At 43.1% G+C, this 72,089-nt stretch overlaps 1 protein-coding gene and 1 pseudogene across 1 annotated transcript; one reads left to right on the top strand and one right to left on the bottom strand.

The window, feature by feature from the left end:
* The first annotated feature begins 38,570 nt into the window (after positions 1 to 38,570).
* LOC149390188 (uncharacterized protein At1g03900 pseudogene) lies at positions 38,571 to 39,869 on the top strand (annotated as a pseudogene).
* A 162-nt stretch (positions 39,870 to 40,031) lies between these two features.
* Positions 40,032 to 42,386, bottom strand: LOC149390187 (glutamyl-tRNA reductase 1, chloroplastic-like). The gene is made up of 3 exons (XM_089619306.1): positions 42,001 to 42,386; positions 41,676 to 41,917; positions 40,032 to 41,410 (listed from the first exon to the last, which is right to left on the bottom strand). Exons 1-3 carry the CDS (start codon positions 42,239 to 42,241, stop codon positions 40,262 to 40,264), a joined length of 1,632 nt encoding a protein of 543 aa, XP_089475432.1. The 5' UTR covers positions 42,242 to 42,386; the 3' UTR covers positions 40,032 to 40,261.
* Positions 42,387 to 72,089: the final 29,703 nt, after the last annotated feature.

Here is a 72,089-nt window from a genome sequence, read left to right as displayed (position 1 = left end):
ACTTAAGACTTGGTCATATCAGTCTAGATAGGATTTAGAGACTTGTGAGGGACGGTCCAGTCCAAGCCTCTGCAATAGGTTCACTACCTACTTGTGAATCCTGCACAGAAGGAAAAATGACTAAGCGACCTTTCTCCGATAAGGGTCGAAGAGCCACTGAGTTGCTGGAACTAGTACATTCTGATGTATGTGGTCCGCTCAACCAACAGGCACGTGGAGGATACGAATACTTTGTTACCTTCACCGATGATTACTCACGATATGGGTTTGTCTATTTGCTCAAACACAAATCCGAGACCTTTAACATATTTAAGGTCTTTAGGGCTTTAGTGGAAAAGCAAACTGGCAAAGTGATCAAAATCCTTCGATCTGATCGAGGTGGTGAGTATATGTCTGGAGAGTTCGATGACTTTCTTAAAGAAGAAGGTATCGCTTCTCAGCTTACCGCACCTGGCACACCTCAACAAAATGGAGTGTCAGAGAGAAGAAACCGAACTCTTATGGAGATGGTTAGATCAATGATGAGTTACTCATCACTCCCTCTTTCCTTTTGGGGATATGCCCTCAAAACAGCCACTTATATTCTGAACCAAGTTTCGTCCAAGACGATTCCTGGTACTCCTTATGAACGATGGACTCGCCGTAAAGTGAATCTTGGCCGCATCCGAATTTGGGGTTGCCCTGCACACGTGCTGAGGCAAAAGACTAGCAAGTTGGCTAGTAGGTCAGAATTGTGCCTGTTTGTAGGATATCCGAAGGAAACCAAAGGTTTTACTTTCTATAGTCCCGAGGACGATAAGACTTTCGTTAGCACGAATGCTCGTTTCCTTGAGGAGGACTTTATGAAGGATGCGAAACCTAGAAGCAAAATTGTGCTTGAAGAAAAGTTGGGTGAGGAAGCTTCTACCTCATCTGTAAGAACTGTTCTTACCCCAACTGAAACACAACCTAATTCATCAGAATCTCGTCAAGTCGTACTTAGACGTAGTGGGAGGGCTACTCAAAAGCCTGACAGGTACATGTCTTATGGAGACTCTCTTGTAGCCGTCTCCGACATGGATGACCCTGTTTCCTATAGCCAAGCGATGGCCTGTTCTGAATCAAACCTTTGGCTTGACGCCATGAAAGTTGAAATGCACTCGATGTATGTCAATAAAGTCTGGAAACTTGTAGACCTTCCTGAAGGGATTAAACCCGAAGGGTTATACCCAACAAGAAGGGATTGACTATGAAGAAACCTTCTCGCCAGTTGCGATGCTTAAATCCATCCGTATACTCCTATCCATAGCTGCAGCTCTCGACTATGAGATCTGGCAAATGGATGTCAAGACAGCCTTCCTGAATGGCAATCTTGACGAGCGCATTTACATGGCTCAACCAGACGGTTTCATGGAAGAAGGTCAAGAGACCAAGGTTTGTGAGTTGCTTAAGTCCATTTATGGATTAAAGCATGCGTCTAGGTCATGGAATATTAGATTCGATGAAACTGTAAAGAGCTTCGGCTTTGAACAGTCGATAGATGAGCCTTGTGTTTACAACTTAATACACGAAGGCAAAGTTGTGTTTCTGGTGCTATATGTCGATGATATACTGCTCATTGGTAATGACGTGGGTAAGTTATCTGAGGTTAAGGTCTGGCTGGCAAAGCAATTCGATATGAAGGATTTAGGAGAAGCCACGTACATTCTGGGAATCCAAATCTTTTGAGATAGGAAAAACCGAACCCTGTCGCTCTCTCAAGCATCTTATATTGATAACGTGATGGATCGCTTCTCGATGCAAGACTCCAAGAAAGGCCAAACACCCTTTAGGCATGGAGTTTCACTCTCTAAGGACCAGTCTCCCAAGACTGCACAAGAGATTGAAGACATGAGAAAAATTCCTTACGCCTCTGCAGTAGACCTGACATCTGTTTCGCTGTTGGCGTAGTTAGCCGTTTCCAATCCAACCCTGGACCCGAGCACTGGATTGCTGTTAAGCATGTTCTTAAGTATCTTCGAAGAACTAGGAACTTGATTCTTACATACTCAGGTACTGACCTGACTATGACGGGATATACCGACTCCGATTTTCAAGCAGATAAGGATTCCAGGAAATCCACTTCGGGATCTGTGTTCATCCTTAATGGTGGAGCTGTTGTGTGGAGGATTATTAAGCAATCTTGCATTGCTGACTCAACAATGGAAGCAGAATATGTGGCTGTTTGTGAAGCATCCAAAGAGGCTGTATGGCTTAGAAAATTCCTTAAGTATTTGGAAGTTGTTCCAAACGTCGACGAGCCCATGACCCTTTATTGTGATAATAGTGGGGCTGTCGCTAACTCAAAGGAACCTCGAAGCCATAAGCGCTCTAAGCATATTGAGAGGAAATACCATTTGATTCGAGAGATCGTGCAGCGCGGAGACGTGGAAGTGAAGAAGATCTCAACGGTGGACAACCTAGCAGATCCATTCACAAAGGCCCTAGCGAACAAGGTCTTCGACCAACAACGAGAGGGATTAGGCATGAAGGACTACACACATCTTCTTTGAGTCAAGTGGGAGTTTGTTGTCAATGGTGCCCACAAGAAGAGTTGTAGTCTTTATTTTTGTACATTTGATGTAATAAAGTCTCACGAAGACTCTTGCTTGTAATTGCTTATTCATTAATAAAGTTGAAACGTTCATTCAATCTTCCATGTCTTAAGCTTTATGATAAAACATTAGTCTTTAGTCCATAAACAAACTTAACAACTTACGAAGAGACAAATGTAGATTTGCATGAACAAACTCTTCGTAGTTTGCTTAAAACAATATATTCGCAATCTAAGGGTCAAAGGACTATTGACCTCAGTATGATTGTTAGAAGAATCTATGATGTCTGGTTATGAGGCATTGGGAGTTGGAGACTCTATAGTTCTTCTAGGTATATTCCGAAGGTAATGAATTGACCAATGAACTTCTAGAGACAAGATATGAACAAACCATTTAACCTCTTATGTCTCGAAGTCACTACGTATGAATTGCATCGTGCTTACCTTAATCCAGAAATGAGACATGTCATTTCACACCTTAGTATTCTCATTTGAGAAAGTCAGAGTTCGGACTCACTATGTGATTCCGAACAAGGCCTATTGGTGAAGTACTAAGTTGTGAGAATGTCATGAGTAACTTTGTGAAGTTCTCATAGATATGGAATTCATGTACAAGATTGCTGAAATGCAATGTATATCACCTCATGCTTTGTTCCTTGGAGTGTGAATAAATGAAATGGCCAGTGTCCAAATTGAGTCTTGACTCTTTTGGATGAAACAATGTGACTTGTTAGCTCCTCGTCAATACATTGTTTCTAACTTATTCACAAGCGACAAAGGAGTTGAGGAAATAACAGCTAGAAGGGAAAATGGTAATTTTGTAAATCCCGACTAGCTGATGATATTCATGAAGGGTAACCACTGATAATATTCTGTGGATCCACTCATTACAATTAGGTTTAATTCTTGAGTAGAAAATAAATTCATTTGAACCGAGAGATTTTCAGTGTCAACTCTCTAGTGGAGTCAGTTGACATTAAGCTAAACTTGGAAAAGGTTTGTGAACTTTTGAGTCCAAGTATTTTAGCTCAAGCTTTGTTCATTTGGATCCATGAGGTCACTGTGACGAATCACATCGATTAGGAATAGTTAAACTGGAAGCTAAGTCAAAACAAAAACGAAAATAGTCAAAAGGGTATTTTTGTCTTTTGAGACAAAGGATGAAATGAATGTCAATAAATTTTTTGACAAGTTCATTTGATGACTTAATGTCACTCGGCCATGACTTGATCATTGGGCCTTGTGAATTAATTTCATTTTATAAGAATTTTATTGAAAATTCTTAATGTGCTTTTCTCATGTTGTCATGAACAAATGAAGAAGCTTGTAGAAGCTCCTTCTAGGGACATAATGGGTGCCCAACATACCCATAGGAAGAGAGAGTATTTTGTGCATAAATGTATCAAGATACTTGCCAAAAGAAAAAGAGGAAACAAATTTCCCATAAGAGGAATGAGGTAGGCGCCCAAGAGAGAGACAAAAGGCAAGGCATGGAACAAAATAGGAAACAAATCCAAGGCTTAATGAAGCCTACCTTGGCCGAGTATGTCATAGAGGAAAAGAGGAAATTGGCTCATGAATATGTTATATTCTATAGAAGAGGAAACTACCTTATTGAAGGTAAGACCTCTCCTATAAATACGAGCCTCATTCTACTCATTTTTCTCATTCCACATAAGTTAGAGATTGAGAGCCTCTCTCTCTAGAACTTGTGGTTGCCGCCCCTTCCTCTCTCTCTCTAGTTTATTTTCGATTTTTTTGTCTTGGCACCTAGGTCCTCATTTGACCTAGTGTTTAGCTCTGGGACTTCAAGACTCGTTCTTAAGTCGTAGTATTTAAAAGTGCCCACTCACTAATTCCTTTATTTCGAGTGATTTAGTGATAGAAACTTTCGTGGTTGCTCGAGGTGCCGAGGAAAGAAAGAGAGGCGTGCTGCGAGGGGAGACGAGCGTTGCAAACTTTCCAAAAGCTTCTCAAAGTTCAAGCTTCAAGAAAGGTTAGTAAACTTCTTAGCTCATAATAGTTTTTATTTATATGCACTTGCTCTTTGTCTAGGTTAGTAAAAAACTGTTTTTACTTGAAAAGAAAATTTTTAAAATTCTGCCGCTTTGCGAAGCGTTAAACTTTTTCTTAAACCCTAGATCAATTCCAACATAAGTAGCATAGGTGTGTACTCTGAGTGCTGCAGAGTACCCGAACCCTAAAGAATTGATGTGTCGATGGTACCAAAAGGAAAGGAACCCAGACGGGCTATGAGGGCCTGGGGGATGGCACTGAGTACTCATATCTTGGGGAGTCGACCAAGAGTCGTACCCGACTTTATTGCCAGGCTATTAAGGCCTGAAGAATTCACCTTGACGGGCTATGTGGGCCTGGGGGTTGCACCGACGTCGATGAAGTGGTACCATTAGTGGATCCCAGACAAATGTTAAAACTTTTAGACCGCCGGACAACTGCTGCTCGAAGTCTAAGGCTGGTCTCTTGTCGTTCTGAAGGTTATAGCGGGGGGATGTGTGTAACCTTAAAGACGACAAGTACTAGTTAAAGTGTGCACACATTACTCATGCTCTAGAAGTTGTTAGATTTGCATCAATGCATTCTTATGTGCTTGTTTGCACGTCACATGTTATCACATGGCATTAGTCGCTTTATTTATCTAGGTTAGACTCCCACTTACTGAGTCAATCGACTCATAGTTTTATGACCCTTGGTAATGTAGAGAAGGACAAGGCGCCGATGTGAACAAAGAAGTTGAAGATGAAGACCGGGCGTGTATCTCTTGACCTTTGGGCTAATGGTAACTCACCCGGGTTCAAACTCTTCTATAATAATATCTATATTTTGTTGAACCCCTTCCGTAAACTATGATCCCCAAACTATCCCTTGTATATATACTTAGAATTCGGGAGCTTGTGTATAAATAAGAGTCACTACAAGGCTCTAATTCCTAAAGTTAAAACGCGAAAAATTTACCCAAGTTTTCGTATAACCACTTATAATACTTATATATCATCGTATTACGTTTAATATAAGCGTTATGAGTATTATGGTTATTTATTTCTGATTCTGTTGATATGAGATATATTGTTATATATATTGATGTTGAGACTTGTGATGTCACCCACTGTCGCGGCCCGTGAACCGCCGACGAGAGGTCGCGGGTCGTGACGTATATCATCGACATATAGTACGAGAAACACAACTTTGCCTTCGTGTATTAACTTGTAAATACACGGTTCATCTATTGACTGCTCAAAACCGAAGCTCTTTACAGTTTCATCTAATCTAATATTCCATGACCTAGATGCTTGCTTTAATCCATAAATGGACTTAAGCAACTCACAAACCATGGTTTCTTGACCTTCTTCCACGAAACCGTCTGGTTAAGCCATATAAATGCGCTCGTCAAGATTGTCATTTAGGAAGGCAGTCTTGACATCCATTTGCCAGATCTCATAGTCGAGAGGTGCAACTATGGATAGAAGTATGCGGATGGATTTAAGCATCGCGACTGGCGAGAAGGTTTCTTCATAGTCAATCCCTTCTTGTTGGGTATAACCCTTGTTGGAATCGATCTAGGGTTTGAGAAAATAATTAACGCTTCGATAAGCGGCGGAATTTTAAAAATTTTCTTTTACAAGTAAAACAGTTTTTACTAACCTAGACAAGTGCAAGTACATGTAATTAAAAAACCAATATGAGCTAAGAAGTTTACTAACCTTTTTTGAAGCTTGAACTTTGAAGAAGCTTTTGGAAAGTTCGCAACGCTCGTCTCCCCTCGCAGCACGTCTCTCTTTCTTTCCTCGGCACCTCGAGCAACCACGAAAGTTTCTATCACTAAATCACTCGAAAAGAAGGAATCAGTGAGTGGGCACTTTTAAACGCTACGACTTAAGAACGAGTCTCGAAGTCGCAGAGCTAAACACTAGGTCGAGTGAGGACCTAGGTGCCAAGACAAGAAAAAATCGAAAATAAACTAAAGAGAGAGAGAAGAGGGGCGGCAACCACAAGTTCTAGAGAGAGAAGCTCTCAATCTCTAACTTATGTGGAATGAGAAAAATGAGAAGAATGAGGCTCCTATTTATAGGAGAGGTCTCACCTTCAATAAGGTAGTTTCCTCTTCTATAGAATATCACATATTCATGAGCCAATTTCCTCTTTTCCTCTATGATGCACTCGGCCAAGGTAGGCTTCATTAAGCCTTGGATTTGTTTCCTTTTTTGTTCCTTGCCTTGCTTCTTTCTCAACTTGGGCGCCTACCTCTTGTTCCCCTTAGAGGAAATTTGTTTCCTCTTTTTCTTTTGGCTAGTATGTTCATACATTTATGCACAAAATATTCTCTCTATCTCTTGGGTATGTTGGGCGCCTATAGCCTTCTAGAAAAGGCTTCTAGAAGCTTTTCCATTTGTTCATGACAACATGAAAAAGGCCCAATAAGAATTTTCAATAAAATTCTTATGAAATGATATTAATTCACAAGGCCCAATGATCAAGTCATGGCCGAGTGAAACATGTCATAAAATGACCTTGTCAAAAATTTATTGACATTCATTTCATCCTTTGTCTCAAAAGACAAAAATACCCTTTCGACAATTTTCGTTCTTGTTTTGACTTAGCTTCCAGTTTAACTATTCCTATCGATGTGATTCGTGACAGTGGCCTCATGGACCCAAATGAACAAAGCTTGAGCTAAAAACTTGGACTCAAAAGTTCACAAACCTTTTCCAAGTCTAGCTTAATGCCAACTGACTCCACTAAAGAGCTGACACTGAAAATATCTCGGTTCAAATGAATTTATTTTCTACTCAAGAATTCGACCTAATTATGATGAGCGGATCCACTGAATATTATCTATGTTTACCCTTCATTAATGTCATCAGCTAGTCGGGATTTACTAAATTACCATTTTACCCTTCTAGCTGTTATTTCCTCAACTCCTTTGTCGCTTGTGAATAAGTTAGAAACAATGTATTGACGAGGAGCTAACAAGTCACATTGTTTCATCCAAAAGAGTCAGGACTCAATTTGGACACTGGCCAGTTCATTTATTCACACTCCAAGGAACAAAGCATGAGGTGACACACATTGCATTTCAGCAATCTTGTACATGAATTCCATATCTATGAGAACTTCACAAAGTTACTCATGACAGACTCACAACTCAGTACTTCACCAATAGGCCTTGTTCGGAATCACATAGTGAGTCCGAACTTTGACTTTCTCAAATGAGAATACTAAGGTGTGAAATGGCATGTCTCATTTCAGGATTAAGGTAAGAATGATGCAATTCATACATAGTGACTTCGAGACATAAGAGGTTAAATGGTTTGTTCTTATATTGTCTCTAGAAGTGCACTGGTCAATTCAGTACCTTCGGAAGATACCTAGAAGAACTATAGAGTCCCCAACTCTCAATGCCTCATAACCAGACATCATAGATTCTTCTAACAATCATACTGAGGTCAATAGTCCTTTGACCCTAAGATTGCGAATATATCGTTTTAAGCAAACTACGAAGAGTTTGTTCATGCCAATCTACATTTGTCTCTTCGTAAGTTGTTAAGTTTGTTTATGGACTAAAAGACTAAGGTTTTATCATAAAGCTTCAAACAAAGAAAGAATGAATGAACGTTTCAACTTTATTAATGAATAGACAGGAAATTACAAGCAAGAGTCTTCATGAGACTTTATTACATCAAATGTACAAAATAAAGACTACAACTCTTCTTGTGGGCACCATTGACAACAAACTCCCACTTGACTCAAAGAAGGTGTGTGTAGTCCTTCATGCCTAATCCCTCACGATGTTGGTCGAAGACCTTGTTCGCTAGGGCCTTGGTGAATGGATCTGCGAGGTTGTCCACCGTTGAGATCTTCTTCACTTCCACGTCTCCGCGCTGCACGATCTCTCGAATCAAATGGTATTTCCTCTCAATATGCTTAGAGCGCTTATGGCTTCTAGGTTCCTTTGAGTTAGCGACAGCCCCACTATTATCACAATAAAGGGTCATGGGCTCGTCGACGTTTGGAACAACTTCCAAATACTTAAGGAACTTTCTAAGCCATACAGCCTCTTTGGATGCTTCACAAGCAGCCACATATTCTGCTTCCATTGTGGAGTCAGCAATGCAAGATTGCTTAATACTTCTCCACACAACAGCTCCACCATTGAGGATGAACACAGATCCCGAAGTGGATTTCCTGGAATCCTTATCCGCTTGAAAATCGGAGTCGGTATATCCCGTCATAGTCAGGTCAGTACCTGAGCATCAAGTTCCAAGTTCTTCGAAGATACTTAAGAACATGCTTAACAGCAATCCAGTGCTCGGGTCCAGGGTTGGATTGGAAACGGCTAACTACGCCAACGGCGAAACATATATCAGGTCTATTGCAAAGCATAGCATACATGAGGCTTCCTACGGCAGAGGCGTAAGGAATCTTCCTCATGTCTTCAATCTCTTGTGCAGTCTTGGGAGAGTGGTCCTTAGAGAGTGAAACTCCATGCCTAAAGGGTGTTTGACCCCTCTTGCAGTCTTGCATCGAGAAACGATCCATCACCTTATCAATATAAGATGCTTGAGAGAGCGACAGGGTCCGGTTTTTCCTATCTCGAAAGATTTGGATTCCCAGAATGTATGCGGCTTCTCCTAGATCCTTCATATCGAATTGCTTTGCCAGCCAGACCTTAACCTCAGATAACTTACCCACGTCATTACCAATGAGTAGTATATCATCGACATATAGTACCAGAAACACAACTTTGCCTTCGTGTATTAACTTGTAAACACAAGGCTCATCTATTGACTGTTCAAAGCCGAAGCTCTTTACAGTTTCATGACCTTTATCCACGAAACCGTCTGGTTGAGCCATGTAAATGCACTCGTCAAGATTGTCATTCAGAAAGGCTATCTTGACATCCATTTGCAAGATCTCATAGTCGAGAGCTGCAGCTATGGATAGGAGTATGCGGATGGATTTAAGCATCGCGACTGGCGAGAAGGTTTCTTCATAGTCAATCCCTTCTTGTTGGGTATAACCCTTCGCCACAAGTCGTGCTTTGAACGTCTCAACGTTCCCATCAGGACCCCTTTTCTTCTTGTATATCCACTTACACCCTACGGGTTTAATCCCTTCAGGAAGGTCTACAAGTTTCCAGACTTTGTTGACATACATCGAGTGCATTTCAACTTTCATGGCGTCAAGCCAAAGGTTTGATTCAGAACAAGCCATCGCTTGGCTATAGGAAACAGGGTCATCCATGTCGGAGACGGCTACAAGAGAGTCTCCATAAGACATGTACCTGTCAGGCTTTTGAGTAGCCCTCCCACTACGTCTAAGTACGACTTGACGAGATTCTGATGAATTAGGTTGTGTTTCAGTTGGGGTAAGAACAGTTCTTACAGATGAGGTAGAAGCTTCCTCACCCAACTTTTCTTCAAGCACAATTTTGCTTCTAGGTTTCGCATCCTTCATAAAGTCCTCCTCAAGGAAACGAGCATTCGTGCTAACGAAAGTCTTATCGTCCTCGGGACTATAGAAAGTAAAACCTTTGGTTTCCTTCGGATATCCTACAAACAGGCACAATTCTGACCTACTAGCCAACTTGCTAGTCTTTTGCCTCAGCACGTGTGCAGGGCAACCCCAAATTCGGATGCGGCCAAGATTCACTTTACGGCCAGTCCATCGTTCATAAGGAGTACCAGGAACCGTTTTAGACGGAACTTGGTTGAGAATGTAAGCGGCTGTTTCGAGGGCATATCCCCAAAAGGAAAGCGGGAGTGATGAGTAACTCATCATTGATCTAACCATCTCCATAAGAGTTCGTATTCTTCTCTCTGACACTCCGTTTTGTTGAGGTGTGCCAGGTGCGGTAAGCTGAGAAGCGATACCTTCTTCTTTAAGAAAGTCATCGAACTCTCCAGACATATACTCACCACCTCGATTGGATCGAAGGGTTTTGATCACTTTGCCAGTTTGCTTTTCCACTAAAGCCCTAAAGACCTTAAATACGTTAAAGGTCTCGGATTTGTGTTTAAGCAAATAGACAAACCCATATCTTGAGTAATCATCAGTGAAGGTAACGAAGTATTCGTATCCTCCACGTGCCTGTTGGTTGAGCGGACCACATACATCAGAATGTATTAGTTCCAGCAACTCAGTGGCTCTTCGACCCTTATCGGAGAAAGGTCGCTTAGTCATTTTTCCTTCTATACAGGATTCACAAGTAGGTAGTGAACCTATTGCTGAGGCTTGGAGTGGACCATCCCTCACAAGTCTCTTAATCCTATCTAGACTGATATGACCAAGTCTTAAGTTCCAGAGGTATGTTGATTTTGTTAGATCGGAGGTTTCAGAAAGTTTGATCCTCTTTGGCTCCCTAATTAGATCGTTATCTATTTCGGTGTCTAAAAGAGAAGGTTGAGTGGGATAGATGTAAAAAAGACCATTCTTCATACATGCATCAGTGACGAAAGAATTAGAAAAAGAAATACGAATTCCATTCTTTATAAACTTTAAATAATAATCTTGCTCGAAAAGTTGAGCAACAGATACTAGGTTTTTCCCAAAGGAAGGAACATAATAAACATTATTCAAATTTAAAGTTCGATCTTCAAAAGATAGCGTCACGGATCCCACAGCCTTCGCAGACACCACGCTCTCATCACCCCACTTGAAGCAGAAGTCGCCATCCTCTAAGCTTTTGCTTTTCCTAAAATCAGTCAAGGAGCAGCAAATATGGTTAGTAGCAGCGGAGTCAATAATCCACGATGATACATTATCAGCTACTAAACAGACTTCAGTAACAAGTACAATACCTTTTGCTTTAGTTTTGAGGTAGGCAGGACAGTTCCTACGCCAGTGACCAGGCTCGTTGCAGTGGTGGCACTTGTCGTTAGACTTGTCCACCTTTGGAGCCTTTGGCGCCTTCTTCTCGGCGTTGCGAGGTCTCTTCTTAGATCCAAAGGTGGAGGCAGTAGCATGTACTTCTCCTTGAGCCCTCTTTTTCTTAGTGAGTGCCTCAGCGGTTTGAAGTTCCTTCATGAGCTCGGTAACAGTGTACTCTAGCTTGTTCATGGAATAATTCAACTTGAAGGTATCAAAGGTTTCGGGGAGAGTTTCCAAGATCATATCTATTTTAGTCTCCCCATCAATCTCAGATCCAAGAATCTCCATCTCGTTGAGATAGCTAATGATCAGCATCATATGATCTCTAACGGGAGTTCCAGCCTTCATACGACAGTTCATGAATTGTCGGACCGCTTGTTGCCTAGCTTGACGTCCTTGCCCTCCAAACATCACATGGAGATTGTAGAGCATATCGGTGGCAGTTTCATAATCACGATGTTGTTGTTGCAACACATTGTTCATCGATGCCAAAATATAGCATCTCGCAATCTCATCGGATCGAAGCCAGGCCGCCAGGGCGTCTTTCTCCTCTTGCGTCGAATCTTCATTCGTTTGAGGACAGGGGGTGGTGAGAACCCATTTGTGCTTGTCGACAGAAAGGACTATGTCGAGGTTACGTTTCCAGTCGACGTAATTGTCGCCTTCGAGTTTATTCGAGGAAAGAATTGTAGAGAGAGGGTTGAGAGACATATTGCCTATAAAAGTTGAAACAAGTTTATGATTAGTCTTTGGTTTAGGATTTAAGTTTTATTAAGACTTTTGTAAAATCCAAAGGTGTTATAAACCAAACGATAATTTACTCCCTCAAGAGAAGGCCGCAAAAAATCTCCATTTATAAGTAAATGACACATCATTAATGCTAAGCTAAGATGTCAATACATCTATTTTGACTAGCCACCTTTTAAATTGGTTTGATCACTCACATCCTTTCGCAGAGCCTCAAGGGAGGATACTAGGGATTGAGCCTAAGTGTGCAACCAACCACTTAGTCCAAAAGATCAGCTTTGAAAAACAATCCCCCAAGGGGAGGCCTTGTCATCATTGCATCACTCTCGGACGTAGCTCATTGAGCAATGATCGAAGCAATAACGCCTTGGAGTACTCACATTTAAGTGAGGGTTGCAAGAGCGGCTCTTAGTCCCACGTTATTGCATCTTTCATTAGTGTTGGGGATCGTGGGTTACAAACAACGAATATAACCCTCCCACTTAGTTTTTGGAGATGGATCATCGACTCTTATAAGTTCGGAAACAAATTTCCTAGTTAGAGAGCGACAGAGCGGACAACTAGAAGAGAATCCTAGATCGACATGTTCAGAGCAGTATTAGTGCATAAAGGCACAAGGTACATACTCGATCTTTTCCTATTTTCTATTTCGGGAAAGTGCGTGAGGGAAGTGTGAACTTCAACTCACTCGAACACTTGAAAGTTTGAGATTACACATCTTTTTATTTTTCGGCTTGTCTACAAGGAGACCTCCCACTCAAATTTTCAAGAGCATATAGATTTTGAACATATGTGATATAGATATAGTTTTGAAAACATTTTGAAAATTTATTTGATTTGGATGACAAAATATTTTTCAAGTTTGAAAGTGAAAACGGTTTTTTAAAATTCAAACTAGTTTTGTAAAAATTCAATTTCAATTAAACTTTCAAAAATCAAAACATTTTAATCTTACACATCATGTTTATAATCATATGAAAAACATTTTTGCTCAAGAAAATTTTCTCATTAGAGTTCTATAACTCATGGTAGTGGGGTTTGAAAATCCGGATTTCTAAAAAACTGGAGTTTCAGACTGCCGCGCACCTCGGAGTAAAATCGCCATATCTGGCGGCTCCGATGTCCTTTTCAGCCGAAACCGGTGGCATTGGACAGAGGACAGACAGAGCTTTAATTTGATTCAAGAATAATTAAATTTAGATTTCTGAGCAGAGAGTTATGCCACTTTTAATGCGGGTTTACTCCAGCTCGAAGAAAAAGAAATAAATTAAAGCTTGGTCCTTTTTAGGTGCGAAAAAGAATCCAGTGTAACGGAACGTTTTAAGATGTTGTTTAAAGCTTTTATTTGTGTTTTATTAGCAGGGTAATAACATAGAATAAAAGAGATAACAACAAGCATAAAACGAATACGGTAAATAAAAGAAACTAGAAAGACAAAGTAACTAGTCACAAAATTTACCGAAATTTCTCAAACCTTTAAAACACGTTTTTCAATATAAAAAATTAAAAACTTTTAGAACTGATTCTAATGTGTTTTAAAAACATCCCAAACTCATAGAAAATCAACATGCTTTTTAATTTAAAGACAAGAGCAATAAATTAAAAAAAATCTAAGATAACAATTCTAACTTGTCACAAAATTAGTAAACTTTCGAAAACGATTTTCAAGCTCATAATTTTAAAAACATGTACATGCATCTCTTTGACCATAGCTCTGATACCATTTGTTGGAATCGATCTAGGGTTTGAGAAAATAATTAACGCTTCGATAAGCGACGGAATTTTAAAAATTTTCTTTTACAAGTAAAACAGTTTTTACTAACCTAGACAAGTGCAAGTACATGTAATTAAAAAACCAATATGAGCTAAGAAGTTTACTAACCTTTCTTGAAGCTTGAACTTTGAAGAAGCTTTTGGAAAGTTCGCGACGCTCGTCTCCCCTCGCAGCACGTCTCTCTTTCTTTCCTCGGCACCTCGAGCAACCACGAAAGTTTCTATCACTAAATCACTCGAAAAGAAGGAATCAGTGAGTGGGCACTTTTAAACGCTACGACTTAAGAACGAGTCTCGAAGTCGCAGAGCTAAACACTAGGTCGAGTGAGGACCTAGGTGCCAAGACAAGAAAAAATCGAAAATAAACTAAAGAGAGAGAGAAGAGGGGCGGCAACCACAAGTTCTTGAGAGAGAAGCTCTCAATCTCTAACTTATGTGGAATGAGAAAAATGAGAAGAATGAGGCTCCTATTTATAGGAGAGGTCTCACCTTCAATAAGGTAGTTTCCTCTTCTATAGAATATCACATATTCATGAGCCAATTTCCTCTTTTCCTCTATGATGCACTCGGCCAAGGTAGGCTTCATTAAGCCTTGGATTTGTTTCCTTTTTTGTTCCTTGCCTTGCTAATTTCTCAACTTGGGCGCCTACCTCTTGTTTCCCTTAGAGGAAATTTGTTTCCTCTTTTTCTTTTGGCAAGTATCTTCATACATTTATGCACAAAATATTCTCTCTATCTCTTGGGTATGTTGGGCGCCTATAGCCTTCTAGAAAAGGCTTCTAGAAGCTTTTCCATTTGTTCATGACCCAAATGGAATGAAATTAATTCACAAGGCCCAATGATCAAGTCATGGCCGAGTGAAACATGTCATAAAATGACCTTGTCAAAAATTTATTGACATTCATTTCATCCTTTGTCTCAAAAGACAAAAATACCCTTTCGACAATTTTCGTTCTTGTTTTGACTTAGCTTCCAGTTTAACTATTCCTATCGATGTGATTCGTGACAGTGGCCTCATGGACCCAAATGAACAAAGCTTGAGCTAAAAACTTGGACTCAAAAGTTCACAAACCTTTTCCAAGTCTAGCTTAATGCCAACTGACTCCACTAAAGAGCTGACACTGAAAATATCTCGGTTCAAATGAATTTATTTTCTACTCAAGAATTCGACCTAATTATGATGAGCGGATCCACTGAATATTATCTATGTTTACCCTTCATGAATGTCATCAGCTAGTCGGGATTTACTAAATTACCATTTTACCCTTCTAGCTGTTATTTCCTCAACTCCTTTGTCGCTTATGAATAAGTTAGAAACAATGTATTGACGAGGAGCTAACAAGTCACATTGTTTCATCCAAAAGAGTCAGGACTCAATTTGGAAACTGGCCAGTTCATTTATTCACATTCCAAGGAACAAAGCATGAGGTGATATACATTGCATTTCAGCAATCTTGTACATGAGTTCCATATCTATGAGAACTTCACAAAGTTATTCATGACATTCTCACAACTTAGTATTTCACCAATAGGCCGTGTTCGGAATCACATAGTGAGTCCGAACTCTGACTTTCTCAAATGAGAATACGTAACGTGTGGAATGGCATGTCTCATTTCAGGATTAAGGTAAGCACGATGCAATTCATACGTAGTGACTTCGAGACATAAGAGGTTAAATGGATTGTTCTTATCTTGTCTCTAGAAGTGCACTGGTCAATTCAGTAACTTCGGAAGATACCTAGAAGAACTATAGAGTCTCCAACTCTCAATGCCTCATAACCAGACATCATAGATTCTTCTAACAATCATACTGAGGTCAATAGTCCTTTGACCCTAAGATTGCGAATATATCGTTTTAAGCAAACTACGAAGAGTTTGTTCATGCAAATCTACATTTGTCTCTTCGTAAGTTGTTAAGTTATGGACTAAAAGACTAAGGTTTTATCATAAAGCTTCAAACAAATAAAGAATGAATGAACGTTTCAACTTTATTAATGAATAGACAGGCAATTATAAGCAAGAGTCTTCATGAGACTTTATTACATCAAATGTACAAAATAAAGACTACAACTCTTCTTGTGGGCACCATTGACAACAACCCTTAGCCACAAGTCGTGCTTTGAACGTCTCGACGTTCCCATCCGGACCCATTTTCTTCTTGTATATCCACTTACACCCTACGGGTTTAATCCCTTCAGGAAGGTCTACAAGTTTCCAGACTTTGTTGACATAAATCGAGTGCATTTCAACTTTCTTGGCGTCAAGCCAAAGGTTTGATTCAGAACAAGCCATTGCTTGGCTAAAGGAAACAGGGTCATCCATGTCAAAGACTGCTACAAGAGAGTCTCCATAGGACATGTACCTGTCAGGCTTTTGAGTAGCCCTCCCTCTACGTCGAAGTACTACTTGACTAGATTCTGATGAATTAGGTTATGTTTCAATTGGGGTAAGAACAGTTCTTACATATGAGGTAGAAGCTTCCTCACCCAACTTTTCTTCAAGCACAATTTTGCTTCTAGTTTTGCATCCTTCATAAAGTCCTCCTCAAGGAAACAAGCATTTGTGCTAACGAAAGTCTTATTGTCCTCCGGACTATAGAAAGTAAAACATTTGGTTTCCTTTGGATATCCAACGAACAGACACAATTCTGACCTACTAGCCAACTTGCTAGTCTTTTGCTTTAGACTTACTTTACAGCCAATCCATCGTTAATAAGGAGAACCAAGAACGGTTTTGGACCGAGGGCATATCCCCAAAAGGAAAGAGGGAGTGATGAGTAACTCATCATTAATCTAACCATCTCCATAAGAGTTCGGTTTCTTCTCTCTGACACTCTGTTTTGTTGAGGTGTGCCCTAAAGACCTTAAATACGTTAAAGGTCTCGGATTTGTGTTTGAGCAAATAGACAAAACCATATCGCGAGTAATCATCGGTGAAGGTAACGAAGTATTCGTATCCACCACGTGCCTGTTGAATGAGCGGACCACATACATTAGAATGTACTAGTTCCAGCAACTCAGTGGCTCTTCGACCCTTATCGGAGAAAGGACGCTTAGTCATTTTTCCTCATATACAAGATTCACAAGTAGGTATTGAACCTATTGCAGAGGCTTGGACTGGACCGTCCCTCACAAGTCTCTTAATCCTATCTAGACTGATATGACCAAGTCTTAAGTACCTAGAGATATGTTGAGAAAGTTTGATCCTATTTGGCTCCCTAATTAGATCGTTATCTATTTCGGTGTCTAAAAGAGAAGGTTGAGTGGGATAAATGTAAAAAAGACCATTCTTCATACATGCATCAGTGAAAAAAGAATTTGAAAAAGAAATGCGAATTCCATTCTTTATAAACTTTAAATAATAATCTTGCTCGAAAAGTTAAGCAACAGATATTAGGTTTTTCCCAAAGGAAGGAACATAATAAACATTATTCAAATTTAAAGTGCGATCTTCAAAAGACAGCGTCACGGATCCCACAGCCTTCGCAGACACCACGCTACCATCACCCCACTTGAAACAGAAGTCGCCATCCTCTAAGCTTTTGCTTTTCCTAAAACCATTTAAGGAGCAGCAAATATGGTTAGTAGCAGCGGAGTCAATAATCCACGATGATACATTATCAGCTACTAAACAAGCTTCAGTAACAAGTACAATACCTTTTACTTTGGTTTTGAGGTAGGCAGGACAGTTCCTACGCCAGTGACCAGGCTCATTGCAGTGGTGGCAATTGTGGTTAGACTTGTCCACCTTTGGAGCCTTTGGCGCCTTCTTCTTCTTTTGAACCTTCGGTTGGTTCTTCTTCTCGGCCTTGCGAGATCTCTGCTTAGATCCAAAGGTGGAGGCAGTAGCATGAACCTCTCCTTGAGCCCTCTTTTTCTTAGTGAGTCCCTCAGCGGTGTGAAGCTCCTTCATAAGCTCGGTAACAGTGTACTCTAGCTTGTTCATGGAGTAGTTCAGCTTGAAGGTATCGAAAGATTCAGGGAGAGTTTCCAAGATCATATCTATTTTAGTCTCCCCATCAATTTCATATCCAAGACACTCCATTTGGTTTAGATAGCTAATGATCAGCATCATATGGTCTCTAACCGGAGTTCCAGCCTTCATACGATAGTTCATAAATTGTCGGACCGCTTGTTGCCTAGCTTGATGTCACGATGTTGTTGTTGCAACACATTATTCATAGATGCCAAGATATAGCACCTCGCAATTTCATCGGATCGAAGCCAGGCCGCCAGGGCGTCTTTTTCCTCTTGCGTCGAATCTTCATTCATTTGAGGATAGGGGGTGGTGAGAACCCATTTGTGCATGTCGAGAGTAAGGACTATGTCGAGGTTACGTTTCCAGTCGACATAACTGTCGCCTTCGTGTTTATTCTAGGAAAGAATGGTTGAGAGAGGGTTGAGAGAAATTTTGCCTATAAAAGTTGAAACAAGTTTATGATTAGTTTTTGGAGTTAGTACATCGACTCTTATAATTTCAGAAACGGATTTCCTAGTGACAGAGCAACATAGCGAACAACTAGAAAAGAATCCTAGATCTTCATGTTCAGAGCAGTGTTAGTGCATAAAGGCACAAGATACATACTCGGATCTTTTCCTATTTTCTATTCGGGGAAAGTGCATGAGGGAAGTGTGAACTTCAACTCACTCAAACACTTGAAAGTTTGAGATTACACATCTTTATTTTTCGGCTTGTCTACGAAGATACCTCCCACTCAAATTTTCAAGAGTATATAGATTTTGAAAATATGTGATATAGATATAGTTTTGAAAACATTTTGAAAACTTATTTGATTTGGATGACAAAATATTTTCATGTTTGAAAACGAAAACGGTTTTTCAAAATTCAAACTAGTTTTGTGAAAATTCAATTTCAATTAAACTTTCAAAAATCAAAACATTTTAATCTTTCACATTATGTTTATAATCTTATAAAAAAACATTTTTGCTCAAGAAAAGTTTCTCATTACAGTTCTATAACTCATGGTAGTGGGGCTGAAAATCCGGATTTCTAAAAAACTAGACTTTAGGAACAACCGCGCACCTCGGAGTAAAATTGCCATAACTGGCGGCTCCGATGTCTTTTTCAACCAAACCCGGTGGCATTGGAAAGAGGATAGACAGACCTTTAATTTTTAATTCTGAGCAGAGAGTTATGCCACTTTTACTGCGGGTTTTACTCCAGCTCGAAGAAAACATAAATAATTAAAGTTCGGTCTTTTAGTGCGTAAAAGGAATCGAGTGTAACGGAACGTTTTAGGAAGTTGTTAAGGCTTTTATTTGTGTTTTATTAACATGGTAATACACATGATATAAAAGAAATAATAACAAGCATAAAACGATTCAAGCAAATTAAAGAAAGTAGTAAGACAAGAAAACTAGTCACAAAATTTACTCGAAATTTTCTCAAACATAAAAACACGTCTTTTTAATATAAAAAATTAAAAACTTTTAGAACTGATTCTAATGTGTTTTAATAACATCCCAAACTCATAGAAAATCAACATGATTTTTAATTTAAAGGCAAGAGCAATAAATTAAAAAAAAATCTAAGAAAACAATTCTAACTTGTCACAAAATTAGTAAACTTTCGAAAACAATTTTCAAGCTCATAATTTTAATTACATGTACATGCATATCTTTGACCATAGCTCTGATACCATTTGTAGGAATTGATCTAGGGTTTAAGAAAAAGTTTAACGCTTCGGGTAAGCGGCGGAATTTTAAAATTTTCTTTTGACAAGTAAAACGATTTTACTAACCTAGACAAAGAGCAAGTACACGGAAATAAAAACCATTATGAGCATTATAAATTTACTAACGTTTTTAGAAGCTTGAACTTTGAGAAGCTTTCGGAAAGTTGCAACGTTCGTCTCCCCTCGCAGCACGTCTCTCTTCCTTCCTCGGCAACACGAGCAACCATGACAGTTTCTATCACAATAATCACTCGAGAGAAAAGGAATTAGTGAGTGGGCACTTTTTCGTCGGCTCGAGAACAAGTCTCAAAGTTGAAGAGTTAAAAACGCTAGGTCAAATGAGAACCTAGGGTCCAAAACAAAAACTAAAAGAACTTAGACAGAGAGAGAGAGGATGGGCGGCCAAGCTAGAGAGAGAAGCTCTCAATCTCTAAAACTTGGGATGAATGGTCGTTCACATAATCCCACTCCTAGTGGTTGATCAGGAGTCGCCGTATAATGTCATCATTGATCGACCCACGCTGAACCGAATAAGGGCTATTTCTTCTACATACCACCTACTGGTGAAGATTATTGACTTCGCTGCTACTAACCATATTTGCTGCTCCTTAACTGGTTTTAGGAAAAGCGAAAGCTTAGAGGATGGCGACTTCTGCTTCAAGATGGGTGATGGGAGCGTGGTGTCTGCGAAGGCTGTGGGATCCGTGACGCTATCTTTTGAAGATCGCACGTTAAATTTGAATAATGTTTATTATGTTCCTTCCTTTGGGAAAAACTTAATATCTGTTGCTCAACTCTTAGAGCAAAATTATTATTTAAAGTTTATAAAGAATGGAATTCGAATTTCTTTTTCTAATTCTTTTGTCACTGATGCATGTATGAAGAATGGTCTTTTTTACATCTATCCCACTCAACCTTCTCTTTTAGACACCGAAATAGATAATGATCTAATTAGGGAGCCAAAGAGGATCAAACTTTCTGAATCCTCCGATCTAACAAAATCAACATACCTCTGGCACTTGAGACTTGGTCATATCAGTCTAGATAGAATTAAGAGACTTGTGAGGGATGGTCCACTCCAAGCCTCTGCAATAGGTTCACTGCCTACTTGTGAATCCTGCATAGAAGGAAAAATGACTAAGCGACATTTCTCCGATAAGGGTCGAAGAGCCACTGAGTTGCTGGAACTAGTACATTCTGATGTATGTGGTCCGCTCAGCCAACAGGCACGTGGAGTATACGAATACTTCATTACCTTCACCGATGATTACTCACGATATGGGTTTGTGTATTTGCTCAAACACAAATCCGAGACCTTTAATGTATTTAAGGTCTTTAGGGCTTTAGTGGAAAAGCAAACTGGCAAAGTGATCAAAACCCTTCGATCTGATCGAGGTGGTGAGTATATGTCTGGAGAGTTCGATGACTTTCTTAAAGAAGAAGGTATCGCTTCTCAGCTTACCGCACCTGGCACACCTCAACAAAATAGAGTGTCAGAGAGAAGACACCGAACTCTTTTGGAGATGGTTAGATCAATGATGAGTTACTCATCACTCTCTCTTTCCTTTTGGGGATATGCCCTCGAAACGGCCGCTTACATTCTGAACCAAGTTCCTTCTAAAATGGTTCCTGGTACTCCTTATGAACGATGGATTGGCCGTAAAGTGAATCTTGGCCGCATCAGAATTTGGGGTTGCCCTGCACACATGCTAAGGCAACTGACTAGCAAGTTGGCTAGTAGATCAGAATTGTGCTTGTTTGTGGGATATCCAAAGGAAACCAAGGGTTTCATCTTCTATAGTCCCGAGGACGATAAGACTTTCGTTAGCATGAATGCTCGTTTCCTTGAGGAGGACTTTATGAAGGATGCAAAACCTAGAAGCAAAATTGTGCTTGAAGAAAAGTTGGGTGAGGAAGCTTCTACCTCATCTGTAAGAACTGTTCTTACCCCAACTGAAACACAACCTAACTCATCAGAATCTCGTCAAGTAGTACTTCGACGTAGTGGGAGGGCTACTCAAAAGCCTGACAGGTACATGTCTTATGGAGACTCTCTTGTAGCCGTCTCCGACATGGATGACCCTGTTTCCTATAGCCAAGCGATGGCTTGTTCTGAATCAAACCTTTGGCTTGACGCCATGAAAGTTGAAATGCACTCGATGTATGTCAATAAAGTCTGGAAACTTGTAGACCTTCCTGAAGGGATTAAACCCGTAGGGTGTAAGTGGATATACAAGAAGAAAAGGGGTCCTGATGGGAACGTCAAGACGTTCAAAGCACGACTTGTGGCGAAGGGTTATACCCAACAAGAAGGGATTGACTATGAAGAAACCTTCTCGCCAGTCGTGATGCTTAAATCCATCCGCATACTCCTATCCATAGCTGCAGCTCTCGACTATGAGATCTGACAAATGGATGTCAAGACAGCCTTCCTGAATGGCAATATTGACGAGCGCATTTACATGGCTCAACCAGACGGTTTCGTGGAAGAAGGTCAAGAGACCAAGGTTTATGAGTTACTTAAGTCCATTTATGGGCTAAAGCAAGCATCTAGGTCATGGAATATCAGATTCGATGAAATTGTGAAAAGATTCGGCTTTGAACAGTCAATAGATGAGCCTTGTGTTTACAAGTTAATACACGAAGGCAAAGTTGTGTTTCTGGTGCTATATGTCGATGATATACTACTCATTGGTAATGACGTGGGTAAGTTATCTGAGGTTAAGGTCTGGCTGGCAAAGCAATTCGATATGAAGGATCTAGGAGAGGCCGCGTACATTCTGGGAATCCAAATCTTTCGAGATAGGAAAAACCGGGCCCTGTCGCTCTGTCAAGCATCTTATATTTATAAGGTGATGGATCACTTCTCGATGCAAGACTCCAAGAAGGGTCAAACACCCTTTAGGCATGAAGTTTCACTCTCTAAGGACCAGTCTCCCAAGACTGCACAAGAGATTGAAGACATGAGGAAGATTCCTTACGCCTCTGCCGTAGGAAGCCTCATGTATGCTATGCTTTGCACTACACCTGACATCTGTTTCGCCGTTGGCGTAGTTAGTCGTTTCCAATCCAACCCTGGACCCGAGCACCGGATTGTTGTTAAGCATGTTCTTAAGTATCTTCAAAGAACTAGGAACTTGATGCTTACATACTCAGGTACTGACCTGACTATGACGGGATACACCGACTCCGATTTTCAAGCGGATAAGGATTCCAGGAAATCCACTTCGGGATCTGTGTTCATCCTTAATGGTGGAGCTGTTGTGTGGAGAAGTATTAAGCAATCTTGCATTGCTGACTCCACAATGGAAGCAGAATATGTGGCTGCCTGTGAAGCATCCAAAGAGGCTGTATGGCTTAGAAAATTCCTTAAGTATTTGGAAGTTGTTCCAAACGTCGACGAGCCCATGACCCTTTATTGTGATAATAGTGGGGCTGTCGCTAACTCAAAGGAACCTAGAAGCCATAAGTGCTCTAAGCATATTGAGAGGAAATACCATTTGATTCGAGAGATCGTGCAGCGCGGAGACGTGGAAGTGAAGAAGATCTCAACGGTGGACAACCTAGCAGATCCATTCACAAAGGCCTTAGGAAACAAGGTCTTCGACCAACATCGTGAGGGATTAGGCATGAAGGACTACACACACCTTCTTTGAGTCAAGTGGGAGTTTGTTGTCAATGGTGCCCACAAGAAGAGTTGTAATCTTTATATTATGCATTTGATGTAATAAAGTCTCATGAAGACTCTTGCTTGTAATTGCTTATTCATTAATAAAAAGTTGAAACGTTCATTCAATCTTCCTTGTTTGAAGCTTTATGATAAAACCTTAGTCTTTAGTCCATAAACAAACTAAACAACTTACGAAGAGACAAATGTAGATTTGCATGAACAAACTCTTCGTAGTTTGCTTAAAACGATATATTCGCAATCTAAGGGTCAAAGGACTATTGACCTCAGTATGATTGTTAGAAGAATCTATGATGTCTGGTTATGAGGCATTGAGAGTTGGAGACTCTATAGTTCTTCTAGGTATCTTCCGAAGGTACTGAATTGACCAGTGCACTTCTAGAGACAAGATAAGAACAAACTATTTAACCTCTTATGTCTCGAAGTCACTATGTATGAATTGCATCATGCTTACCCTAATCCTGAAATGAGACATGCCATTTCACAGCTTAGTATTCTCATTTGAGAAAGTCAGAGTTCGGACTCACTATGTGATTCCTAACAGGGCCTATTGGTGAAGTACTAAGTTGTGAGTATGTCATGAGTAACTTTGTGAAGTTCTCATAGATATGGAATTCATGTACAAGATTGCTGAAATGCAATGTATGTCACCTCATGCTTTGTTCCTTGGAGTGTGAATAAATGAACTGGCCAGTGTCCAAATTGAGTCCTGACTCTTTTGGATGAAACAATGTGACTTGTTACCTCCTCGTCAATACATTGTTTCTAACTTATTCACAAGCGGCGCGGGTGTGTCTTCGCGCGGCGCGCGGTCTGCCTGGTGCGGCCTGCCCGGCGCGGCGCGCGGCTTGCTGTGTGGCCGGCCGGCGCGGCATGCTGTCTGTGCGGTGCACGGCCCGTCTCGTCTGGCTCTTGTGGGCCTTTAGGGGTCTTCGGATAACACTCTTGTCACGCAAAATATGAAGGTTTCCACTTGACGAGAGTGACTCGACTCGAGGAGGACAACTCGAGGCTCGACTCGAGGAGCGACTCGAGGCTCGACTCGAGGAGCGACTCGAGGCTCGACTCGAGGTGAACGACTCGAGGCTCGACTCGAGGAGCGACTCGAGGCTCGACTCGAGGAACGACTCGAGGCTCGACTCGAGGAGAACGACTCGAGGCTCGACTCGAGGAACGACTCGAGGCTCGACTCGAGGAGAACGACTCGAGGCTCGACTCAAGGAACGACTCAAGGCTCAACTCGAGGAGAACGACTCAAGGCTCGACTCGAGGGGCATGAGGATTTCGCACGAGGACTTGCCAGTCGACTCGTGACAGAAGGCTTGCCGCTCTTCAGGACCTCCGGCCTGACCATCGGCCCTTTGAACGGCGTGTCTTCTTGGCGTCTCGGGTTTTCTGAAAACGACCGACAACATTAGCCCCCCAAGTTTATCGCTCGGGAGGCCCCGGGCGGTGAACGTTTTGTTGTCAATGGTGCCCACAAGAAGAGTAGTAGTGTCTATTTATGTACATTTGATGTCATATAGTCTTACGAAGACTCTTGCTTGTAATTGCTTATTCATTAATAAAAGTTGAAACGTTCATTCAATCTTCTTTCTTTGTTTGAAGTTTTATGATAAAACCTTAGTCTTTTAGTCCATAAACAAACTTAACAACTTACGAAGAGACAAATGTAGATTTGCATGAACAAACTCTTCGTAGTTTGCTTAAAACGATATATTCGCAATCTTAGGGTCAAAGGACTATTGACCTCAGTACGATTGTTAGAAGAATCTATGATGTCTGGTTATGAGGCATTGAGAGTTGGAGACTCTATAGTTCTTCTAGGTATCTTCCGAAGGTACTGAATTGACCAGTGCACTTCTAGAGACAATATAAGAACAAACCATTTAACCTCTTATGTCTCGAAGTCACTATGTATGAATTGCATCATGCTTACCTTAATCCTGAAATGAGACATGCCATTTCACAGCTTAGTATTCTCATTTGAGAAAGTCAGAGTTCGGACTCACTATGTGATTCCGAACAGGCCCTATTGGTGAAGTACTAAGTTGTGAGTATGTCATGAGTAACTTTGTGAAGTTCTCATAGATATGGAATTCATGTACAAGATTGCTGAAATGCAATGTATGTCACCTCATGCTTTGTTCCTTGGAGTGTGAATAAATGAACTGGCCAGTGTCCAAATTGAGTCCTGACTCTTTTGGATGAAACAATGTGACTTGTTAGCTCCTCGTCAATACATTGTTTCTAACTTATTCACAAGCGACAAAGGAGTTGAGGAAATAACAGCTAGAAGGGTAAAATGGTAATTTAGTAAATCCCGACTAGCTGATGACATTCATGAAGGGTAAACATAGATAATATTCAGTGGATCCGCTCATCATAATTAGGTCGAATTCTTGAGTAGAAAATAAATTTATTTCAACCGAGAGATTTTCAGTGTCAACTCTTTAGTGGAGTCAGTTGGCATTAAGCTAAACTTGGAAAAGGTTTGTGAACTTTTGAGTCCAAGTGTTTAGCTCAAGCTTTGTTCATTTGGGTCCATGAGGTCACTGTCACGAATCACATCGATAGGAATAGTTAAACTGGAAGCTAAGTCAAAACAAGAACGAAAATTGTCAAAAGGGTATTTTTGTCTTTTGAGACATAGGATGAAATGAATGTCAATAAATTTTTTGACAAGTTCATTTGATGACTTAATGTCACTCGGCCATGACTTGATCATTGGGCCTTGTGAATTAATTTCATTTTATAGGAATTTTATTGAAAATTCTTAATGGGCCTTTTTCATGTTCTCATGAATAAATGAAAAAGCTTCTAGAAGCTCCTTCTAGAGACATGTTGGGCGCCCAACATACCTAAGGAAAGAGAGTTTATTTTGTGCATAAATGTATTTAGATACTTGCCAAAAGAAAAAGAGGAAACAAATTTGCATATGCATACATAAGGGAATCGGCCATGTTGAGAGAAAAGGCAAGCCATGAACAAAATTGGAAACAAATCAAGGCTTCTAGAAGCCCTTGTTGGCCGAATGTCACAATAGGGAAAAGAGGAAATTAGCTCATGAATATGTGATATTCTATAGAAGAGGAAACTACATTATTGAAGGTGAGACCTCTCCTATAAATAGGAGCCTCATTTCCTCACAATTCATTCATCCAAGTTTAAGAGATTTGAGAGACTCTCTCTCTAGAACTTGTGGCCGAAAATCCTCTCTCTCTATCTCTAGTTTATTTTCGATTTTTCTTGTCTTGGCACCTAGGTCCTCACTCGACCTAGTGTTTAGCTCTGCGACTTCAAGACTTGTTCTTAAGTCGTAGTGTTTAAAAGTGCCCACTCACTGATTCCTTTTATTTCGAGTGATTTAGTGATAGAAACTATCGTGGTTGCTCGAGGTGCCGAGGAAAGAAAGAGAGACGTGCTGCGAGGGGAGACGAGCGTTGCAAACTTTCCAAAAGCTTCTTCAAGGTTCAAGCTTCAAGAAAGGTTAGTAAACTCTTAGCTCATATTGTTTTTTAATTACATGTACTTGCTTCTTTGTCTAGGTTAGTAAAAACTGTTTTTACTTGAAAAGAAATTTTTTTAAATTCCGCCGCTTCCCGAAGCGTTTAATCTTTTTCTTAAACCCTAGATCAATTCCAACACTTTTAGTTGTTTCTGCCGGGTGTTTGAGGAAAATTTTATCTCCCAGGGCTTCGCCGTCGCGAAGCTTTTGTGATTATAGAGAATATTCGTGCGATTGCAAGTGCTCTCTCTCGCTTTTGCATCTCTCTCAACATGATTGTGTGATCAATACGTGGAGGAGGATCCGAGCGGATGAGAGGCGAAGCTCAACGTGGGCGAGGCGGACATGTTCGCATCCATCGCTCTAGCCCCGGAGCAGCGGGGACATGCGCAGGCAGGTGGGGCACACACTTGTGCAGAGGCGTACCGACGTGTCACGGCTTGTTGATCTTTTGGCGAAGTCAAGTCCAAGTCTTTCTTCGATGGCGTTTTGTTTGATGATATCTTTGACCCGGAGTCCATGCGACTCGATGGTGATTAGTATGGCAATTATTTTCTAATTGCGACATGTTAGGGGAAGATCATGGCATCCGTCTCGGCCAGCTTGGAAGGCGACTGCACTTTTGCGTTTTGCAAAGGCGTGCTCATTCCGAGGTCTCGAAGACAGAGGTTGATGCTGCGGGCCGATGCTTCGAGAAGACGGAGTGGCACCCGGTGAAAGGCTCTGCCGCACAGGAGGGCTTCGACTGCTCGGGGATCAACGCTAAAAGTTTGACCACGCATCAAGCATAAGTCGGTCTCACGGGGCATCCGCCATTCCCGCCCTGGTGACGCTTCTTCGTCTGCGTTCGGAAGATCGGCCCTTATTCCCCAGACGCGAACGCGGGTCTCTACTTTGGCTGACCTGTTCTTCAGGTCGCTCAAGGTGTTTGCTCGAGGAGCGGAACTCGACTCGAGGAGAATGGCTCGACTCGAAGAGCAAGGCTCGGTTTGAGGACAGTGATTTGACTCGAGGAGCGTAGCTCGACTTGAGGAGAATGACTCGACTCGAGGAGCGAGGCTCGACTTCGAGGAGAATGACTTGACTCAAGAAGCGAAGCTCGACTCGAGGAGAATGACTAGACTCGAGGAGCAAAGCTCGATTTGAGGAGAATGACTCGAATCAAGGAGCGAAGCTCGACTCGAGGAGAACAATTCGACTCGAGGAGCGAAGCTCGACTCGAGGAGAACGATTCGACTCGAGGAGCGAAGCTCGACTCGAGGGGAATGACTCGACTCGAGGAGCGAAGCTCGACTCGAGGAGCGAAGCTCGACTCGAGGAGAACGACTCGACTCAAGGAGCGAGGCTCGACTTTGAGGAGAATGGCTCGACTCAAGGAGCGAAGCTCGACTCGAGGAAAATTACTCGACTCGAGGAGCAAAGCTCGACTTGAGGAGAATGACTCGACTCGGGGAGTGAAGCTCAACTCGAGGAGGATGACTCGACTCGGGGAGCGAAGCTCGACTCGAGTAGAATGACTCGACTCGGGGAGCGAGGCTCGACTCGAGGAGATTGACTCGACTCGGGGAGCGAAGCTCGACTCGAGGAGGATGACTTGACTCGGGAAGCGAAGCTCGACTCGAGGAGAATGACTCGACTCGGGGAGCGAGGCTCGACTCGAGGAGAGTGACTCGACTCGGGGAGCGAAGCTCGAGTCGAGGAGGACGACTTGACTCGGGGAGCAAAGCTCGACTCGAGGAGAGTGACTCGACTCGGGGAGCGAAGCTCGACTCGAGGAGGATGACTCGACTCGGGAAGCGAAGCTCGACTCGAGGAGGACGACTCGACTCGGGGAGCGAAGCTCGACTCGAGGAGATTCTACACGACCTCATTCGTTGCCTGGGACTCTCTCAAGAGGTGCTTGATCGAGCGAGGTCTCAGCTAGCTCGGGCCAGGCGAGGTTCTTGCTCAGAGGCGGGGTTCGCAAGTCTTTGCGAGCAGCTTCCATTAGCTCGCGTGTAATGGGGAGTCTCCAGAGGCGAGTGTGATCGTGCTCAGTTGGCGGTGGCGAAGGTGGCACGACCTACGCCTTGTGTGGTTGTCTTGTGGCGGCTCCAAGTGCGTTGCGATTGGTCATCGTACACAACGCCTTGTGGCGACTCAGAGCGCGTCGTGAGAGACGGTTCTGTGCGTCGTTTAGGCGTCTAGGCAAGTCGCGAGGGATGGCCTAGATGCGCCACGAAGGCTATTTAGGTGCGTCGCGAGGGACGACGTGGTTGCGCCATGTAGGCGTCTTACGTGTGCCACGTAGGCATCTTAGGTGCGTGATGTAGGTGTCTTAAGTGCGTCACGAGGGACGACTTGGGTGCGCCATCTAGACGGCTTTGGTGCGCCATGTAGGCGTCTTAAGTGCGCCATGTAGGCGTCTTTGGTGCGTCGCGAGGGACGACTTGGTTGCGCCATGTAGGCGTCTTACGTGCGCCACGTAGGTGTCTTGGGTGCGTCACGAGGGACGGATTTGGTACGCCATGTAGACGTCTTTTGGTGCGTCGCGAGGGACGACTTTAGCCTGCATCTCTGGGATGTCTTACGGCGCGCCGCGGAGGCGTCTTAGCCTGCATCGCGGGGATGTCTTACGGCGCGCCGCGGAGGCGTCTTAGCCTGCATCTCGGGGATGTCTTACGGCACGCCGCGGAGGCTTCTTAGCCTGCATCTCTGGGATGTCTTATGGCGCGCCACAGAGGCGTCTTAGCCTACATCTCTGGGATTTCTTATGGCGCGCCGCGGAGGCGTCTTCAGCCTGCATCGCGGGGATGTCTTACGGCGCGCCGCGGAGGCGTCTTTGTTGAACGCTCGTTCCCGTTTATGTTCGGGTGTTTTATTTTGGTGGAGCGTTCTTTCTTTTTGTGGAGCGTACTTTCTTGAGGGTTTTGAGTGTACTTGCTGTTGCCTATGTCACTAGCTGTTGTCAATGGTGCCCACAAGAAGAGTTGTAATCTTTATTTTGTACATTTGATGTAATAAAGTCTCATGAAGACTCTTGCTTGTAATTGCCTATTCATTCATTAATAAAGTTGAAACGTTCATTCAATCTTCCTTGTTTGAAGCTTTATGATAAAACCATAGTCTTTTAGTCCATAAACAAACTTAACAACTTACGAAGAGACAAATGTAGATTTGCATGAACAAACTCTTCGTAGTTTGCTTAAAACGATATATTCGCAATCTTAGGGTCAAAGGACTATTGACCTCAGTACGATTGTTAGAAGAATTTATGATGTCTGGTTATGAGGCATTGAGAGTTGGAGACTCTATAGTTCTTCTAGGTATCTTCCGAAGGTACTGAATTGACCAGTGCACTTCTAGGGACAAGATAAGAACAAACCATTTAACCTCTTATGTCTCGAAGTCACTATGTATGATTGCATCATGCTTACCTTAATCCTGAAATGAGACATGCCATTTCACACCTTAGTATTCTCATTTGAGAAAGTCAGAGTTCGGACTCACTATGTGATTCCGAACAGGGCCTATTGGTGAAGTACTAAGTTGTGAGAATGTCATGAGTAACTTAGTGAAGTTCTCATATATATGGAATTCATGTACAAGATTGCTGAAATGCAATGTATGTCACCTCATGCTTTGTTCCTTAGAGTGTGAATAAATGAACTGGCCAGTGTCCAAATTGAGTCCTGACTCTTTTGGATGAAACAATGTGACTTGTTAGCTCCTCGTCAATACATTGTTTCTAACTTATTCACAAGCGACAAAGGAGTTGAGGAAATAACAGCTAGAAGGGTAAAATGGTAATTTAGTAAATCCCGACTAGCTGATGACATTCATGAAGGGTAAACATAGATAATATTCAGTGGATCCGCTCATCATAATTAGGTTGAATTCTTGAGTAGAAAATAAATTCATTTGAACCGAGAGATTTTCAGTGTCAGCTCTTTAGTGGAGTCAGTTGGCATTAAGCTAAACTTGGAAAAGGTTTGTGAACTTTTGAGTCCAAGTGTTTAGCTCAAGCTTTGTTCATTTGGGTCCATGAGGTCACTGTCACGAATCACATCGATAGGAATAGTTAAACTGGAAGCTAAGTCAAAACGAGAACGAAAATAGTCAAAAGGGTATTTTTGTCTTTTGAGACAAAGGATGAAATGAATGTGAATAAATTTTTTGACAAGTTCATTTGATGACTTAATGTCACTCGGCCATGACTTGATCATTGGGCCTCGTGAATTAATTTCATTTCATAAGAGTTTTATTGAAAATTCTTAATGGGCCTTTTTCATGTTCTCATGAACAAATGAAGAAGCTTCTAGAAGCTCCTTCTAGAGACATGTTGGGCGCCTACCCTATAGAGAAATAGGAGAGTTTCTTTTGTGCATAAATGTATTTAGATACTTGCCAAAAGAAAAAGAGGAAACAAATTTGCATAAGGATGCATAAGGGAATCGGCCAAGTTGAGAAAAAGGCAAGCCATGAACAAAATTGGAAACAAATCAAGGCTTCTAGAAGCCCTTGTTTGGCCGAGTGTCTCAAGAGGGAAAAGTGGAAATTGGCTCATGAATATGTGATATTCTATAGAAGAGGAAACTACCTTATTGAAGGTGAGACCTCTCCTATAAATAGGAGCCTCATTTCCTCACATTTCATTCATCCAAGTTTAAGGGATTTGAGAGACTCTCTCTCTAGAACTTTGGCCTAAACTCCTCTCTCTCTCTCTCTAGTTTATTTTCGATTTTCCTTGTTTTGGCACCTAGGTCCTCACTCGACCTAGTGTTTAGCTCTGCGACTTCAAGACTTGTTCTGAAGTCATAGTATTTAAAAGTGCCCACTCACTAATTCCTTTATTACGAGTGATTTAGTGATAGAAACTTTCGTGGTTGCTCGAGGTGCCGAGGAAAGGAAGAGAGACGTGCTGCGAGGGGAGACGAGCGTTGCAACTTTCTAAGAGCTTCTCAAAGATCAAGCTTCAAGAAAGGTTAGTAAACTTCTTAGCTCATATTAGTTTTTAATTACATGTACTTGCACTTGTCTAGGTTAGTAAAAACTGTTTTTACTTGTAAAAGAAAATTTGTAAAATTCCGCCGCTTCCCGAAGCGTTAATTATTTTCTTAAACCCTAGATCGATTCCAACACTAGCCCCCCGAGTTTTTGGGTTTATAAACGTCATCGAAAAACTTTGATAAAGCGGATTTTGAAAGAAAAACCTCGAACTTTATTAATATTGCAAAAACTTGAAATCCTAAAACATTGGCTCGTAGGCCTTATTGAATGTTGGAAAGCAAAGAAATAAAATGGGGGGAAGCGCTGGCTACTGGTAGTACTGTCTCAAGTGTTCCGCATTCCACAGGCGACGGATCGGTGTCTCGTCCGTGTATTTGATGTAGTATGTCCCGTCATGTATGACTTGACAGACTTTGTGGGGTCCCTCCTTGTTTGGGATGAGGACGTCGGCACCTTGCACTTGGGTGTTATGCAGATGTCTTCGTGGATTTCGCGGTGGACCTTGGTCGACTCGACGCTATCTCTAAGCTGGGAGATCGTGTTAACCGTCTTGCTAGCGGTTTTTCCATCGATTCCTTGAATGTAGCATATTCTGGCTTAGGATTGATCTCCAGCCATGATGCCGATTCCATCCTTGGTAGGAAACTTCACCAGTAGGTGGTATGTAGAAGTAATGGCCCTTAGTCGGTTAAGCGTGGGTCGCCCAATGATGACATTGTATGGCGACTCCTGATCAACCACTAGGAGTGGGACCATGTGAACAACTTCAATGCCTCCGGGAGTTCCGAAGGTGACCGACAGATCGATGATGCCTTCGGTCATGACTCTCTCCCCAGTGAACCCGAATAGAGGCGTTTGGGTTGGAGTTGGGCGTAGCCCCCCGAGCTTCATGCGCTCTAAGGTGGACTTGAAAATTATGTCGGCAGCACTGCCGTTGTCGATGAGAACTCTTTTCACCAAGTTATTATCCACTTGGGCTTTGAGCACAATCGCGTCATTGTGCGGATGCACAACTCGCTTGGCCTCTTTGTTGGTGAAGTACATCGTCTCATGAGGCACGGACGGAGGTTCTTCATAGGTGTGGTTGACGTGCATGGCAGCGTCTTCTTGAGCCACGGCCCTTAGGAATCTTTTCCGTTGAAGGGCTGAATCTCCATCTTGTGGGCCACCTAGTATGGTGGTTACAATGTGGAGTTGTGGATTGGCATTGGCAGTAGCCGTGGTTCGGTCGGCAGAAGCGGCTGTTCCTCCTCCCTTGCCAGACTGTGGTCTGTTCGAGGTGGGGCTCGCAGGGCTAATCATGCGTAACACGAACTCTTTTAGCTCACCCCATTGGATCAATGCCTCGATCTGCCGTTTAAGACTATGGCATTCGGAGGTCAAGTGACCATAATCCTGGTGGAACTCGCAATATTTAGATCGATCACGAGTCGCGAGATCTTTGCTCATTGGAGCCAGGGGAGTGAATTTGTCACGTGCCAGAGCTAGGATTTGATCTGGCGTTGTGTTCCACGGTGTGAACGACGAGTCGCCCTTAAAGTCTTCCACAAGTCGCGGCTTTTTGGGCATCGGAGGTCGGCTATTAGAAGTCTGACCCCCTTTGTTTCGTCTTTTACGGGAGTTGCCTTGCTCGTTGCTAGGCTCGTCTCGGCGGTAAGGGCTTTGAATATTGCCCTTGCGGCCATTGAGGTAATCTTCGACTCCCATAAAGGTCTTGGCTCGAGTCATTAACTCGGCCATGGTAGAAGGGACACGGCCGACGATGGACTTAAGGAAGTCACTTGTGCGCAAGCCTTCGATGATGGGAGTGATTGCGTCTTTGTCGTCAAAGCGGTCGACCTTATTCGATTCTTCAGTGAATCGGGTGAGGTATCGTCTAAGAGACTCGCCATTCTCTTGCCTGATTGACCACAGGTACATCTTGGTCTTCTTTTGGACCATAGATGTAGCAAACCGTGCTAGGAACATGTCCTTCAGGTCTTTGAACGAGTGGATGCTTCCTGGTCTTAAGTTCTTGAACCACTCGAAGCCGGGCCCGGCGAGGGTAAGACTAAAAGCTTGGCACATAGCACCAGGAGAGACACCCTGCATCGTCATCCAGGTTTCATAGTGTTGGATATGGTAAGCGGGATCCGATTTTCCATCACAGGGAGCGAGGTTCGGGAGTTTGAAATTTCCCGTGCATACCTCGGCCAATATCTGAGCAGTGAATGGCGATGGATTCTCCTCGACGACCCCATAGGCACTTCCGTTTATTCCGTGTTCTCGGAGATCTCGTACTTCATTTCGAAGATTGTGGATCATAGTGATCACATGGAGACCGGTAGTCGAAGTAACTCCCTGTTCGGGAGGAGTTACATGCCGCCTTTCATTTGACCCTTGACCCGTGCGGCGGTTCCCGTTAGTTGGGGCTGCTACGGGGATGTTTGGCCGAGAGCTTAGTCGCTCTCTTAGGTCATCGCCACGCTCGATGCGTCTTGCAGTGAGATGGTCCCTAAGATCAGGGCTTGTCGTACGGTGGCGCGGGCTTCGTCTGTGACGGCGCGCTCTCCGCGTGCCCTGACTCTCCGTAACATTCTCCCTTTGAACTAGTCGGTCGAGGGCCGAACGTCGGGAATTTCCCTCTTGAGAAGCTGCCGGTACATCGCCTGTTCGGGGTAAGGGATTCGATGGACCGGCTTCAAACACGGCGGGGAGTCCCCCGTCCTCCGTGAGAGAAGTCTCGATATCCTCCGACTCACCAGTACCCTCGTAATCAGGGTCGCGGTTGCGGCTTTCCTCGTTGAGGTTCTCAGGATCCCCGTTGGGGATCATTGTGTTATGCGCGGGTTGCTTCGCAGCCAGTCGGCTGTGGTACCTCGCGTTCTTTGCCTTTAGTTGGCGGATATTTTCCTCAAACTCCATGATGCGGTCGTCCCTGCTGTCTGGAGATGGAGATGGTGAGCGGGTCGAGCTCTCTTCGTGGAGTGACTCTTCGTCACCATGCGCGTGAGAGCGCAAGAAATATTTTTTGGTCCCAGTGACGTTATCGGGGTTGTTAACACCCTCAAACGCATGGGTGGCTGACTACTCATCTTTTCTCAAGTTCGAGAAGGTTGAGTTCGTAGAAGAAAAGAAGAAGATGAACAGAAGGGATTTCGGGCTGAACCGGTCGGGAAGTCCCCTCCTTCTAGCGCCAAAATGTTGTCGCACGAAAATGAACAACTATGTAAAACCTCGGGCGGTTTGATCCAAGGCCGGACCAAGTGATCGCACCTGGGCCAAAAGTGTGAACTCGATAGTCTCGAGCTGGGTTCTTCTCCGATCAACCCGCCTCTCGGGAGAGGTAGGGGGTGAGGGGGAGGAGTGACCGTGCCTTGGGTGTCGGCTGCCTACGTACCCGTGTGTGGGATCATGTCAGAACGTAGTTCAAGCGTATGTAACGCAGTGTGAGGCGCGGAGCCTTGGTGGAGAAGCGTACTCGACGAAGGAGACGAGGCGCGGAGGAGTCCTCGGCAGCGTCTCAGAACTTCGGAGATCGCGTACGCGGCTAGCGTGTTAGACGCGCTAGGGGAACTCTAGTCGAGAACCCTAGGGGCGTGCTTGAGCACCGGGGGGCGTTCGTTCAGAGGGAGCAACGTCCGGGAAGTCCCCGTGAGTGCTTCAGAACCTCTGAGAACGAGAAATCGAGGAGAATCTGCTTCAGGCCAAGGATGGCGTCCAGAGAAGCAGAGAGAAGTCTCAAGTTCCTTGAGAATGAATGGGACTGAATAGGATGGCTTTCCCCTCAATGAGAGGGGGTATTTATAGGTGTTTGAGGGCCTTAGAAGGTCCCTTTTTCGTCCATGTGGGACTAGGAGCGCGCGCACCATCAAGTGGAGGCGCACGGCGCACAAAGCGCGGCGCGCGGCGCGCGGCGCAGGGGGCGCGGCGCGGGATGTGCAGCGCGGGATGCGCGGCGCATGGGCGCGCGGCGCGGGCGTGTCTTCGCGCGGCGCGCGGTCTGCCTGGCGCGGCGCGCAGCTTGCTGTGTGGCCGGCCGGCGCGGCATGCTGTGTGCGCGGTGCACGGCCCGTCTCGTCGGGCTCTTGCGGGCCTTTAGGGGTCTTCGGATAACACTCTTGTCACGCAAAATATGAAGGTTTCCACTTGACGAGAGTGACTCGACTCGAGGAGGACAACTCGAGGCTCGACTCGAGGAGCGACTCGAGGCTCGACTCGAGGAACGACTCGAGGCTCGACTCGAGGAGAACGACTCGAGAAGAACGACTCGAGGCTCGACTCGAGGAACGACTCGAGGAGAACGACTCGAGGCTCGACTCGAGGAGAACGACTCAAGCCTCAACTCGAGGGGCATGAGGATTTGGCACGAGGACTTGCCAGTCGACTCGTGACAGAAGGGTTGCCGCTCTTCAGGACCTTCAGCCTGACCATCGGCCCTTTGAACGGCGTGTCTTCTTGGCGTCTCGGGTTTTCTGAAAACGACCGACAACAACAACATTCTTAGTGTTGTTAACCCTCTTCTGAAGCCAGTTCGAAATTGGCGTGCTTGAAATTGGACAGTGCTTGAAATTGGTGTCGTTGGCATGAGTAGGAGTGCGGCTTTGGTCACAGCCGAGGTCGTCGCGAGAGAGGACGCCATTGTTGCGTAGAGAAAGCTTCGATTAGAGAAAGAAACGGAGAGTTCTTCAGAGTTGGTCTTCTTTCCGGTTCTTGGATTTGTTGAAAGACATCGATAGAGTTTCTTTCTCTCTCAACTCTTCATTCTTGGACTGAACTTCAACATCGGACTGAAAACGAAAATGTACTGCCGGCAGTGATTGTCACTGAAGCGGCCTTTGAAAGGCTTTTGATGGCGAGCTTCCAGCAGAGGAAACCGCGAATGAATCAGAGGTTATGGCAGAAGAAGATGAAGAAGAGGACATTACAGCGCTTTCAAAGATCCAATCTTTGTTGCAGCTCTCATCTTGATATTGGCGAGGGATTGTCGTGGCTTCGCTGGAGAGGTCGGAGGAGTTGTTGACGGATTTGACACAACAGTGATCTTGAAGTCTTGACACGGCGGAAAATCGCCAGAAGAAGATCTTGAAGCCTTGACAAGGCGGGACTCGCCGGAGAAGGGAACCTTGTAACTTTGACACGGCGGGACACGCCAGAGAAGATCTTGAATGTCGACACGATAGGACTCGTCAGAAGAAGATTCTTGATGAATTACACGGCTTGAAATCACCGGAGATGAATCTTGATAAAAATCGCTCCGAATGTCCGATGCGTCTCCGTCGATGAAGATTTTCCGTCGATGAAGCGATGAGGAGAAGAACTTGAAATCGAGAAGAAGAGGCGCTCAATAATGTGACGATTCGGAGAAAAAAAGAAATCGACCTTCGTGAAATTCCACCGAGCTTGTCGTTGGAGATCTATTCCGATCGTTGAGGAATCGGGGATGACGAAGTGTGTTTCTCTAACCTAGAAAATCGAATGCGGAAATTCGCTCTGATACCATATTACATTTCTAGGTTAGGATAGATAGAAATTAAATTTGAGAATTGAGGAAAAGTAACTCTAATCTTTAATGATTGAGAGTGAAAATGTTTATTCCAAACTAATGATAAAAGTACAAGTATAAGGCTCTTTATATAGCCATGAGACATTAAGGAAATAAAAGAAAATACAATGAAAGAAATAAAATAAAAACAACATCTTATCGTTTAATAGACATAAACGACACCTATAAAAATTAGTTCAACTCATATTAACAAATCTATTATATTTTATTTGTTTTATTTAAAATCTATTATATCTGATGTTTTGAAGTCTTACTTATATGGCAACTTTTTTCTATATGGTTCTAAAAAATAATAATAATAATAATTCGGCACATAATAACATTTGGTTTCTTGATAGCATCATTGAGAACTCGTTGCATTATATAAGACAGTTGAGTGCAGACCGAGACCTGGTTGAGTGATCTCAGAGATATAAAAATAACAAAAATTTAGCGATATAAGCCACGTAAGCAATATTAGCGTTTGCGTTATAGTCAACGTTTTGTAAATTTTTCGTAAATAGCGAAAAACTATTGTAAAGATTTCGTAAGTAGTCATATTTACTAGAAATTTACTCTGCGTTTTTTATTATTTTGATAGCGTAAATAGATTTACGTGGCTATTTACAAAAAATTAAGGATAAATTACACTCATGCCCCCCTGAACTCGGAGGTCGTTAACAACTCACCCCCTCAACTCCAAAAAACCACAAAATGTTACATGAACTTTGTTTTTCTGCGAGTTTCACCCCTTCCGTCAACTTTTATCAGTTGCCATCCATCAAAGAGGCACGTTTTAAGCACGTGAGACTTCAAATGAGGAAAATTATCATTATGCCCTTTCTTTCTCTCATCTTTGTTTTCATAGATTTTTTTCTTTTTAAATTTAATTTTTTGTTTTTTATTTCTTATCTCTCTCTCTCTCCTTCTTATTCAATCTTACTTGCAGAAGAAAATAAAAAGAATCAAACACATAAACGAATATGGGATCAAGAGTATAATTATGATAATAATATATAATTATAGAGAAAGAGTAGAGAGGGATATAAAATAATAGGTGCTCTTTCATAATCGGCGAGTTGACCTTTCAAAGAAAACCGAGTCTTCAAACCCACGCGATATCATCAACCCCTCAGATTTCTCCAAACCCACACACAACAAACCTTCGAACACACTCCAGAATCAACAATGTCGTTCGACGACGAGGAAGAGACGTTCGAGCACACGCTTCTCGTGGTCCGCGAGGTCCAGGTCTACAAAATCCCTCCGCGGAGCACCTCCGGCGGCTACAAGTGCGGCGAGTGGCTCCAATCCGACAAGATCTGGTCCGGCCGCCTCCGCGTCGTCTCCGGCGGAACGCGGCGCTGCGAGATCCGCCTCGAGGACCCAAACTCCGGCGACCTATTCGCCGCCTGCTTCGTCACCGCCGGCGCGCGCGAGGCCTCCGTAGAGACCGTCCTCGCACATTCAGAGCACATGATTCTTTTTATTTTCTTCTGCAGGTAAGATTGAATAAGAAGGAGAGAGAGAGATAAGAAATAAAAAACAAAAAATTAAATTTAAAAAGAAAAAAATCTATGAAAACAAAGATGAGAGAAAGAAAGGGCATAATGATAATTTTCCTCATTTGAAGTCTCACGTGCTTAAAACGTGCCTCTTTGATGGATGGTAACTGATAAAAGTTGACGGAAGGGGTGAAACTCGCAGAAAAACAAAGTTCATGTAACATTTTGTGGTTTTTTGGAGTTGAGGGGGTGAGTTGTTAACGATCTCCGAGTTCAGGGGGCATGAGTGTAATTTATCCAAAAATTAACGAAACGTTGGCTCTTTCAAAAATTTTAACATTTCGTATGGTTAGATAGCTGCCACTGAATCCTAAAAATAAACCATAATTCAGAGCACCACGTGTGTTTAGTTTTTGTTGCGTGATCATATTTGTAGTGCTCTTTTCACGGACTAAAACTGCTTTTGAAGGCTGTTTGTTTGTAAACGCCGACCCAGAAAGTCAAATCTTGGGCTAGAAGTTTGTAGCTCATAAAGGCCTGCCAACATCTTAGTTCTTTGAATTGCTTAAATTTTCCCATACAAAGTAACAATTTTAGTTTTGATATTTAGAAATTTTTTTCCTTATTTTAAATAAAACTATTAACAAAAAAAATTATAAAACTTCAAACATAAAAATAAAATTATAATTTAAGTACTATAGCTATACGTCTCACATAATATTAAGTGTGTATTTTGTCTTAATTTTGACTTTTAAATTATTAGATGGTTTGAGCTAGACTTTTACCATACAGAATCTAAAGTGCCCATCTACCTTCGTTCCAATTTGAGACTAAAATAAATCTGTGTAAGAAAAGCGAACAAAACTTTTTGAGTCTCTTATCTACTCTTAGAGATCTAGCTTCTCGTTTAACACTTCCTGGGTTGAGCCAGACACCGTATACACAGCTCAGGCACAACAATGATGCGGCGATTATATTGTAAGAACGCCATGTCGATATCATAATCCTAACCTAAGACGCAAACAAGAAAGCCTACCACATGACAAGAAAATACATACCAAGTAATAAAGATAAAATCTGGAAGCCGAAAAATCTTCGTTATTAAATAATTACAAGACATTTCCAAAAGATCAAGAGACAGATAGACATAAATTGATCATTACAAGTATTTAAAGCTCTCATATTGTAATTCCTGAATTACATACATAGCCGATGGACCGTTTAAAGTCGCATACATATACATATAAGGAACTCCAATTTGAGGGTCGGAACTCATATAACTAAACAGTACAAATGAACTATTACTAGTTACAATCCATTACAAGTGAATTTGAGGACAGCAGATCTTATTCATCATCAGCAACCAATCTAACCTTACTGCTGGGTTTGGGCTTGCGTTTGTTCCACTTTGGCACGGATTTTTTGTTCCAAGACTGAGATTTCAGTCTCGAGGCTGAACATCCTGTTGAGGGCGTGCATGTTCTCGAGGGTCTCGGTGAGGGTTCGGCTATCGCTGCCGTCGCATCTAAGGTGCTGCATCGGACCATGGAGGAGCTTGTTGACGATCCCACGGCTGAGATCGTCCACGGCCCGTCTTGTTTTCTTCGGGATTTCCTCACAGCCCATCTTTGACAGGCATTTCTCGAGCTCGGAGGCCCGAATCCTCTCCGCATAAGCCCTCAGCTTCTTGATGGTCGGGACGGTCTCGAGCGAGTCCCTCCAAGCCTCGAACTGCTTCGACTCCTCCGCGATGATCGACTGAGCCTCCATTGCCTTCCTTAGCCGGTCCTCCTTGTTCGCCGCAACGACCTCTTTGAGGTCGTCCACGTTGTAAACCCTAGCCGAGTTGAGCTCGGAAACGCACGAATCCACGTTTCTCGGGACGGAAATGTCGATGAAGAGCCTCGAGATTCCGAGATCTTGGTCGACCCGAGGGAGTTCTTTAACCTCCTCTCTCGTGAACAGTGGGGTCTCGGAGGCTGTGCTTGTGAACACGACGTCAGCTTCGGCGGCGCAGGCGAGCATCTCGTCGAGCGGTTTGTAGATGATCTCGGTGGCTCCGGAGATCTCGTCCTTGATCGCCAAGACGCGTTCCTCGGACCGGTTCACGACGACCACTCTCGTGCAGCCCTTGGCGACGAGGTGCTTGATCACGAGCTTTCCCATCTTTCCGGCCCCGACCACCAGAATTCTCGCGGATGCGTGGGAGGGCTCAGGGATCTTCATGAGGGCAAGCTCGACCGCGGCCGAGCTCACGGAGACCGCCCCGGCCGCGATGTTGGTCTCACTCCTCACCCTCTTCCCCACCGTGATTGCGTGCTTGAACAGACCGCTGATGTTTCTCCCGAACCCGACCACGCCTTGCCCAACCTTCACCACTTGCTTCACCTGAGCCAGGATTTGGCCTTCCCCAAGGACCAGAGAGTCAAGACCTGCCGAGACCTCGAAGATGTGTTGAGTGGCATCTTTGTTGTAGAGCAGGAACCGGTGGTCGCACAGCTCCGAAACTGGGATTCCACTAGTCTGCGAGGTGGCCAAAAGATCAAGATGGTCACTATAATGGGAGTAGCAATTTTTATAAGGCCATGAATTGCTCAATTCACTGAGTCATGATTTTGAGTTAAACTTTATGATACTTAATATGGTATCAGAGTCCAACATTTTCAATGAGCGCCTCCAAAGTAATGAGATTCAATATCTTCATCTTTGAAATGATAGTTTAGCAGTGAAACAAACAAAACAAAAATGTTTTGAGTGAGTTAGGGGTTTTCGAAATGAAAGATGAGACCTTTGACATCCAGTCGGTGACTTCTTTGACGCCGCGATGCTGAGAGAGAGCAACGACATAGATCTCCATTCGGTTGCAGGTGCTGAGAACTGCGGCTTCTTCGATGTGGTTCAAGCCGCACAGCTCGGCTATGGCACGAGGCCACTCTGCTTCAGGAATCGCCAGCTTCTCTCTCATCTCAACCGGCGTGGTATGGATGCTCAGCCCGATCACCACAATGCTGCTTCTCTCCTTCGTGTAACCTGATCAAACATACAATCAATCACATCACTATTCTATGTAGCCCGAGATATTCAATCATGGAGCGAGCAAAGTAAAATCGTACGGTCAGCGGCATTGGTCTTGAGCTGCTCGAGAGCCGAGACGTTGCTAAGGGCGGCGGGCTGATCGGCTCCGTCGCAGCGGACGCCGAGCCTCCTCGCCGGAGCGCCGCCGCGGAGAGTCCGAGCCACCGGGAGCTTAAAGAAAGCCGCCGCAGAAGACGACGAGAAAGAGGAAGAGGAAGAGGCGGTGTTGAGCAGCAAGGCCTCGAGCTTGGCGCCCGCGAAGCTGGCCGAGACTGCCATGGCGGTGATCGGAGAGAGAGAGGGAAAATGAAACCCTAGGCCGGTGAAGAAGGAATGGGAAATTGGGTTTGGTGTGTGTTGGATTTGTGAATGAAGAGAATTGGGGAATTGAGGAAAAAGTTTGACTCACAAGAATCCAACTCAGTATATAATTATTTTTATTTTGGGAGCTTGAGAGATTGGGTGAGAGAAGGGATGGGTTTTGCCGCGATCTGATTGGCAGACTGCAATTGCACGTTTTATCCACACTCGACCCCACACGCCACACACCACTAATTTTATTATTATTTATTTTATTTTTTTTAGAATAAATATTTCATCAGAAATTAACTCATTTCTCACTAATTTCATAACATTTTCTCACTTTTAACTATTAGATGTCAACATTGTTGACATATGATGACATTTTGAGTCTAATTAGTCTTTTGGTGGAAAGTAAAAAAATGTTATGAAATTAGTGACAAATGGGACAATTTCTCATATTTCATTTGTTCATCACTATAATAATGGTTGAGCAAATTCTGAGACCTACATGGTTGAAAGTTTATAAATTAAAGTTGATGATTCCGTTAAATAAAGAAAAATAAACAGGGTATACTAATTTTTTCACTTCAAATTATTTTTTTCTTTTTTGCTGCTTCCCAGCTCAAATTAGTTGGTACCAAAATTTAGGTAAAAATTCAATTAGGAAACTAAATGATTATTTAAGTTTTTTAAAGATTATTCAACGGATACAATGGTTGCTCTTGGTGAACTTATTACAAGGACATAAAATTAGAGTTACTGTCTTCTGGCCATGATATACAAAAACATGGATTGCTGAACTTGTGTTGATTTCCTTTATTATTTCCAACTCTTTAGTGCCAAGTATCTTAACAAATTATGTTCAAGTTAATTGTAAAAAATAATAAATTTGCACTCATTTATTTTAAGTCAGATCTTATTGTTTTACAACGGTCTTCATTTGAGCTTTGTAAACAATTATATCATGTATCATGTTAAATATTTTGAGATTTTATAAAATAGGATATATTCTTCTCTACACAGAGGCACTCCCTCCAAAGCTACGGGTCAGTTGTTGTATGCTATTGGAAATAAGGAGTTTGTTGATATTCGTCAAATCATCTTCAACAAGATTGATGCTCACAGTACTTCTTGTTGTCGCATGAAAATGAACAACGATTAAAAATCTCGGGCGGTTAGGTCCAAGGACGCACCAAGTGACCGCGCCCGGGCCAAAAATGTGAACTCGAAGACCGAGTTGCACCCTCCGGACCCTGAGATGTGTGTTAGATGGTGTGACCGTGCCAAAGGTTTGCTGCCTATGTACCCGTCATCCGGGATCAGCTCAGAACGTAGTTCAATGTAGGTTGTGGGGGCTATCTTGGGCTCGGAGGTTGAGAATCTAAGACTTTAGAGAAGGACCCGGATCGTAGCTTCTAGAGAAGACTTTAGAGAGATCGCTTGACTCGTAGCTCAGAGTTCTAACTCAAGGGCCAAGAAGCTAGGGTGCAACTTGTGCGCTATGAAGACTCGGGTCGCAGAATGGGAACGCGCTCCCTCTCGTCGATGGGGATACTCGGATTTCTTAGCCAAGCCGGGAGAGGAGGAGAGAGCGCTCTTGGAATGTCACAAGAGCGTGGTGAGAGAGAAGAGAGAGTTCTCCAAAAGTGAAGCCAAGGGGCGCGCGCATCAGCATGGCATGGGGTGTACGCGCAGGCAGGAGGGTGCGGGGCGCGCGCAGGCAGGAGGGCGCGGGGCGCGCGCGCATGCTCGGCAGGGCGCGAGGCGCGCACGGGCATGAGGCCCGGCAGGGGGCGCGGGGCGCGCGCGCATGCAGGAGGGCACGCGGCGCGCGGGCCGGAGGGTCGGGGGCGCAGGCGAGGCGCGAGCGGGCCGGTGGGCCAGGGGCGCATGGGCGCGCACTGGCCGACGGGCCGGAAAAGTTCGCGCGTGCATGGGCCGAGGCCTGGCAGGTGGTCCGACCGGCGAAGCCCGGCCGTCACCGAGTGTTTTTTTTTTCGGTTTCCCGAAAACGACCGATAACATTAGCCCCCCAAGTTCATAGCTCGTGAGTCATGAACTTTAATTTCCCAAGGGCGTTTGAGGTCTAGGCTTGCCCAGGTCGATCGCGGTTCACACTCGGGGGCGGAACTTGAGATGCGTCGAGACCAACTTTGAGAGGCTCGATTGGAGCTCCAGATCGTTCAGGATTGATGCGACGGAGCCAAGGCGTCATTGGCCAAGATGGTGGGAGAGCTGACTGAGGAGTGCCGAGCTTGTGATGTGGCATCCCGATCAACAGAGATTCTCCGGATCAAGGTCGCCGATCTCCGTCGTCAGGTGGACGCTTCAGATGCCATGGAGACAGCCAGCTTGCTTCGAGCGAAGCGGCGTGTGTTCGGGCAGAGCGCAAGCGCGACTCTTTGTCGGAGGAGATCGCTCGCCTTTCCTCTTTGCTTACTGAGGCGAACCGGCGAGCGTTCGATTTGCAAGACGACTACAACATCAGGACCGAGGAGGCCCGCCGAGCCGGAGCGGTGAGTGTCGGGAGGCGACCGCAGCCGAGAACAAGAATCGGGGGGTTACCTTCTTCTTTTTCGACACCTTATTTCCTTTTCTTGATGAGGGTGCATTGTGAGCCAAGTGGCTCTTTCTATTTATGTAGCGCGTATGTTTAGCGTTTTTTCCTTTCTCGAGATTTTTGTTTTGTTTTAGCGCACTTGCATTTAGCGCATATTTGTTGGATTCAGAGCAGTCGCCCTTTTTTTATTTATGAGATATTTGTTGCTTTCAAGTCGAATGCTATCGCGTTGTCGGTTGTCTGAGTGATGTTGCTCGTATGTGCCAACTGTGTGAGCTTCTATGGCTCGAAGGACTTTTACCCTTGCGAATAGTTTTGGCAGGTCTGTGACCCTAGTCGGGATTCATACTCCACCCGCTCAGTGTTATGACTCGTCGTCATTTAGTGTTAGAGGCGGGAGGCGTTCGTGCCTGATAAGGCATTGGTCAGCTTTTGTTGCTAGGGGCAACTCGCTGTGGTCGACTGACCCATATTGAATGGCGATATCGATACATCGGGTTAGGTCGACAGTTTGGCGCGCCAAAATTTGGCTGTTACATTGGAGGTGGCCCATCGACTTTGCTTCTTGCCATTTGGCGACCGAAGATGTCGCACCGGGTATGGCCCGGGGGCTTCGTGTTCGTGCCATTGGCGACCGGACGTATGTATTGCGCGGGGTATGGTCTGGCGGTTTTGGGTCCATGCCATAGGCGGCCGACCGTATGTGTTGCGCCGGGTATGGCTCGGCGACTTTGGATTCGTGCATAGGCTGCCGACCGTAGTGTTGCGCCGGGTATGGCCCGGCGACTTTGGTTTCATGCCATGGGCGATCGAACGTGTGTATTGCGTCGGGTGTGGCCCGGCGAGATTGGGTTCGTACCATAGGCGATCGAACGTATGTATTGCGCTGGGTATGGCACGACGACTTTGAGTTCGTGCCATGGGTGACTAAACGTGTGTATTGCGTTGTGTGTGACCCGGCGAATTTGGGTTCGTGCCATGGGCGACCGAACGTATGTATTGCGCCCGGTGTGGCTCGGCGACTTTGGGTTCGTGCCATGGACGACCGAACGTATGTGTTGCGCCGGGTGTGGCCCAGCGACTTTGGGTTCGTGCCATGGGCAACCGAACGTATGAGTTGCATCGGGTATGGCCCGAGGATTTTGGGTTCGTGCCATGGGCGACCGAACGTATGTGTTGCGCCGGGTATGGCCGGCGACTTTACTCAAACCAGTGTGTTTCGTGCAATTAGCGACCGAATGTGTATGGCTCTGATTTGGCCGTTTAGGGTTTAAGGTAGCACCTTTACGCGACTTACATGCGTCGGGGGTGGCCCAACGACTTTCACCTGTGCCTTTACGTGACTTACGGCACACCGGGAAGGCCGACGGTTTCACTCGAACCCGTATGCTCGAAGGGCCGTCGGGGTTCTAGCTTCTTAAGCCTGTATCCCCGTGTGTGTACGGGGGACTTAAGCCTAAATATGGGGGTACGCCGGGAAGGCCGACGGTTTCCTCAAACCCGTATGCTCTAAGGGCCTTCGGGGTTTGAGCTTCTTAAGCCTGTATCCCCGTGTGTGTGCGGGGGACTTAAGCTTGTATTTGGCGATTCTTCTTAAGCTTGTATCCCCGTGTGTGTGCGGGGGACTTAAGCCTAAATATGGGGGTACGCCGGGAAGGCCGACGGTTTCACTGAAACCCGTATGCTCGAAGGGCCTTCGGGGTTTGAGCTTCTTAAGCCTGTATCCCCGTGTGTGTGCGGGGGACTTAAGCTTGTATTTGGCGTTTCTTCTTAAGTCTGTATCCCCGTGTGAGTGCGGGGGACTTAAGCGTGTATCTGACGATCTCACTTCGTCCCAACTGGCAACCGAAGGGGCGTCGAGTTAGGTCGACGACTTTACTCAAACCCGTATGCTCGAAGGGCCGTCGGGGTTTGAGCTGCCTAAGTATGTATTCCCATGTTCGTGCGGGCGGCTTAAGGTTTTGTTTCTTGGGCAGTGAATTTTTTAGTGTACGTCGCAGGAATCACTAGCCCCCCAAGTTTTTAGTGTACAGGTCGTGCCCTAATGACTAAGAACTTAATAAAGTGGATTTTTTAAGAGAAAAACCTCATACTTTATTATTATTGCTAATGGATAACATCCTTAAACATTTTCACAATTAGGGAAATCAAAGCAATAAATGGGGGAAGTGTTTGTCACTGGTAGTACTGCCTCAAGTTTTCGGCATTCCAAGGATGTCGGATTGGGGTCACGTTCGTGTGTTCGATGTAATAGGTTTCGTCATGAATGACTTGGTGAACTCTATATGGTCCTTCCCGATTCGGGCCCAAGACACCAGCGCCTTGCACTTGGGTGTTTTGGAACATGCGCCTGTGTACAAGGTTACCGACGACGAAGATTTGTCTTTTGACTTTGGCGTTGTAGTACTTCCGACTTTGCGCTTTTGTGCGGTGAGCCGGGTGAGAGCCTCGGATCTTTTCTCGTCGATTAGATCCAGCTCGAGGCGCATGGCTTCGTCGTTCTCTTTCTCATCGAAAGTGTCGACTCGGTAAGTGGAGACCTCAGTTTCCACGGGGACCATTGCCTCAACCCCGAAAGCTAAGGAAAAGGTGGTCTCTCCGGCGGCATTTCGAACAGTCGTTCGGTAGGCCCATAGGATGAATGGTAGCTCCTCAGCCCAGGCGCCCTTCTTGGCCTCGAGATTTTTCTTGAGGTTGATTTTGTTCGTCTTGTTGAAGGCTTCCACTTGGCCGTTAGCCAGCGGATGCCGCAGGGACGAGAATGTCTTGCTGATCCCTAGTTAGGCGCAGATTTCTCTAACTCGGGCATTGTCGAATTGTGCACCATTTTCGATCACAATTGATGCTGGGATGCCGTGACGGCATATGATGGACTTCCAGATGAAGTTTGTTGTGTTCGCCTCGGTGATTCTTGCTAGAGGCTCGGCTTGCGTGGGGGGGGGGGGGGGGGGGAGGGGGGGGAGGGCACGTCCAGGCCGGAGGAGAGAATGTAGAGATAAAGTTCTCAAGAAAATTCTCCGTAGAGAAAGTTATGGGTCCTTATCCCCTCAAGTGAGGGGGGGGGGTATTTATAGGTGTGGGGAAGGCCACGTGCCGACCCTTTTGGAAGCCCACGAAAGGGCAAGGCGTGGGGCGCGCGCGCAGGCCCGACAAGGCACGGGGCGCACGCGCAGGATCGGCAGGGTGCGGGGTGCGCGCGCATGCAGGAGGGCGTGGGATGCACGCGAAGGCTCGATAGGGCGCGGGCAGGAGGCCCAGCAGAGCGCGGGGAGCGCGCACGTGGGCATGAGACCCAGCAGGGCGCGGGGTGCGCGCCCAGGCAGGAGGGCGCAGGGCGCGCGCACGGGCAGGAGGCCTGGCAGGGTGCGGGGCGTGCGCGGGCCGGTGGGCCAGGGACGCATGGGCATGCACGAGACAACGGGCCGGGAAAGGTTGCACCTTTGCGGGCCGGTCACGTGCGTGGGCTGGGGCCTGGCAGGCGGTCTGGTCGGCGAAGCCCGACCGTCGCCGAGTGTTTTTGTTTTTCCGGTTTCCCAAAAACGACCGATAACACTTCTGAGAAGGTAAACCACCCTAACGTTTTCCATCTCTCATATATGAGCTGGTAATGAAGCACTGCTTTTGGTTGGAGTCGAGCCAGAGGGATCTCTACCTAGATTCAAAGCTCATCTATGCAGATCCGAAGCTGTTCACATGAAAGCACAAGAATGACATCTAGGGGGAGCAACCCACTCCAGATGTTCAAGAAGATGTTCAAACATCTTTTTTCCTTGCAAGTACATCTTCAATCTCCTCATCCATGAGAGAGAAGATCATCGGGCAACTTGAGGCTCAGATCAACTTCAAGACAGCAGAGATCACGAGGATTACCAACTCCAACTTGCTACTCAGCAACCTCCTATGAGACATTAAGTACCCAATCGTAAAAGTTTAAGATGAAGTCGAAGAAGAAGATCCAGAATGAAGACGTTGCGTCCAAGAAGAACGTAATTTTTTTTCTTTTATTTTTCATTCATTTTAGTATGTTAAATATGTGTTACTTTCAATCTAGACTTATATGTTCCCTTGGCTTGTCCTTTTATGATAAAAAGGGGGAGTATTTTATTGCAATAAGGGTGAGAGTTTTTATTTTCTTTTGGGATTGTAATAGCTAGTTAAACAATTTCTTTAATTCCTTTAAGTTTGAACTGATTAGATTTGCTAGAACTTTTTACTTGGAACACTCTACGAAATGTCTTTTGTTTGTTTTTCAAAAAATGTCAAGAGGGGGATTGTTGAATCCTGTGTGGCATAGTTTTATGTTTAGCAAAATAAATTGTAGTAGTTGTTTAAGTCAAAGCTTCAAGGAGTTCTTCAAGCTACTTAAAGATATTGGGGTACTTATGTCTTTTTTCTCCCACTAGAAACTAAGCACTCTGTTTGGTTACGAGTTTATAGATATATAAGATCAGATTTGCTAGGAGAATCCGGCTTATTAGATTTTACAGGAGATTATAAAATCGATCCTATAAATCCACCTAGAGTTTATTTTGAGGGACTTCTGTTAAAAATAGCTTGAAGAGTTCTGTAAAAAACACACGCAGCGATAACTTTGAGTTCGTCTCTCTACTCTGGAGATCAGTACTACAAATTTGGTTTTCTGATGCGCATGACTATCAGGTGCGACTAGTCGCACCTAAAAGTCGCATCTAAATGACTTTCGGGTGCGACTAGTCGCACCAGATTGTCAACCCGAAGTGACAAAAATTTCGCTGAATTTGTTGTTTGCTTTTGAGTATCAGGTGCGACTAGTCGCACCTGATAGTTTCAAAAACTATCCGGTGCGACAGAGTCGCACCTGATAGTTTCAAAATTTTAAGTGGGCCAACTCTCCCCTCATTATTTCATTCAAGATTGACGTGGCATTCTGGATTATTTTTTATTATCGGGTGCGACTAGTCGCACCTGATAAATCTTTCGGGTGCGACTAGTCGCACCTGAAAGTTAGGTTTTTCTATAAAACAAAATCGTCTGCACTTCGTCTTCCTCATTTCGAAACCGCCGCTCCAAACAGAAAAAAAAACCCTCTCTCTCTCTCTGCCACCTCCGCCGCGCTCCGCCCTGTCCACCACCTCCGTCGCTTCTCTCTCTCTGCCTCATCTGCGTCACCAGTTCACGCCGCCCATTGAAAAAAAAAAAAAACCTCTCTCCGGCCAGTTCTGCAACTCAGCCGCGCTCCACACCCTCCGCCGCCGCTTCTCTCTCTCTCTTCTCCTTCTTGGTTGCGCTCGGCCATCAGCTCCTCCACCAAGCCGCGCGCGCCACCTCCGCCGCACTCCGACGCGCTCCGCCGTCAGGAACGCTCTCACCGACGCGCTCCGCCGTCAGGTACGATTCTCTCTGCCTCGCTCCCTCTCTGCCTCGCTCTCTCTCTCTCAATGTTTAAACTCACAGCCTCGTCGTCCCGTGCCTCCGGACCTCGCCGTGGGCTCAGCCCCGGCCCCGGCTGCTGCCTCCGACGCACTCCGCCGCGGTAGCTCCGCCGCGCTCCGCCGTCTTCTCGGCCTCTCAACCGGTATTTCTCTCTCTCAATCCCTCTCTGCCTCTCTGCCTCGCTCCCTCTCTGCCTCGCTCTCTCTCTGATCAGTGTTTAAACTCACAGCCTCCGGACCTCGCCGTGCGCTCAGCCCCGGCCCTGCTGCCTCCGAGTCCCAGCCACCGAGCCTTCCTTCTCTGAGAGTCCCGGCCAGGTTAGTATTTTTTTTCTGTTTAGGTATTATTAGTTTATATATTATATGTAAATATATATTGTATAGATTTTATTGTTTATTGTATATTGTATATGTGTAAATATATATATTGTACTTTGTATATGTTGTTAAGTAATTTTAATTAGATTAAGTTTATGTGTTAGGAATTAATTTGTATATATATGTGTAGCTTAATTAGTATTAATTTGATATAGTATAGGTTAGTGTTTTTTGACATGTTTTGACATAGTTTGTGATATAGTATAGGTTAGTGTTTAGTTTAAATTTGTTTTGTTTTAATTAGTTTTGATTTATTGTAATTTATCAATTAGGAATTGTAATTAGTCTAATAATTACATGAATAGGTTGTTTAGTTTAAAATTATTTAATGAAATTAAAATTGTAATTGTAACATGCTACTTTGAAATTGATTAGTAACTGTAATTGATAATGTCACATGTTTAATAATTTGATTAGTTTAGGTTAAATCTAAGTTTTATTTGTGTTTTGTGACATGTTTTGATGTTTTGTGACATGTTTAGTATAAAATGAAGTTTAAGTTAAAATGAAGTTTAAGTTAAAATGAAGTTAATGAATTTGTGATTAGTTTCATTTGATTTAACATGAAATGAAATTGTAAGTTTAAATAAGAAAAATAGTTTGTGACATGTTTTGATAGTTTGTGATATTTTGTTTATTTTGATTTTTCATTTATAAATGTTGTGATCGAACCACGGAGGTTCGGTTTAGGGCTGAGATAATTTATAGGATAGTTCTGGATGGTTTGTGTATGTTTTTAAATAATTTTGCAGGTTTTTGGTTTGTTAGTATAATAGGGGAAACTCTGCAGAAATTTCGGTAGAGTTTCGAATTAATTAGTTTAAAAACTTCCAACTTATTCAATCCGAGCTCAAAATAACATAGAATTCATAATCTCTCTTTCATTGTGTTCTCCGTCGTCCTTTATCAATAACTCTTCCAAACTTTCATTTCTCGCTCTCATTCAGCGAAATGTCCAATCCAAGTAGAGATTGGATCACGGAGAATAATCGGGTGACATTGCAGTACAAAACCGGTGTTAACGAGTTTATTCGCGCTGCAAGAAGATTCCCTAACGAAATTGGCAAATATCGGTGTCCTTGCAAACCTTGCAACAACGTGAGATGGCACGACATCGGGGTTGTCATGAATCATTTGCTGAACAAGGGGTTTACCCCAGGCTACACAAAATCGTATCATCACGGCGAGCTCGAGCGTGTCGTCCTTCCTCATGAAGAAGATTCCGTCGGAGGAATAGATCAAAGAGGAATAGGAGGATTGCACGGTGCTGTGGAGGATATCAGGGATCACGAGGATTTCGACGATGCTACGGAGCCGACCCAGAGCGAGGTGCGTGCAGAGGAGCAAGTGGAAGACCTCTTCGCCGAGTTGGAAGCAGAATTGTACCCTGGATGCAAATAGTTTTCTTCTTTGTCGTTCTTGGTTTCGTTGATGCACCTCAAAGTCACGAACCATTGGACGAACAAGTCTTTTACAAAACTCTTGCAGCTCTTGAAGAAGTCTCATCCAGCTGGTAATCGAATTCCGGAGAAGCATTACGAGGCAAAGGCGAAGCTGAAGCGTTTTGGCATGGGATACGAGATGATCGATGCGTGTATTAACGATTGTGTCCTATTTCGAAAAGATCTCGCGGAAGTCGACGTGTGCCCAGTATGCAACGAGAGCAGATGGAAGCCAACTGGGAAAATGATACCGCAAAAGATTTTGCGATATTTTCCCCTGAAAGATCGATTGAAGCGGTTGTACGCGTCTCGACACACGTCGCTTTTGATGCAGTGGCACGAAAGAGATCGCGTCAGGGAAGTTGGTGTTCTACGACATCCTGCGGATGGTACGACGTGGAAAAACCTGGACGAGAGATACCCAGGCTTTGCTGCAGAGCCTCGAAACGTGCGGCTTGGACTAGCTACGGATGGATTCAATCCGTTCGGAGAAATGAGTTTATCGTACAGCATGTCGCCTGTGGTACTAACTGCGTACAACTTGCCGCCTTGGTTATGCATGAAGAAAGAGTACTTGATGCTGACGCTTTTGATCCCGGGGCCTCACTCACCAGGAAAGGACATGGACGTGTTTTTGCAGCCAATTGTCGAAGAGCTGAAAGAACTGTGGGAGACCAGATTCCGCGTTCGAGATGGCGCCAACGATGAAGTGTTTCGATTGCGTGCCGCGCTACTTTGGACGATTAACGGTTTTCCAGCTCGATCCTATTTGTCGGGATGGAGTGGCCAAGGGTATCTCGCTTGCCCGACGTGCAACCTTGACACGCCGTCTTTGAAAGTCAGAAACTGGATCGTCTACTACGACCATCGTCGATTCTTTCGTATGCGTCACCGATTGAGAAAAAGCACCGATCACTACAAGGATCGCCACGAGAAACGCAGTAAACCCGAGAAGTTGACTCCGCAAGACATACTCGCTCAGTTGGCTAGTGTCTCTTGCACGACAACTGGCAAACATGCTGGCTCCGTGGGCAGAAAACGAAAGCGAGCCGAGTGCGAACTAAATTGGGCCAAGAAAAGCATCTTTTACGAGTTGCCGTACTGGTCAGATTTGGAGTTGAAGCATAACATGGACTTCATGCACATAGAGAAGAACGTGTGCAAGAATCTTCTCGGAACCTTGCTCAGCTTAGAAAAGAAGAACTACGACACAGATAAGGCGAGGTTTGATTTGATGGACTTGGGCATCAAGACCGCTCTCCACTTGAAAAAACAAGGGGATTCGTGGTACAAACCGCGAGCATCGTACACCTTAACCCTTGTTCAGAGGCAGCGATTTACCGAGTTCCTCCAATCTGTCAAATTTCCAGATGGGGTCGCTGGGAATTTGAAGAAAAATGTGACTGCTGATGGAAAGCTCACAGGTTTGAAGTCGCATTATTGCCACGTGATCTTGCAGAGGTTGTTGGCTGTTGGTATTCGTCCTTTTGTGCCAAAAGAAATACATCAGACGATCTCCGAGCTTTGCAACTTTTTCAAGCTGATAAGTTCGAGAACCTTGAGAGTAGAAGATCTTGAAAATGCGCAAGAGTCTATCATCGAGATCTTGTGTAAGCTTGAGATGATATTTCCACCAGTTTTTTTCACGATCATGATTCACGTGGCGATTCATCTACCAGATGAAGCGTTGTATGGCGGCCCGGTGCATATGCGGTGGATGTACCCATTTGAGAGATACCTTGGGACGTTAAAACATTTTGTCAAAAATAGAGCTAGACCAGAAGGCTCTATTGCGGAAGCTTATGTTGTAGAAGAAGCTCTAACGTTCGTTGCAAGGTATCTTGAAGATAAAAAAAGTGTAGGTGAAGTTCAAGTGCGAGAGCTCTCTGTTTTTCGATCCGAGATGTGTGTGCCTTATGGGATGATGAAACCGATAGTATTAGACGATGAACAGAAAGAGAACGCGGAGTGGTACATCTATAGCAACTGTCCTAAAGTGGATCCATATTTGACGTAAGTTATCGTTGGGAATGTGTTTCAATTCATTCTTTTTTATATATTGCTATTGAAGTAATGTTTTTAATAACAGCGAGCATTTGGATCTCTTGAGCGAATCTGGAGTTCGCGATATTGAAGCGGAGCATAGAAAGAGGTTAAAAATTTGGTTTGAGAAGAAGGTAATAACACAATATCAATGCAATTTTTTTATAAACGCACAAGTGCTAATCAATGCTTTCTTTCGTAATCAGATTGTTGATATGAAAGCTAGTGGTTCTGACGTGTCTGACGAGCTCTATTCTCTTTCTATCGGTTCCCTTCAAGTCGCCTATCAATATCCGAGCTGCTTTGTAAATGGCGTGAAGTTCATCACTCGTCGTCGCGATAATCAACGAGTCACTCAAAATAGCGGTGTATGTGTACTTGTGGATGATTTCACTTACTATGGTCGAATGGAAGACGTCATCGTCGTGAACTATAGGCAGAACTGTAGTGTTGTATTGTTCAAATGCATTTGGTACGGTGACAAGTATCATGCAAACCGACTAGTGCACACCGATAAGACTACTGGAGAAACGAGTGCTTATACTGCGAAACAGTGGTTTAAAGAGGAGCCATACGTACTCGCGACTCAAGTGAAACAAGTTTTTTACATCGAAGATCTTATTAAAGGCGGCGACTGGGAAATCGTCCAGGAATGCAATCATCGAGGGATTTGGGACATTCCTGAAGTTGACCCCTCCAACTTAGCCTCGATCCCATTGACTATAGAGTTGTCAAACATCGAGCGTTTGAATCATCGACACGAAATCGATGAAGCTGAGTTAGTGAATGTCGTTGACAATGATGAAGAAGACGATGATGAAAATGAGAGACAGGTCGTTTTTTAGGGAGAAGATGTTGATGTCGATATAGAAGATGATATTAACATTATAGGCATAGATGATGATGAATGATTAATATCTTTTTTGTATGTTTATTTACTATATAATGTAACCACGGTTTTCCTCCGCCATATGTGAGGTTTGTTAATAATAAAATCCGTGGTGCCGTCCACGTTTTTTTTAAACAGAAAACTAATATTTATTTACTAATATTGTTCACATCTTACAGGATGTCAGATGCAGGTGGAGCAGGTGGAGATGAGTCTCCGCTACACCGTTTAGGAGCAGGTGGAGATGAGTCTCCGCAAGAGACACCGGGTTCCCAAGGTCCTAAGAAAACAAGGGGACCAACAACCGGGTCTACTTCGGCAAAAGCAGCGCTTGGGGTACCCGGAGCGAAAGTTGTTAGGTATGAGCCAATCAACCAAACTTTCTACCAGGACGTAAGAAAAACAATAAGAAAGGTAGGAGTATTCAACAACCGCGTCGGTGCTTTGGTGAAAGTCCATATCCCGGTCACACTTCGTGATTGGAACGAAGTGACGCCCCAGATGTTGGGCAATATTCTGAGCGCACTTCATTCCGAGTACACTTTCGTGTACAAGGATGATGAGACCGAGGAGCTGCCTCCGGCGGATTGCTATCATCATCAGATTGACCAGACTGTCATTCGCGATGCAAAGCGTATGAGGCGCAACCAAAAGTCTAGATTATCAGGGACTTTCTTAGGAAAATGTTGTGGGCAAATGAATGTCGCCAAGAAAGAAATCCCAAAATGATATCAAAAAGACGATTGGGAGAAGGTGATAGAGGAGTTCGCAACTGACGATTGGAAGGTAATGTATAATTCAAAAAATTATGTTATCTTCTATGAAATCAAATTATAACGCAATTTAATATGTGCAGAAAAAGTCTACTCGCAACAGAGACAATTCAAAGAACAAGAAAACGAAATCCACACAAGGGTCGATTTCTTTTTTGGCTCATCGACATTTGAACGTAAGTTTATTCTAATTTTGTAATATTTTTTTTGCAATAAATACATTACTCATATTTTCATAAGAACTGCAGAGTAGGGAAGATGGGACTTTGGCCTCGGCGTTAAACACGTGGGAGAAAAAACATCAAGATGATCAAGGCAATTGGACGACAGCTTGGGCGCAACAAGCATTTGTAAGTTACTTGTGTTAATTACTTAATAATCAAGTTTCGATAATCTTAATAATTTTTTTAACATATGTTTGAAGGCGCGAATTATGACTCAAGTCGAGGATATGCAGCGACAAGCAGCGGAGTCAGGCCAAACGTTTGACATAGACCAGGCGGAGCAGTACGCAATGGATACTGTTCTCGGGCAACGTCGAGATTGGTATGTCGGGATAGGTCCCTCGATCCCGAGATCATCGTATCTCTTGGCTCAGGCTCAGGACGACAACTCGTCCTCAGGTTCTTCATCGACGCGCGTTCCAGATCCCGTGATTAGCGAGCTACAAGCAGCGTTGGCCGCACAACAAGCTCAGATGGAGGCGTTTCAGCGACAGTTCTTTGCCTACACACAGCAGCATCCGTCTCCCATGCAGACATCCCCCGCGATGATGCACCCTGGGACGACGCCGCCATCAGCTTCAATGCCGAATGTTCAGACGCCGGCATCCGCTTCAATGCCGAATGTTCAGACGCCGCCATCCGCTTCAATGCCAAATGCTGATCAGACGCCAGGTTCGGTAGAATTTCAGCGACGTCGTTCGAGCGGCAACGCATCAGGCCGCCAAGGCGCACGAGCAAGATCTGGCGGAAGAGGAGGCCGTGCATTCCAGAATTGGCAGACTTCGAATGAAAAAGGGAAACAAAAAGAATAAATTGTAATTTTTTTAATTTATTGAACGTAAATTATCAAATTTTATGAATTTAATATTAGAATTTCTATTAAATTATTTATATAATTATTCTAATTAATATTATTCAAATTATTTATTTAATTTAACAAAAAAAATTATTTAATTAATTTTTTAAATTATAATTTTTATATATTTAATAGGTTGATTCTATTAGAATCAGCATTTAAAAAAAAACTACAGACAATCAGATGCGACTAGTCGCATCTGATACCTTTGCGGGAAGAGTATCAGATGCGACTAGTCGCATCTGATTGTAATGTAACCCGCCAAATATTTCGCGGGGAATTACTATCAGATGCGACTAGTCGCATCTGATACTTTTCCCGCGAAGGTATCAGATGCGACTAGTCGCATCTGATACTATAACTCCCGCTTTAATAACTTATGTTGGAGGATATTTAGGTGCGACGTTTGGTGCGACTAGTCACACCTGATAGTTATGACTTTCAGGTGCGACAAGTCGCACCTAAAATCAACAGGTGCGCACTTTTAGATGCGACTTTGTCGCATCTAAAGTCGCACCTGATGATACTTTCAGGTGCGACACTGATGCTTTCAGGTGCGACTTTTGTCGCACCTGATGCTATTAATTGTACTAGTGGATCATCATCGACAACGAGCTCAAAGAAACTTACAACTTGTGTATCGTTGTACTGAGTTTGTGAGAGCCTGAGATTTTGCAATGACGTGCTTGTCAATCTTCGGGAGATGATTTGATGAAAGTGAGATGGAGTCTCAAACCTAAAGGGAGCTTAGGTTGCAAGAATCCAAAGAATGAGTCATAGACGAAGGTGTTTGCGAAGGGGAGTTTTGTCAAACTTAATATTCTTGTACCTTTGACTATTCGTATTAGTGGATTGATTTTCACTTCGGACGTATCAATCCCCCTGACTAGGTGTTTTATCACCGAACATGGTTACCGAAATTACATGTTCTTTCTTGCTCTCTGATTATTGTTTGATTAATTGTTGATTTAATTAATCCTGTTAAAATTAGTCAGTTGTTTAACAAGTAGTCATAATAATTTAGTTGAGCAATCATCTATCACAATGTTAAATAATTACAATATACATAATTTCGAAATGTTGATATGATTCTATAATTCTTGTTTCTTAAAAATGTCCAGATATCCATTTACGAAGGTCTATAAATTTAATTAGTGAACGAAATGACGAAAATGATCAGGTGGTGTGTGAAGATGATTATTAGTTAAATTAAATTTTTAATTGTAAATTTGTAGTAAAAACTAAACTATAAAATTGGGATGTAGCCAACGTTTGCAAGCATTTAGAAAAAATAGCCAATCACAATTATATATGACTTAAACATCCTTATATTAAACATGTTATAATTAACCAAAAAAATATAAATAATTTAAAAATTCGATAATTAATGACAATTAATGTACCAATTAGTGAACTCCAACGGAATTCTACAGTAGTCGACAAGATTTTTCATCTAACACAATGTCTATTTTTGAAGTTCTCCTCGTCACGAATCTGTAAGATTTGGAATTATTTAATTTTTAGTTCATATAAGAAAAATATGAATTTTTGAGGTTTGATGAGAAATAAAAAAACTATATGAGAGAGAAATAGTGACAAATCACTGTATAAAAAAAAATGGAAGGATAAAATGAAAAATTTAAATGACTTATTCAAGTGTCATCTCATTTGTTTGACTAATTTTTATTAAATTTCCAAACACTAGTTATATCTCAAACGTGATGTTTGGAATGACTTAATAAGTTGCAAATTTCATTTTGAAAATGCTGCTACGATATAATTCTTTGTTTAAAAAATATGACCAGATGTCCATTAAGTTATATAAATCTAAAAGTGAAGAAATGGAGAAAACGATAAGTTGGGGGTGCGAAGATTTTTGATGGAGATCCCTGCATGGATTTCAAGTCCTCAATTTGCCACAACTTTTTGGGAAACACGTGGACTAGAGATACACTTACGATCTTAATAGATTTATATGATTTAAAAATAATAATAAAAATAAATAAAATAAAAAACAAAGAGGCTTTTTTTTAATGAGAAATTGTCTCATTTGTCACCAATTTCATAACATTTTTCACAAAAAAACTAATTTGGCCCAAAATGCCACCATCTATGTCAACAATGTTGACATCTGTTTTTGCCCTTCACTATTAGATGTCAACATTGTTGACATAACGGTTGTATTTTGGGCCAAATTAGTCTTTTGGTGGAAAGTGGGAAAATGTTATGAAATTGTAGACAAATGGTACAATTTCTCTTTTTTTATTAGATATTGAGGTTGTACAAAAACAAAGCGAAAATTATATAAAATCAGTAATCGAATCGATCCAAAATAAAAAAAATTGGTTTCACCTTATATAATCGAACTTTAGATTCAGATAATCAATACAGTTTCAAAACCTAGAGTAGACATCGATTTTTAATTTTGGCAAAATCGTATATCGAATATTTGACCGATTATTTTTACTAAAGAAATAATAATTATGCCAGGATTGTATGACTCATTTTTGCTCGAATTTTGATCATTATAATAATTTTAGAACTGGATATGGATTTAAAACTAGTTTCAAAGCCATTATGAATTTAAAGAATTAGATAACCGGTTTCTTTAAACCGGCTGTAACATTGATAACCGAATTTTAGAAAGTGGATAATAAAGCTGGACATTGGATTTAAGTAACTGGATGGCCGATATTTGGATAGCCGAATTTTGGTTTTTGACTAAAATGGACTAGTTATTGGGCCAATTTTTTAAATCCAAAAATTCCGATTCAGATATGAGAAATGTGCAAAACTGCATTGAAACGATACAGTCTCAGCCCTATTAGATATCGAGTATAACAGCCAAAATACAAATATCATACATCTTCCGTCAAGGAATAATGAGATCTCAAAACATAATTATTTCAAGAGTAGAATAGGTTGAAAGCACACCGTGTGTAAGGTTCTGACAAACGGAAGGACGACCACACTAAACATCGAGTAACTCATTGACTCTTAAACAAAATCCTTAGAAGTTAATGGATTAATCTAAATACTAAAGGAAGACCAACTGTTGGCGCTCGTTTTCGGACAACTATTTAGGAGCCTCAAGCGATTAGACCCAAGGCCAGACCGAGTGGTCTCGCTTTAGCTCGAGCGTTTCGGACTTAGTATCCCAAGTCGTCCCTTAGCTGTCAATGATCCTTCAGTTCGTCGGAACACTTGAAACAAGAGAAAGAACACGTGAACTACAAAGGGAAAACATAGGGGGTGCCTCTGTTTACCTCTCCAACGCTCAACATTAGGAGGATTGAGGTGGGGTATAGAGGGTTTAGTGTTTAGAGAGTCAAAGCTTTAGAGAAACGAGTGAAGTATGAGTCGACAGCGTTTTAGTACTCAATTTTGGATTACCTGATTCGAGGGGTCGAGCCTCGTATTTATAGGCGACCAATGAGTGTTGGAGACTCCTTGGCCGTGTGAAAACCGTGGTCAGCCATTGGCCGGTCATGGCTTGGGCCGGCCGATAGTCGGGTGTGAGTCATGGTCAGCCATCGGCCGGGAGAAGGATTCATGGTCGGCCATGCGCCGGGGGAAGGCTCCAGGGTCGGCTGAGCGTCTGGGGAAGGTCCCAGGGTCGGTCAAGCATCGACGGAAGGTCCCAAGGTCGGCCAATGGCCGAGCGTTCCCTAGGGCTGGTCATTGGCCGAGCATGCCCTAACGCCAGCCAATGGCCGAGGCAAGCCCTTGGGCCGGCCATTGGCCGAGTGTTTCCTAGGGCCGGCCAATGGCCGAGGCAAGCCCTCGGACTGGACATTTCCGCTCTCGTCTTCGCTTCACCGGGTCGGAATGGGCCGGTAACATTAGCCCACCGAGTTTATCACCGGGTGCAACCCATGTGGTGAACTCAAGGTCCTCTGCCACCGCCGGCCCGTAGGAGCATTTTGTCGCCAAGAGGTACGTTTTTAATTATTTTTTATTCGTTTCGGCCTCCACATTTGCTGTTTCTCTCTCGTTACACGTGCCAATAGACCCCACCAACTACTTGTCCGCGTGTGGGACCATTGAGAATGACCTCCTCACTCTCCTCGGAGACCCCCACATAGATCTAGAGGAGTTTTGGGCCCGATTCTCACTCACTTCAACCGACCACCACACATCATACCCGGATCTTCCCAACACATGAGCGGCAAGGATGGTTGAGGACAACTTCTCTTCAATTGGCGTGTGGCTGATGTTGGAATTGATCTAGGGTTTAAGAAAAAGTTTAACGCTTCGATAAGCGGCGGAATTTTAAAAATTTTCTTTTAACAAGTAAAACGTTTTTACTAACCTAGACAAAGAGCAAGCACATGTAAATAAAAACTATTATGAGCATAATTAATTTACTAACCTTTTTAGAAGCTTGAACGTTGATGAGCCTTCGGAAGGTTGAAAACGTACGTCTCCCTCGCAGCACGTCTCTCTTCTTTCCTCGCCAACTCGAGCAACCACGATGGTTTATATCACAAGAATCACTCGAGAAAAAAGGAATTAGTGAGTGGGCACTTTTAAACACGACGGCTCAAGAACAAGTCTTAGAGTCAAAGAGCTAAAACACTAGATCAAATGTGGACCTAGGTGCCAAAACAAAAACAAAAAATAACTAGAGAGAGAGAGAGGATCGGCCAACAATGTCTAGAGAGAGAGTCTCTCAATCTCTAACTTATGTTGGATGACCAGAATGTGAGGAATGAGGTCTCTATTTATAGGGGAGGCATGAGCAAATCTTATTTCCTCTTTTCTACCCATGTTGGACGTTCATGACATGTCATGCAAGTCCTTGGATTTTTTTCCTCATTTGTTCTCTCTTAGTTGGCCGAAAATGCACTTTCCTTCTAGAGGAAATTTGTTTCCCCTTTTTCTTTTGGCAAGTATCTTCATACATTAATGCACAAAATAAACTCTCTTTCCCACTATGGCATGAACGAAATTCAGCCTTATTTTCCTTGGGTTGGACGAAATTTGAGCTTCTAGAAGGAGCTTCTAGATGTTTCTTCATTTGTTCATGACAACATAAGAAAAGCCCATTAAGAATTTTCAAGTAAAATTCTATGAAATGAAATTAATCATCAAGGCCAAAATTCTTTAAGTTGGCCGTGTGATTTAAATTTCATTTGTCATCATATGACAATGTCAAAAAATTTATTGACATTCATTTCGTTCTATGTCTAAAAAGACAAAAATACCCTTTAGACAATTTTCACAAAACTTGTCTCGTTCTTGTTTTGACTTAGCTGCTAGTTTAACTATTCCTACTCGATATGATTTGCGACAGTGACCTCATGGATCCAAATGAACAAAGCTTGAGCTAAACACTTGGACTCAAAAGTTCACAAACATTTTCCAAGTTTAGCTTAATGTCAACTGACTCCACTAAAGAGTTGACACTGAAAATCTCTCGGTTCAAATGAATTTATTTTCTACTCAAGAATTCAACCAAATTATGATGAGCGGATCCACTGAACATTATCTATGTTTACCCTTCATGAATATCATCAGCTAGTCGGGATTTACAAAATTACCATTTTACCATTCTAGCTGTTATTTCATCAACTCCTTTGTCGCTTGTGAATAAGTCAGAAACAATGTATTGACGAGGAGCTAACAAGTCACATTGTTTCATACAAAAGAGTTAGGACTCAATTTGGACACTGGCCAGTTCATTTATTCACATTCCAAGGAACAAAGCATGAGGTGATATACATTGCATTTCAGCAATCTTGTACATGAATTCCATATCTATGAGAACTTCACAAAGTTATTCATGATATTCTCACAACTTAGTACTTCACCAATAGGCCCTGTTCGGAATCACATAGTGCCACCAAAGTCTGGGGAATAAGGGTCGATCTTCCGAACGTAGAAGTGCCACCAAAGTCGGAATGGCGGATGCCCCTGTGAGACCGACTTATGCCCGATGCGTGATCAAACTTAGCGTCGATCCCCGAGCAGTCAAAGCCCTCCAAAGTGGCAGAGCCTTCCACCAGATACCACTCTGTCTTCTCGAAGCATCGGCCCGCAGCATCAACCTCCATCTTTGAGACCTCGGAATGAGCACGCCTTTGCGAAATGCAAAAGTGCAGTCGCCTTCCAAGATGGTCGAGACGGATGTCATGATCTTCCCCTAATAGGTCACAATTAAACAATAATGGCCATGCTAGTCATCGAAGAGTCCCGCGGACTCTGGCTTGAAGATGCAAAACGCCATAGAAGAAAGACTTGGGCGGGACGTCGCCCAAAGATCAACAAGCCGCGACATGCCGGTCCGCCTCTGCACCCGCGCCCGCCTACATGCGTGCACACATTCCCTTGCTCCAAGGCTGGAGCGATGGATACAATCGCGTCCGCCTCGCCCATGTTGAGCTATGCCTCATATCCGCTTGGATCCTCCTCCGCGCGTTGATCACACACTCGTGTTGAGAAAGACGAAAAAGCGGGAGAGTGCATATGCAATTGTGAAAACATTCTTTGTAATCACAAAGACTTCGCGACAGCGAAGCTTTGGGAAATAAATTTTCCTTAAACACCCGGCTGAAACAACTAAAAGTTCACCGCCCGGAGCCTCCCGAGCGACAAACTTAGGGGGCTAATGTTGTCGGTCATTTTCGGAAAACCCGTGACACCGAGAAGACACGCCGTTCAAAGGGCCGATGGTCAGGCCGGAGGTCCTAAAGAGCGGTGAACCTTCCGTCTGTTGGAATCGATCTAGGGTTTAAGAAAAAGTTTAACGCTTCGTTAAGCAGCGGAATTTTAAAAATTTTCTTTTTAAGTAAAACTAGTTTTTACTAACCTAGACAAGAGCATATGCATGTAAATAAAAACTAATATGAGCTATAAAAGTTACTAACCTTTTGATGCTTGAACGTTGATGAGCCTTTGGAAGGTTGGCAACGTTCGTCTCCCCTCGCAGCACGTCTCTCTTTTCTTTCCTCGGGAACTCGAGCAACCACGATAGTTTCTATCACTAAATCACTCGAAAAAAAGGAATCAGTGAGTGGGCACTTTTAAACACTACGACTTGAGAACGAGTCTCGAAGTCGCAGAGCTAAACACTAGGTCGAGTGAGGACCTAGGTGCCAAGACAAGAAAAAATCGAAAATAAACTAGAGAGAGAGAGAGAGGATTTCGGCCACAAGTTCTAGAGAGAGAGTCTCTCAAATCTCTTAAACTTGGATGATTCAATTGTGAGGAAATGAGGCTCCTATTTATAGGAGAGGTCTCACCTTCAATAAGGTAGTTTCCTCTTCTATAGAATATCACATATTCATGAGCAATTTCCTCTTTTTTCCCTTTGAGATACTCGGCCAAGCTTGGGCTTCTAGAAGCCTTGATTTGTTTCCTATTTTGTTCAAGGCTTGCCTTGTCTCTCAATGTGGCCGATTCCTTTGTGCATCCTTATGCAAATTTGTTTCCTCTTTTTCTTTTGGCAAGTATCTAAATACATTTATGCACAAAATAAACTCTCATATTTCTCTATTAGGGTAGGCGCCCAAGTCTCTCTAGAAGGAGCTTCTAGAAGCTTCTTCATTTGTTCATGACAACATGAGAAAAGCCCATTAAGAATTTTCAATAAAATTCTCATGAAACGAAATTAATTCACAAGGCCCAATGATCAAGTCATGGCCGAGTGAAACATGTCACAAAATGACCTTGTCAAAAAATTTATTGACATTCATTTCATCCTTTGTCTCAAAAGACAAAAATACCCTTTTAACTATTTTCGTTCTTGTTTTGGCTTAGCTTCCAGTTTAACTATTCCTATCGATATGATTCGTGACAGTGACCTCATGGACCCAAATGAACAAAGCTTTAGCTAAACACTTGGACTCAAAAGTTCACAAACCTTTTCCAAGTTTAGCTTAATGCCAACTGACTCCACTAAAGAGCTGACACTGAAAATCTCTCGGTTCAAATGAATTTATTTTCTACTCAAGAATTCGACCTAATTATGATGAGCGGATCCACTGAATATTATCTATGTTTACCCTTCATGAATGTCATCAGCTAGTCGGGATTTATTAAATTACCATTCTACCCTTCTAGCTGTTATTTCCTCAACTCCTTTGTCGCTTCTGAATAAGTTAGAAACAATGTATTGACGAGGAGCTAACAAGTCACATTGTTTCATCCAAAAGAGTCAGGACTCAATTTGGACACTGGCCAGTTCATTTATTCACACTCCAAGGAACAAAGCATGAGGTGACATACATTGCATTTCAGCAATCTTGTACATGAATTCCATATCTATGAGAACTTCACAAAGTTACTCATGACAGACTCACAACTTAGTACTTCACCAATAGGCCTTGTTCGGAATCACATAGTGAGTCCGAACTTTGACTTTCTCAAATGAGAATACTAAGGTGTGAAATGGCATGTCTCATTTCAGGATTAAGGTAAGCATGATGCAATTCATACATAGTGACTTCGAGACATAAGAGGTTAAATGGTTTGTTCTTATCTTGTCTCTAGAAGTGCACTGGTCAATTCAGTACCTTCGGAAGATACCTAGAAGAACTATAGAGTTCCTAACTCTCAATGCCTCATAACCAGACATCATAGATTCTTCTAACAATCATACTGAGGTCAATAGTCCTTTGACCCTAAGATTGCGAATATATCGTTTTAAGCAAACTACGAAGAGTTTGTTCATGCAAATCTACATTTGTCTCTTCGTAAGTTGTTAAGTTTGTTTATGGACTAAAAGACTATGGTTTTATCATAAAGCTTCAGACAAGGAAGATTGAATGAACGTTTCAACTTTATTAAAGAATGAATAGGCAATTACAAGCAAGAGTCTTCATGAGACTTTATTACATCAAATGTTCAAAATAAAGACTACAACTCTTCTTGTGGGCAGCATTGACAACAAACTCCCACTTGACTCAAAGAAGGTGTGTGTAGTCCTTCATGCCTAATCCCTCACGATGTTGGTCGAAGACCTTGTTCGCTAGGGCCTTGGTGAATGGATCTGCGAGGTTGTCCACCGTTGAGATCTTCTTCACTTCCACGTCTCCGCGCTGCACGATCTCTCGAATCAAATGGTATTTCCTCTCAATATGCTTAGAGCGCTTATGGCTTCTAGGTTCCTTTTGAGTTAGCGACAGCCCCACTATTATCACAATAAAGGGTCATGGGCTCGTCGACGTTTGGAACAACTTCCAAATACTTAAGGAATTTTTTAAGCCATACAGCCTCTTTGGATGCTTCACAAGCAGCCACATATTCTGCTTCCATTGTGGAGTCAGCAATGCAAGATTGCTTAATACTCCTCCACACAACAGCTCCACCATTAAGGATGAACACAGATCCCGAAGTGGATTTCCTGGAATCCTTATCCGCTTGAAAATCGGAGTCGGTATATCCCGTCATAGTCAGGTCAGTACCTGAGTATGTAAGCATCAAGTTCCTAGTTCTTCGAAGATACTTAAGAACATGCTTAACAGCAATCCAGTGCTCGGGTCCAGGGTTGGATTGGAAACGGCTAACTACGCCAACGGCGAAACAGATGTCAGGTCTAGTGCAAAGCATAGCATACATAAGGCTTCCTATGGCAGAGGCGTAAGGAATTTTCCTCATGTCTTCAATCTCTTGTGCAGTCTTGGGAGACTGGTCCTTAGAGAGTGAAACTCCATGCCTAAAGGGTGTTTGACCCCTCTTGCAGTCTTGCATCGAGAAGCGATCCATCACCTTATCAATATAAGATGCTTGAGAGAGCGACAGGGTCCGGTTTTTCCTATCTCGAAAGATTTGGATCCCCAGAATGTACGCGGCTTCTCCTAGATCCTTCATATCGAATTGCTTTGCTAGCCAGACCTTAACCTCAGATAACTTACCCACGTCATTACCAATGAGTAGTATATCATCGACATATAGTACCAGAAACACAACTTTGCCTTCGTGTATTAACTTGTAAACACAAGGCTCATCTATTGACTGTTCAAAGCCGAAGCTCTTTACAGTTTCATCGAATCTAATATTCCATGACCTAGATGCTTGCTTTAGTCCATAAATGGATTTAAGCAACTCACAAACCTTGGTCTCTTGACCTTTATCCACGAAACCGTCTGGTTGAGCCATGTAAATGCGCTCGTCAAGATTGCCATTCAGAAAGGCTGTCTTGACATCCATTTGCCAGATCTCATAGTCGAGAGCTGCAGCTATGGATAGGAGTATGCGGATGGATTTAAGCATTGCGACTGGCGAGAAGGTTTCTTCATAGTCAATCCCTTCTTGTTGGGTATAACCCTTCGCCACAAGTCGTGCTTTGAACGTCTCGACGTTCCCATCAGGACCCCTTTTCTTCTTGTATATCCACTTACACCCTACGGGTTTAATCCCTTCAGGAAGGTCTACAAGTTTCCAGACTTTGTTGACATACATCGAGTGCATTTCAACTTTCATGGCGTCAAGCCAAAGGTTTGATTCAGAACAAGCCATCGCTTGGCTATAGGAAATAGGGTCATCCATGTCGGAGACGGCTACAAGAGAGTCTCCATAAGACATGTACCTGTCAGGCTTTTGAGTAGCCCTCCCACTACGTCGAAGTACTACTTGACGAGATTCTGATGAGTTAGGTTGTGTTTCAGTTGGGGTAAGAACAGTTCTTACAGATGAGGTAGAAGCTTCCTCACCCAACTTTTCTTCAAGCACAATTTTGCTTCTAGGTTTCGCATCCTTCATAAAGTCCTCCTCAAGGAAACGAGCATTCGTGCTAACGAAAGTCTTATCGTCCTCGGGACTATAGAAAGTAAAACCTTTGGTTTCCTTCGGATATCCTACAAACAGGCACAATTCTGACCTACTAGCCAACTTGCTAGTCTTTTGCCTCAGCACGTGTGCAGGGCAACCCCAAATTCGGATGCGGCCAAGATTCACTTTACGGCCAGTCCATCGTTCATAAGGAGTACCAGGAACCGTTTTGGACGGAACTTGGTTCAGAATGTAGGCGGCTGTTTCGAGGGCATATCCCCAAAAGGAAAGCGGGAGTGATGAGTAACTCATCATTGATCTAACCATCTCCATAAGAGTTCGGTTTCTTCTCTCTGACACTCCGTTTTGTTGAGGTGTGCCAGGTGCGGTAAGCTGAGAAGCGATACCTTCTTCTTTAAGAAAGTCATCGAACTCTCCAGACATATACTCACCACCTCGATCGGATCGAAGGGTTTTGATCACTTTGCCAGTTTGCTTTTCCACTAAAGCCCTAAAGACCTTAAATACGTTAAAGGTCTCGGATTTGTGTTTAAGCAAATAGACAAACCCATATCTTGAGTAATCATCAGTGAAGGTAACGAAGTATTCGTATCCTCCACATGCCTGTTGGTTGAGCGGACCACATACATCAGAATGTATTAGTTCCAGCAACTCAGTGGCTCTTCGACCCTTATCGGAGAAAGGTCGCTTAGTCATTTTTCCTTCTATGCAGGATTCACAAGTAGGTAGTGAACCTATTGCAGAGGCTTGGAATGGACCATCCCTCACAAGTCTCTTAATCCTATCTAGACTGATATGACCAAGTCTTAAGTGCCAGAGGTATGTTGATTTTGTTAGATCGGAGGATTCAGAAAGTTTGATCCTCTTTGGCTCCCTAATTAGATCATTATCTATTTCGGTGTCTATAAGAGAAGGTTGAGTGGGATAGATGTAAAAAAGACCATTCTTCATACATGCATCAGTGACAAAAGAATTATCAGGAAACGAAATACGAATTCCATTCTTAATGAACTTTAAACAATAATCTTGCTCACGAAGACGAGCAACGGATATTAAGTTCTTCCCAAAGGTAGGAACAAAATAAACATTATTCAAGTTTAAAGTGCGGTCTTCAAAAGACAGCATCACGGATCCCACAGCCTTTGCAGACACCAGGCTCCCATCACCCCATTTGAAACAGAACTCGCCTTCCTCTAAGCTTTTTGGTTTTCTTGAAACCATTCAAGGAACAACAAATATGGTTAGTAGCAGCGGAGTCAAGAATCCACGTTGATACATTATCAGCTACTAAGCATGCTTCGGTAACTAGTACAATACTATGTTCCTTTGCTTTGAGATAGGCAGGACAGTTCTTTTTATCGGCCTTATAAGGTCTCTTCACAGTTCCAGAGGCGGAGGCTTTTGCTCAGTAGCATGTGCCTCTCCTTGATTCCTCTTTCTCTTAGGGAGACCTACAGCAGTGTGAAGTTCCTCCATAAGCTTGGTAACAGTGTACTCCAGCTTGTTAATGGAGTAGTTCATCTTGAAGGTATCAAGAGATGCGGGGAGAGTTTCTAAGATCACATCTATGACATTCTTCCCATCAATCTCAGATCCTAGGATTTCCATTTTACTCAGATGACTAATGATCAATATCATAAAGTCTCCAATAGGAGTCCTAGCCTGCATATGACAGTTCATAAACTGTCGGACTGCTTGTAGCCTTGTTTGACGCCTTTGCCCTCCAACCATCTCAAGGAGATTGTAGAGCATGTCAGCGGCAGTCTCGAAGTCATGATGTTGCTCTTTCAGCATATTGTTCATAGATGCCAAGATATAGCACCTCACAATCTCATCGGATCGAAGCCAGGCCGCTAAGGCGTCATTGTCCTCTTGAGTTGAATCATCATTCGTCAGAGGAGGACATGGGGTGGTGAGTACCCATTTGTGCTTGTTAACGGTAGGTATTATGTCGAGGTTACATTTCGAATCTACGTAGTTTTCGTTTTCGAGTTTGATCGAGGAAAGAAAGATTGAGAGATGTTTGCGGGACATAAAGCCTATTGAAGTTGAAACAAGTTTATGATTAGTCTTTGGTTTAGGATTTAAGTTTTATTAAGACTTTTGTAAAATCCAAAGGTGTTATAAACCAAACGATAATTTACTCCCTCAAGAGAAGGCCGCAAAAAATCTCCATTTATAAGTAAATGACACATCATTAATGCTAAGCCAAGATGTCAGTACATCTATTTTGACTAGCCACCTTGTAAATTGGTTTGATCACTCATATCCTTTCGCAGAGCCTTAAGGAAGGATACTAGGGATTGAGCCTAAGTGTGCAACCAACCACTTAGTCCAAAAGATCAGCTTTGAAAAACAATCCCCCAAGGGGAGGCCTTGCCATCATTGCATCACTCTCGGACGTAGCTCATTGAGCAATGATCGAAGCAATAACGCCTTGGAGTACTCACATTTAAGTGAGGGTCGCAAGAGCGGCTCTTAGTCCCACGTTATTGCATCTTTCACTAGTGTTGGGGATCGCGGGTTACAAACAACGAATATAACCCTCCCACTTAGTTTTTGGAGTTGGTTCATCGACTCTTATAAGTTCGGAAACAAATTTCCTAGTTAGAGAGCGACAGAGCGGACAACTAGAAGAGAATCCTAGATCGACATGTTCAGAGCAGTATTAGTGCATAAAGGCACAAGGTACATACTCGATCTTTTCCTATTTTCTATTTCGGGAAAGTGCGTGAGGGAAGCGTGAACTTCAACTCACTCGAACACTTGAAAGTTTGAGATTACACATCTTTTTATTTTTCGGCTTGTCTACAAGGAGACCTCCCACTCAAAATTTCAAGAGCATATAGATTTTGAACATATGTGATATAGATATAGTTTTGAAAACATTTTAAAAACTTATTTGATTTGGATGACAAAATATTTTCAAGTTTGAAAGTGAAAACGGTTTTTCAAAATTCAAACTAGTTTTGTAAAAATTCAATTTCAATTAATCTTTCAAAAATCAAAACTTTTAATCTTTACACATCATGTTTATAATCATATGAAAAACATTTTTGCTCAAGAAAATTTTCTCATTAGAGTTCTATAACTCATGGTAGTGGGGTTGAAAATCCGGAATTCTAAAAAACTGGAGTTTCAGCACAGCCGCGCACCTCGGAGAAAAATCGCCATAACTGGCGGCTCCGATGTCCTTTTGAGCCGAAACCGGTGGCATTGGACAGAGGACAGACAGAGCTTTAATTTGATTCAAGAATCATTAAATTTCGATTTCTGAACAGAGAGTTATGCCGCTTTTAATGCGGGTTTACATTCCAGCTCGAAGAAAAAGAAATAAATTAAAGCTTCGTCCTTTTAGGTGCGAAAAAGAATCGAGTGTAACGGAACGTTTTAAGATGTTGTTTAAAGCTTTTATTTGTGTTTTATTAGCAAGGTAATAACAAGGCATAAAAGAAATAACAACAAGCATAAAACGATTCAAGTAAAAATAAGAAACTAGCAAGGTAACAAAACTAGTCACAAAATTTTACTCGAAAATTCTCAAACCTTTAAAACACGTTTTTCAATATAAAAAATTAAAAACTTTTAGAACTGATTCTAATGTGTTTTAACATCATCCCAAACTCATAGAAAATCAACATGGTTTTTAATTTAAAGGCAAGAGCAATAAATTAAAAAAAATCTAAGATTACAATTCTAACTTGTCACAAAATTAGTAAACTTTCGAAAACGATTTTCAAGCTCATAATTTAAAAACATGCACATGCATTCCTTTGACCATAGCTCTGATACCATTTGTTGGAATCGATCTAGGGTTTAAGAAAAAGTTTAACGCTTCGTTAAGCGGCGGAATTTTAAAAATTTTCTTTTTAAGTAAAACTAGTTTTTACTAACCTAGACAAGAGCATATGCATGTAAATAAAAACTAATATGAGCTATAAAAGTTACTAACCTTTTGATGCTTGAACGTTGATGAGCCTTTGGAAGGTTGGCAACGTTCGTCTCCCCTCGCAGCACGTCTCTCTTTTCTTTCCTCGGGAACTCGAGCAACCACGATAGTTTCTATCACTAAATCACTCGAAAAAAAGGAATCAGTGAGTGGACACTTTTAAACACTACGACTTGAGAACGAGTCTCGAAGTCGCAGAGCTAAACACTAGGTCGAGTTAGGACCTAGGTGCCAAGACAAGAAAAAATCGAAAATAAACTAGAGAGAGAGAGAGAGGATTTCGGCCACAAGTTCTAGAGAGAGAGTCTCTCAAATCTCTTAAACTTGGATGATTCAATTGTGAGGAAATGAGGCTCCTATTTATAGGAGAGGTCTCACCTTCAATAAGGTAGTTTCCTCTTCTATAGAATATCACATATTCATGAGCAATTTCCTCTTTTTTCCCTTTGAGATACTCGGCCAAGCTTGGGCTTCTAGAAGCCTTGATTTGTTTCCTATTTTGTTCAAGGCTTGCCTTGTCTCTCAATGTGGCCGATTCCTTTGTGCATCCTTATGCAAATTTGTT

Source organism: Urtica dioica, chromosome 7, assembly GCF_054948205.1.
Source record: "Urtica dioica subsp. dioica isolate 48M chromosome 7, U.dioica_male_clone48M_v1_H2, whole genome shotgun sequence".
NCBI lineage: Eukaryota > Viridiplantae > Streptophyta > Magnoliopsida > Rosales > Urticaceae > Urtica > Urtica dioica.
This window is presented reverse-complemented; position numbering and strand designations above follow the sequence as displayed.

Excerpts from the sequence above, each read along its gene's own strand:
- LOC149390187 (XM_089619306.1), bottom strand. The coding sequence starts at position 42,241 with ATGGCAGTCTCGGCCAGCTTCGCGGGCGCCAAGCTCGAGGCCTTGCTG. Across the intron at positions 41,918-42,000 it reads CAAGACCAATGCCGCTGACC|GTTACACGAAGGAGAGAAGC; the intron begins GTACGATTTTAC and ends ATGTTTGATCAG. Across the intron at positions 41,411-41,675 it reads TCACCGACTGGATGTCAAAG|ACTAGTGGAATCCCAGTTTC; the intron begins GTCTCATCTTTC and ends GCCACCTCGCAG.